This window comes from Bidens hawaiensis, unplaced genomic scaffold, assembly GCF_021521415.1.
Source record: "Bidens hawaiensis isolate Kalapana, Puna unplaced genomic scaffold, B.hawaiensis_p1.1 tig00019821_1, whole genome shotgun sequence".
NCBI classification, from domain to species: domain Eukaryota; kingdom Viridiplantae; phylum Streptophyta; class Magnoliopsida; order Asterales; family Asteraceae; genus Bidens; species Bidens hawaiensis.
Genome location: NW_027493017.1, coordinates 250190 through 322278, shown reverse-complemented (window position 1 = coordinate 322278; position 72089 = coordinate 250190). Strand labels below are relative to the sequence as shown.

The 72089-nt window shown below is 34.7% G+C and overlaps 4 protein-coding genes and 4 pseudogenes across 7 annotated transcripts; 4 read left to right on the top strand and 4 right to left on the bottom strand.

Annotated features, from left to right (window-relative positions):
- Positions 1-25752: 25752 nt before the first annotated feature.
- LOC143559425 (thiamine phosphate phosphatase-like protein pseudogene) lies at positions 25753-26676 on the top strand (annotated as a pseudogene).
- A 1608-nt stretch (positions 26677-28284) lies between these two features.
- Positions 28285-28753, bottom strand: LOC143559415 (nuclear transcription factor Y subunit C-3-like). Its single transcript, XM_077048001.1, has one exon. It carries the CDS (start codon positions 28731-28733, stop codon positions 28308-28310), a length of 426 nt encoding a protein of 141 aa, XP_076904116.1. The 5' UTR covers positions 28734-28753; the 3' UTR covers positions 28285-28307.
- A 2872-nt stretch (positions 28754-31625) lies between these two features.
- Positions 31626-35558, bottom strand: LOC143559422 (enhanced ethylene response protein 5-like). Its single transcript, XM_077048007.1, has 12 exons — positions 35140-35558; positions 34218-34311; positions 34046-34135; positions 33851-33916; positions 33495-33584; positions 33344-33400; positions 33167-33228; positions 32933-33020; positions 32768-32844; positions 32486-32560; positions 32299-32404; positions 31626-32049 (listed from the first exon to the last, which is right to left on the bottom strand). Exons 1-11 carry the CDS (start codon positions 35280-35282, stop codon positions 32320-32322), a joined length of 927 nt encoding a protein of 308 aa, XP_076904122.1. The 5' UTR covers positions 35283-35558; the 3' UTR covers positions 31626-32049; positions 32299-32319.
- Positions 35559-36711: 1153 nt separating this feature from the next.
- Positions 36712-44750, top strand: LOC143559420 (K(+) efflux antiporter 4-like). 3 transcript variants are annotated; one of them, XM_077048005.1, is made up of 21 exons: positions 36718-37087; positions 39046-39089; positions 39347-39405; positions 39596-39674; positions 39787-39848; positions 39916-39991; positions 40076-40150; positions 40889-40960; positions 41076-41159; positions 41347-41415; positions 41516-41593; positions 41777-41865; positions 42006-42102; positions 42610-42663; positions 42749-42844; positions 42926-43114; positions 43878-43955; positions 44038-44082; positions 44154-44243; positions 44325-44381; positions 44459-44750. In XM_077048005.1, the coding sequence occupies exons 1-21, from the start codon at positions 36868-36870 to the stop codon at positions 44543-44545; spliced, it is 1800 nt and encodes a 599-aa protein (XP_076904120.1). In that variant the 5' UTR covers positions 36718-36867; the 3' UTR covers positions 44546-44750. The 3 variants fall into 3 exon arrangements, with proteins under 3 accessions (XP_076904119.1, XP_076904120.1, XP_076904121.1); XM_077048004.1 differs by having other exon boundaries at positions 36712-37087; positions 42749-43114; XM_077048006.1 differs by lacking the exon at positions 36718-37087 and having other exon boundaries at positions 39351-39405; positions 42749-43114.
- Positions 44751-45272: 522 nt separating this feature from the next.
- LOC143559414 (thiamine phosphate phosphatase-like protein) lies at positions 45273-46179 on the bottom strand (annotated as a pseudogene). Its single transcript, XR_013139936.1, has 2 exons — positions 45772-46179; positions 45273-45662 (listed from the first exon to the last, which is right to left on the bottom strand). The product of XR_013139936.1 is annotated as a thiamine phosphate phosphatase-like protein (transcript).
- A 2903-nt stretch (positions 46180-49082) lies between these two features.
- On the top strand, positions 49083-49817 carry LOC143559413 (putative germin-like protein 2-1; annotated as a pseudogene).
- Positions 49818-51807: 1990 nt separating this feature from the next.
- On the bottom strand, positions 51808-56745 carry LOC143559424 (pollen-specific protein SF21-like; annotated as a pseudogene).
- Positions 56746-64343: 7598 nt separating this feature from the next.
- On the top strand, positions 64344-68336 carry LOC143559412 (uncharacterized). The gene is made up of 3 exons (XM_077047999.1): positions 64344-64409; positions 65809-65995; positions 67966-68336. Exons 2-3 carry the CDS (start codon positions 65814-65816, stop codon positions 68150-68152), a joined length of 369 nt encoding a protein of 122 aa, XP_076904114.1. The 5' UTR covers positions 64344-64409; positions 65809-65813; the 3' UTR covers positions 68153-68336.
- Positions 68337-72089: the final 3753 nt, after the last annotated feature.

The window sequence follows — 72089 nt, the reverse complement described above, 5'->3', positions numbered from 1 at the left end:
CCTCCTGCTGTCCACCACTCACCGTTGAAACCACCACCCATCACTACCATCTACCAACATACACCGTCACCACCACCACCACCTATCCACACACTTCCACCAACCATCTCTCCTGGTTATCTCTATCGTTGCCCTCCACCGCCACCCACCACCATCAACCACCATTACCTCCTGTCGCCCACCACTCGCCGTTGAAACCACCACCCATCACTACCATCTACCAACATACACCGTCACCACCACATATCCACACACTTCCACCAACCATCGTTCCTGGCTATCTTCATCGTTGCCCCCCACCGCCACCCACCACCATTACCTTCTGCCACCCGCAATTGCAACCACCACCCACCACTACCATCTACTAGCACACACCGTCACCACCACCAACCACCATTACCATCTACCAGCTACCGCCACAATCCGCCATTGTTGCCCTCCACCACCCACTACCACTCACTGTTGTTTTTATTGTATTCCATCTTTGTATACCAAACAACACAATGTAATAACATCACAACCACTACTGCCGTTTTTATTGTATCCCGTATTTTTATATTACTCATAACAAATAACATAAACTAAATAACGAAAAACACAAAGTGTATGCAAAGTTATGTTTTCCTGAATTATTAAATTTTAAATTCAATAATAGCAAAAAAGTTTTGTAGCAAAATTGTAGCAAAGTTTGCAAGCTTTGCGAAATGTGCATTCTCATTTAACATTTAAGAATTGTCGGAACTTGTAGCAACATTTTCAAGAACCGTGACAAATAAGCCACAAAAGTGTGTTTTTATTACTTATTAATATCCTATTAAATAAACAATACCGAGCTGTCATAAACTTGTGGCAAACTAGCAAAAAAAATTGCTACACTGTTACCACAAAAGTATGGTTTCGTTATTATTAGTTTTTATATTCAATATATAACACGAGTTGCGGGAAACTTGTAGCAAATTGAAAGTTTTGCCACAATTTTGCCACACAAGAGTGGTTTCATTATCATTAGTTTTTATATTCAATAATTAATACATAGTTGTCTAAAAATTGTAGCAAACTTTGCAAGTGTTGCCACCATTTTACCACAATAGTGTGATTTTTATAATAAATTACAATTTTGTAGCAAATTTGTAGCAAAATTTGCAAGGATTCTGTCTGTTTTGCCACAAAATTGTGGCTTCATTATTATTAATTTTTATTTTCAATAATTAATACACAGTTGCCAGAAACTTGTAGCAAACTTTGTAAGTTTTGCCACAGTTTTGCCCAAAAAGTGTGGTTTTAATGATATATTTCAAATTTGTAGCAAATTTGTAGCAAAATTACCAGCGTTCCAACTGTTTTGCTACAAAAGGGTGTTAATGTATTTGTATGTTGATTTTTTTTTATTTTGAAGGTCAATATTTAATAAATGATTAAACTAATTGTCGGTAATTTGTCGGAAATAGATTTATGTTTTCGACGAAATTGTGACAACACTGTTTTACGCCGCTACGTTGTAGAAAACTTGTGTAAAATTTAAAGACTTTTTTTGCTTTTGATTATCAACGAAAAGTTGTGGAAATTTTGTTGGAAATTTTGCGTTGTGGGAAAATTGCAGAAAATTTTTGTAGCCAAAATATCCATTTTCTAGTAGTAAAAGATAGGACTACGAGGACAGATAAACTTATACTCTAACTGTTATGATAACTTTACAGAAATAAAGAAAGAAAATGGTTTAAAAGGTTTTAAACCCATTAAACGACGTAAGCGTTTTAAGCAATTTTTGCAACTGTAAAACCAGACCTTGTGAAGATCTTAATTTGGATCCTACGATAATCTAGGTATTTTGATACAAACCAATGATGTAACTATATGTCGAATACATAAACAATTATCATGAATGATTGTCAGTTCGAATATATATTTACACGGTGAAAGCATGGCCAGACTTTCTTCCTAACCAGGCAAAGCAAGGGCTTAGAATCACAAAAAAATAGTTGTCACACCCCGACCAAAAGCGGCGGAACATGCCGGGACGCAACGTATTGACTGGACAGTAGCTCAAAAGACACTAATTAAAGCGACAATAAGTATTTAATTTCATTAACATTAGACACGTACATAAATTCAATAAATATAACAATTACATGATATTTTTGCATGTTGAATAATATCCTTAGGTCAAACTATTGTCTTCAATCTTGAATAGTATCAACTACTTGTACCTGTAACATGTATTAAAATAAAGTGTGTCAACACGAATGTTGGTGAGAATACATTAGTTTTAGTTTAATATATATAGATAAATCACAATTCATATGTAAATGATGAGTATTACAATTCTTATGAAAATGTAAACAACTAAATAGATGTGGACCCGTTCTTATAGATACGAAATCAAAGTACTTGGGTAAATGTATGATCATACTAGATGAGGATAGATGAGGATGAGATACCAACCACCAAACATAAAATAAACAATTAAGCACATAGAGCATTATCATAGAGCATGCAATAATCACACATAAACATATATTGAATTGTGTTTTGAATAGATGTGGGAATAAAACATTAGTAAACTTGAATATAGTATACATGCTACCCCAAAATATAAAAGATAAAAAAAGGGTATGTAAACTCACATAAGGGCGGGATTGAAAAGTAGTCTAAACGAGTTGGATGATGGGCCGGAGAGTCACACCATATTATCATTGATTTGCCAATAATAGAAAAAGAATCCTTGCGTGTAAAAAAAATAAACGATGCGGAACCTATAATTATTATGATTTAGAATCTAAAGTCAATATTTGATAAACATAATAAGTGTTGTCGAAAGTCATTGTTTAAACTTTAATTTTTAAAGATGGAATAGTTTAAAATAACATTATATATATAATCTTTGAATGATACTGGCAAGCAAATGGTCTCACTAACACACTTTTAATATTTGAACAATGTTCGAGGATTATTTGTAAGCTAATGTGGAAGAACTGATAATATAGATAATACTTGAAAACAATATATCAAATTTGAATAATAATAATAATATTAATAGTAGAAAATTCCGTAGCACATGTAAACTAAACTAATTAGTTTATGTTTACATATATATTATATTGGGATGAGTATCATTACAGAATAGGAATTCTTGAAAACTAACGTTTTTTATAAAAAATTTTGTATGTTAATGTTCTTTGAAATTAGTTTTATCATTTTTTATATCTATATCTGTGACATTCGTCAATTTCAGGTTAACTCCGTTAACTCAACTCCGTCAATTCAAACTTAAAGATCATTGAATCTATAACGCACACCTCATTACATTTAAACTAGGGTTTAAATGACGCTTAACACTTACTACATGTGTAGTCTTTCGGGAATTGCACCGAAACGCAAACGAGTTGACGCAAACCATTAGTGAATAAACGAAAAACGTCAAAACAATAATTATGTGATAATTATGTGTTAGACTTATGTGTTATGTGATAACATGTTATAACAACGTTAACTCAATATGCAAACTAGTTAATTTAAGCTAGGAAAGTACAAACTAGAAGTTGAGGGACCAAAGTGTATTATATTATTATTAATAATATGTAAAACCCTAACTCCCTCTACCCATTCCCAAACCCGACGGCAGCCCCTTCTTCCCCTTCTCCCTTGCGATCGGCCATCACACACACACATACAATCAAGATTGTTCAAGTTTGATTGAAGATTAAGGTGCTAGGAAGGTATAAACAACTATCCTATGCATCCTCTATGCTTAATTTCGATTTTTAATGGGTTAATTATAAACCCTAGGTCCGATTTTTATATGTGATTGTGTTCATGTGTCTTGTTTTGATTGAAAGATGTATTGATTGTTGAATTGATATCTAGTATTGGTGTTATTGCATGTTAATCGTTTGTTTCTTGATTTTGAGTTCAAGTAAAACCCTAATCATGGATGTAATGCGTAATTGATGTGCATGGATAGTGATTATGGTGCCTAGAATGTCATATGAATAAATTGTGGTCTATAGATGGTTAATATGTTGAGTTTTGTTGCAAACAGTTTCTGGACAGATTGTGTTGTTGATGTTCAATTGACTGTAACGGGGTGTAAGTGTGAAAATTGGTTGAGATTACTGATACTACAGTGTACTAGGTTGAGTATAGTTTCTAAAGAATATAAATTTGCAATTTTTGGACGTGTAAAAGTTAACTTTTATGATTTTACAAAAACGTTGTGCAAATCTGAGTTGTGAGACCTGCTGTTAGGTTGTTTTGTAAATATTATATCTCATGAACTACGAGACCAATTGGGTTGGTTCCACTTCTGGAAGTTGACTTGTTGAGTTAGGAACCTAACCCAAGTGGTCTTGCATTTTTTGGATTTTTCGTTTAACGGGAATTACAAATAACATTCTGTTACGCATGAATTTGACTGTTGTGAGTTTGCTGTAGTAAATTGATCATTGTGAGAAATATATGTGGAATAAAAATACATCAAAATATTTTCTGGAAACCTAACACATGTATGTTTTTTTGATGATTTTTGGTAAATTAATTGAGATGCTATGATCGGTGGAATAGACTAGTTTTTCAAGTAGAATTCTGTCGTTAAGAAACTAGTTGCTGAATTTTGTAAAAGTTGCATGAAACATGGTAATTGCTAATTGATTGTCGTGTTTTGACCAAATTACCTTTGCGGGGAATAATTGCTAATTGATTGTCGTATTTTGACCAAATTGCCCTTTCGGGGAATAATTTCTAGTTAATTGTTATGTATTGACCAAATTTCCCTTGCGGGGAGTAATTACTAGTGATGTACATTATTAATACATGACACGTAAGTAATTGCTCACACATCTAACGTATCACAAATGTACTTGTTAAAGTCACACACGATTCACAAACGAAACACGAAACATATTGTGTGCATAGGTATTATGTGCCGAGTCTAGAGACTCGATAATAGTTCCGACACTTAGAAAATCTCTTTGTTGTTTTAGAACGCTAGAGAGAGTTTTCTGTGACGCGCATCACTTGGTGATTTATTTTGGGGAATTCTTCGCAAACAATGAGTTTCACTTACCCCTTTAAACTGTTTTAAACGCATTTCACTTGGGGGAGATAACATACTCCGAAAAACGCATTTAAGATTTTGTTAGTAAATTATATATCACTTGTAAAGGTTAAGTGGCAAACGAAACAATTGAAGTCCTACACATCGAACCGGTTAATATTTGGATAATAGCGAGTCACTGTTGAGTAGTACTACTGGGTTTGACAAACCCCACCCAACGCTAAACTCGACTGGAGGTCGAGTGGGTGTAATTTTGGCTAACACATTACCATGGTCTGGATGACCTGGTGGCAAGGCACTTGATAAACAGTCAGCTTCGGTGTCGAACACTTAGTAATACTTGTTTTATAGGCTAGCTACCTATAGATATATAATTGATTTAACACTATCTGGTAAACGCAAAACGCTAAACGCTAAACGCAGAACGCTGTACGCAAAACGCTAAACGCTTTATTTTATATAAACTTGTGAACTCACCAACCTCGTGTTGACACTTTTAGTATGTTATTCTCAGGTAGCCGAGGCGGGCGCGCGGTATAGGATCATGCATTGCTTGAAAACTCTTTTGTTCATGCAAACTATTTTAAACTGTTATCATTGGGTTTTAAGTCGTCCTGCGTGACGCAACATTTGTTTTTATGGTTTTTACGCTTCCGCATTTAATTACTCGTAAACGTTTTGAGGTTTGATTATGACTAATGATTCCGATCCTGTTAGTTCACACCCTCTGACAGTAAAACTCCGTTAGTTGATTTTGAGGGTGTGACAGATTGGTATCAGAGCCATTGGTTATAGCGAACTAGAAGCTGCATGCATACTAGACTATAACCTCGACGACCCATTAGTTATAATGATACGCACTACATATGTTTGTGTAGTCTTTGTTATCTTATCTCTTTACCTCTTTCACTCATACGCGCGCATACACGGCTTACCTGTAGGGATGTCGACGCCACCATCATCATCATCCGATCCGATAACTCATGCTCATGGGAAGGAACCGCAGTTACCCACCTCATCGCGACCCGGTGTAGTCCCGGAACTCCAAGCTCCTGCACCGAAGAGGTATCGCTTATCCGGAGGCATGTACGAAAACGAAGTTAGCTGGGATTGGTACCCTAATATGATTAAGCGTATGGTTTATCGCGAACAAGTTCCCCCGCTACCTCACCCGAACCATCCTGCTTACCCCAACACCCTACCACCCATAACCGAACCGGTAGAGCGTGTGCTCGCGGCTGTTGTTTCTTGCTTGGAGCGTGACGTTGGTTACATGCGCTATACGAGAGCGAACGTATCCGGACTGTTAAAAGATGGAACCGAAACTAAAGAGGAAATTTCCCGCCTGACAGCGGCAATGAAGGAAATGCAAGAGGCTAGTGATCAACAGATGAAGATTATGAGAAAGATGTAAGCCGAGATGATAGACTTGCAAGAGCAACTTCAAGTAGCAAGGACCCGAACCGAGATAGCTTTAGAGCGTTGCGATGTCTTACAAATGCAAATTGCTCATAACGCAGCTGAACCTGAGGCAGAGCCTGAAGAGGAACCCGAAGAAGATCCCGAATAGGAGCCTGGGGAGGATCCCGAGGAAGATCCCGAGGAGGAACCTGAAGAAGAACCGGAGGAAGAACCGGCTGAGGAGGAGGCACACTCAGAGGTGTCCTCAGACGATGACATCTAAGGATGATAACACCTAGATGGAGGGGTTGTTTCCATCCAAACTATTATTTTCTATGATTTTAAGTATTGGTTTTAAATACTTTGTAGCGAATACAATGGTTTTAATCATGAATTATTATTTGGATTAATATATGGTTGTGATGTGATGTTTGTTTCTTATTCCTTTCTTACCTATCTTTTTATTACATGTATGGCGTGTTGCATATGAAAGAAAAATTCATGCTTAACATTTTATGTTGTGATTCTAGGAAATGGCAGGAAGAAACGCTGGACACGATCGTGGTAACATTAACTTGACTGCAGCAGAACTCCAAACTCTGCTGAACGACCACGCGGTGGACGCTCTAGCCGCACATGTCCAGAATCAAGCTGGAGGTCCAGCTGGAACGTGTACCTTCAAGAACTACCTTGACTGCAAGCCCAGTACGTTTAAGGGCACTGAGGGAGCTATAGGCTTCCTACGTTGGGCTGAGAAGGCCGAATCGGCGTTTGAGATGTGTAATTGTCCCCCTGCCAGTAGGGTCAAATTTGCTGCTGGAACACTTGAAGATTCTGCCCTCACTTGATGGAATTCAAACGTGCAGATCCTTGGATTGGAACTGGCTAACGCTATGAACTGGGAGGAATTCAAGAACATGATGCGAGAAGAGTACTGTCCTAGGGAGGAGATTGCAAAGTTGGAATCCGAGTTTTGGTCATTGAAGATGGTGGGTTCGGAAATCGAAGCCTACACCACCCGTTCTCACGAGTTAGCTGTGATGTGTCCACGGATAGTAGACCCGCCGAGTAAGAGGATTGAAATGTATATTGATGGGTTAGCACCGCAAATTCAGGGCATGGTGACGTCTTCCAGACCAGCCACTATTCAACAAGCGATCCGATTAGCTCACAAACTGACGGATCAAGCAGTGACCCAAGGTGCGTTACCACCAAGGGGTTCAACCACTAAAGCCCGTGACAACCCGAGCACTGACAACAACAGCAACAACAACCCGGGTAATGGAAAGAGAAAGTTCGACAACGCCAGATCCACATCCTCGAACCCCCCACAGCAACAACACTACCGTAAACCCGAATTCACTCGGAGCTTCAACAATCAGGGTCACAACAATAACAACAACGGTAGCGGGCAGGGTTCGAGCGGTTATGCTGGGAAACACCCGAAATGTAACCGGTGCAACTATCATCATGCTGGCCCGTGTGACCGTGTCAAGTGTTTGAGATGCGGAAAAATGGGTCATCAGGCCAAGGAATGTAGAGGAGACCTAGCGGCAAAGGGTGCTCCTAAATCACCTATAACGACTAAGGGATGTTTTAAGTGTGGTCAAGAGGGTCATTTCAGGAAAGATTGCCCAAGTTAAAACATAACGAGAACAATGGAGGCAGCAGCGGTGGCGGAAGCAATAGTAAAGGAAGAGCTTTCGTCATTGGGTCGGGTCAAGCTCTCAACGATCCGTATGTGGTGACTGGTAAGTTTCCTGTGAACGACTGTTTTGCTTCTGTATTGTTTGACACTGGAGCTGATAGGAGTTTTGTGTCGAAAGCCTTTAGCCAACTCTTAGACTTAACTCCAACCCCGTTAGATGTTAAGTTTCCTGTTGAATTAGCTGACGGTAAGACTATAGTAACGACTCATGTACTTGCGGGATGTAAGTTGAAACTGTCAGGTCATGTTTTTGATATCGACCTCATACCTTTTACGCTTGGGAGCTTCGATGTCGTTGTCGGCATGGACTGGTTATCCGAGAACCGAGCGGAGATTATATGTCACGACAAGATAGTCCACATTACTACCCCTTCCGGCGAGATCATTTCGATCCAGGGCGAGAAACACGGCATGACCACCAGTGTCATCACCCTCATGAAGGCGCAGAAGTATCTACGAAAGGGTCATCCGGCAATTTTAGCACATATTGTCGAGAAACCCACAGAGGAGAAGCGAATCGAAGATATACCGATTGTGCGAGATTTTCCGGAAGTTTTCCCGGAGGATTTGCCCAAACTCCCTCCTATTCGACAAGTCGAATTCCAAATCGAATTAACCCCCGATGCAGCGCCTATAGCACGAGCCCCGTATCGGCTCGCACCGGCGGAGCTTCAGGAGTTGTCCACTCAGTTGCAAGATTTGTTGGATAAAGGTTTTATCCGACCTAGCTCATCGCCATGGGGAGCCCCTGTCTTATTTATCCGAAATGAGGACGGGACTTTCCGAATGTGTATCGACTACCGGGAGTTGAACAAGGTGACGGTCAAGAACCGTTATCCTTTACCCCGAATTGATGATCTGTTTGACCAGCTCCAAGGATCGAGTTACTACTCGAAGATCGATCTGAGGTCTGGTTACCATCAACTAAGAGTGCGCGAAGAAGATATTTCAAAGACGGCTTTCAAAACCCGGTACGGTCACTTCGAGTTTTCGGTTATGCCTTTTGGCTTAACCAACGCACCAGCCGTATTTATGGATCTCATGAATCGAGTATGCAAGGCGTACCTCGACAAGTTTGTGATTGTATTTATTGATGATATTCTCGTCTACTGCAAGGACAGAGCTGACCACGAGGAACACTTAAGGGTAATTCTGGAATTATTGAAGAAGGAACAACTGTATGCTAAACTCTCGAAATGCGAATTTTGGCTTCGCGAGGTTCACTTTTTAGGACATGTGATCAACGAGAATGGTATCCATGTCGACCCCGGTAAGGTAGAAGCCATCAAAAACTGGGAAGCACCTAAGACCCCAACTGAGGTGCGGCAATTCTTAGGACTGGCCGGCTACTACCAACGTTTTATCGAGAGATTTTCAAAGATTGCTCAACCCCTCACCGCTTTGACTCACAAGGGTACTAAGTACAATTGGGGTGACGCGCAAGAATCCGCTTTCCAACTGTTGAAAACCAAACTCTGTAGCGCCCCTATTTTAGCCCTCCCCGAGGGAACAGAGAATTTTGAGGTACATTGTGACGCATCGATACAAGGTCTCGGTTGTGTGCTGATGCAACTCGAGAAGGTTATAGCCTATGCCTCTCGACAACTACGGATTCACGAGAAGAACTACACGACCCATGACTTGGAACTCGGAGCTGTGGTGTTTGCCCTTAAGATATGGAGGCATTACTTGTACGGTACCAAGTTTACCATTTACACCGACCACAAGAGTCTCCAACATATCTACGATTAGAAGGAGCTGAACATGCGACAGCGTCATTGGGTCGAGCTGCTTAAGGATTATGATTGTGCCATCAAGTACCACCCTGGCAAGGCCAATGTAGTGGTCGACTCTCTCAGCAGAAAAGAAACAGATAAACCCAGACGAGTGCGAGCATTGCAACTCACGATTCATGCCAACTTACCCGACCAGATTCGCGATGCCCAACTCGAAGCTTTGAAAGATGATAATCTTCCATCGGAACTCATGCGGGGCATGAACAAACAACTTGAAACCAAATCGGACGGGGTCCGATATTTTGAGAACCAAATTTGGGTTCCACGATACGGAGAGTTGAGAACTCTCAGATAAAATGTACCATGACTTAAAGGCACTTTACTGGTGGCCAAACATGAAAGCCGACATTGCCACCTACGTGAGAAAATGCTTGACTTGTGCAAGAGTCAAAATAGAATATCAGAAGCCATCTGGTCAGCTACAGCAACCGGAACTTCCAATGTGGAAATGGGAACACATTTCAATGGATTTTATCACGGGATTACCTAAAACACCGACGGGATGCGATACCATCTGGGTGATCGTTAACCGATTGACTAAGTCTGCACACTTCTTAGCGATTAAGGAATCGGACAAAATGGAAAGATTGACTCGCGTCTACATAAAAGAAGTGGTGTCTAGACACGGAGTGCCTGTCTCAATCATTTCTGATCGAGATTCTCGTTTCACTTCGCACTTTTGGAAGTCACTACAAAGCGCACTAGGCACCCGTCTTGATATGAGCATAGCATACCATCCTCAGACGGATGAGCAAAGTGAACGCACTATTCAGACCTTGGAGGATATGTTGCGTGCATGCGTGTTGGATTTTGGAAAAAGTTGGGAACCCCACTTACCTTTGGTGGAATTCTCGTATAATAACAGCTACCACGCAAGTATTAAAGCAGCGCCGTTTGAAGCTGTACGGACGGAAGTGTCGATCACCTCTCTGCTGGGCAGAGGTGGGTGACAGCTAAATCACTGGTCCAGAATTGGTATTCGAAACCTCTGAAAAGATTGTTCAAATCCGAAACCACATGGCAGCAGCACGAGATCGTCAAAAGAGTTACGCCGACAAGCGCCGAAAGCCTCTCGAATTTCAAGTGAACGACCAAGTATTACTCAAAGTCTCACCTTGGAAAGGTGTGATTCGCTTTGGGAAGCGAAACAAACTCAACCCACGATACGTTGGTCCTTACCGGATAACTGAGCGCATTGGTCCGGTGGCGTACCGACTGGACCTACCAACGGAACTCAGTGGCGTACACAATGTATTCCACGTATCCAATTTGAAGAAATGCCTTTCCGATGAAACCCAAGCAGTTCCTTTGGACGAATTGCAAGTTGATGAACAGTTACGCTTCATTGAAGAACCAGTCGAGGTTTTGGATTGGGAAACCAAAACGCTCAAGCACAGCAAAATTCCAATCGTTAAGGTTCGTTGGAACTCGAGACGTGGACCGGAGTTCACGTGGGAACGCGAGGATCAAATGATGAAAAAGTATCCTCACCTTTTTGAAGGGCTGACCAAACACCGAAAACCGCGAAACCCGACAAACCGTCAGAAATCACCGGAGGTATGAATTAAATTTCGGGACGAAATTTCTTTCTACTAGGGGATGATATGACAAAACTGAAAATTTTTCTTACTTTTTCAGACACTCATCACGACTTGACTCAAATTTTCGGGACGAAAATTCTTTAACATGGGAATGATGTGACATTCGTCAATTTCAGGTTAACTCCGTTAACTCAACTCCGTCAATTCAAACTTAAAGATCATTGAATCTATAACGCACACCTCATTACATTTAAACTAGGGTTTAAATGACGCTTGACACTTACTACATGTGTAGTCTTTCGGGAATTGCACCGAAACGCAAACGAGTTGACGCAAACCATTAGTGAATAAACGAAAAACGTCAAAACAATAATTATGTGATAATTATGTGTTAGACTTATGTGTTATGTGATAACATGTTATAACAACGTTAACTCAATATGCAAACTAGTTAATTTAAGCTAGGAAAGTACAAACTAGAAGTTGAGGGACCAAAGTGTATTATATTATTATTAATAATATGTAAAACCCTAACTCCCTCTACCATTCCCAAACCCGACGGCAGCCCCTTCTTCCCCTTCTCCCTTGCGATCGGCCATCACACACACACATACAATCAAGATTGTTCAAGTTTGATTGAAGATTAAGGTGCTAGGAAGGTATAAACAACTATCCTATGCATCCTCTATGCTTAATTTCGATTTTTAATGGGTTAATTATAAACCCTAGGTCCGATTTTTATATGTGATTGTGTTCATGTGTCTTGTTTTGATTGAAAGATGTATTGATTGTTGAATTGATAGCTAGTATTGGTGTTATTGCATGTTAATCGTTTGTTTCTTGATTTTGAGTTCAAGAAAAACCCTAATCATGGATGTAATGCGTAATTGATGTGCATGGATAGTGATTATGGTGCCTAGAATGTCATATGAATAAATTGTGGTCTATAGATGGTTAATATGTTTTTTGTTGCAAACAGTTTCTGGACAGATTGTGTTGTTGATGTTCAATTGACTGTAATGGGGTGTAAGTGTGAAAATTGGTTGAGATTATTGATACTACAGTGTACTAGGTTGAGTCTAGTTTCTAAAGAATATAAATTTGCAATTTTTGGACGTGTAAAAGTTAACTTTTATGATTTTACAAAAACGTTGTGCAAATCTGAGTTGTGAGACCTGCTGTTAGGTTGTTTTGTAAATATTATATCTCATGAACTACGAGACCAATTGGGTTGGTTCCACTTCTGGAAGTTGACTTGTTGAGTTAGGAACCTAACCCAAGTGGTCTTGCATTTTTTGGATTTTTTGTTTAACGGGAATTACAAATAACATTATGTTATGCATGAATTTGACTGTTGTGAGTTTGCTGTAGTAAATTGATCATTGTGAGAAATATATGTGGAATAAAAATACATCAAAATATGTTCTGGAAACCTAACACATGTATGTTTTTTTGATGATTTTTGGTAAATTAATTGAGATGCTATGATCGGTGGAATAGACTAGTTTTTCAAGTAGAATTCTGTCGTTAAGAAACTAGTTGCTGAATTTTGTAAAAGTTGCATGAAACATGGTAATTGCTAATTGATTGTCGTGTTTTGACCAAATTACCTTTGCGGGGAATAATTGCTAATTGATTGTCGTATTTTGACCAAATTGCCCTTTTGGGGAATAATTGCTAGTTAATTGTTATGTATTGACCAAATTTCCCTTGCGGGGAGTAATTGCTAGTGATGTACATTATTAATACATGACACGTAAGTAATTGCTCACACATGTAACGTATCACAAATGTACTTGTTAAAGTCACACACGATTCACAAACGAAACACGAAACATATTGTGTGCATAGGTATTATGTGCCAAGTCTAGAGACTCGATAATAGTTCCGACACTTAGAAAATCTCTTTGTTGTTTTAGAACGCTAGAGAGAGTTTTCTGTGACGCGCATCACTTGGTGATTTATTTTGGGGAATTCTTCGCATACAGTGAGTTTCACTTACCCCTTTAAACTGTTTTAAACGCTTTTCACTTGGGGGAGATAACATACTCCGAAAAACGCATTTAAGATTTTGTTAGTAAATTATATATCACTTGTAAAGGCTAAGTGGCAAACGAAACAATTGAAGTCCTACACATCGAACCGGTTAATATTTGGATAATAGTGAGTCACTTTTGAGTAGTACTACTGGGTTTGACAAACCCCACCCAACGCTAAACTCGACTGGAGGTCGAGTGGGTGTAATTTTGGCTAACACATTACCATGGTCTGGATGACCTGGTGGCAAGGCACTTGATAAACAGTCAGCTTCGGTGTCGAACACTTAGTAATACTTGTTTTATAGGCTAGCTACCTATAGATATATAATTGATTTAACACTATCTGGTAAACGCTAAACGCTAAACGCAGAACGCTGTACGCAAAACGCTAAACGCTTTATTTTATATAAACTTGTGAACTCACCAACCTCGTGTTGACACTTTTAGTATGTTATTCTCAGGTAGCCGAGGCGGGCGCGCGGTATAGGATCATGCATTGCTTGAAAACTCTTTTGTTCATGCAAACTATTTTAAACTGTTATCATTGGGTTTTAAGTCGTCCTGCGTGACGCAACATTTGTTTTTATGGTTTTTACGCTTCCGCATTTAATTACTCGTAAACGTTTTGAGGTTTGATTATAACTAATGATTCCAATCCTGTTAGTTCACACCCTCTGACGGTAAAACTCCGTTAGTTGATTTTGAGGGTGTGACAATATCTACAATTACATTTTTGAAAATTAGTTTTTATACATATCTATGTTTTGTTTGACATCTATGTAAATTTGTTAGTATATAAATTTTACATATATGTAAACTTGTGATTAATATATGTAATCAAAAAAATGTATATAACATATGATAAAACAACTCTTAAATAATGTTAATATGTAGAAAAAATTAAAAAATTGTTTGGTTGTTAAGGGTTCCCATGAGTTTTTAACTTTTTTAGAGTTCTTAAATAATACCAACCTTATTATATTGAAATTGAGTTTACTGATAATATTGCATCTGGCTAGCAAATAGAAAAAAATAAAAAAAAAATTAAAAGTGTTTAAAATAATGAAATTTGGTCATCTTCTTCGTTTAACTTTTTATTAGAGGTGGAAAATGAGTTGGGTTGGGTCGAATGAGTCATATGTCAAAACGAGTATGAGTCAAAATGAGTTTGGGTCAAAACGAGTCAATTAAAAAAATGGTTGTTTTGGTTTGGGTCAAAATAGGTTAAGGTCAAACCGGGTTTTGAGTTTAGTTTTTTTTTTTTTGTTTTTTTTTTGTAAACGAGAATAACGGAGAAAATATTTTAGTTTTTTTAGATTTTTCGTTTTTTACTTATATTTTAAGTTATGATTTTTTTAATTATTTTTTTTGAATTTTTTTTAGGGGTTTTCTATTAAGATAAAACTCTCAAAAAATATTCAAAAATAATAATTAAAAAATTATAATTCAAAATATAAATCATAAACAAAAAAAGTAAAAACACTAAAATGTTGTATACATTGTCCTCGTTCCATTAAAAAAAACCATCTAGAATTGAACCGAAACCGAAAGAATCGACGAAAATGAAACAAAGAAACAAAAAGCCAAAACCGGACCACATCAATTGAAATCGAAAAAATCAATCAAAACGAAACTAAAAGAATACAAACCGAACAAAAACAAAACTGAAAAAACGAACAAAAACGAGTCCGGAATCGACCAAAAAGAAACAAAAGAAACCAAAACCCAACACGTCACGGGTGAAAACTCGTGTTGACTTGAAACCTGAACCGAACCCGTTCCGATCTGAAACCCGTTTCGTGCCGAAACCTGTCTTGTACGAAAACCCGTTCCGATCCGAAATCTGTCACATTTCCTTAGGACACTAACCCACATCGACCCATTTCTTTGAACTTGTCGACCCATTTTGACCCGAAAATAAAAGGATGAAATTTCAAATGACTCATTTGACCCATTTATTTAAAACCTTTTACCCAAACATTTATTTAAAACCTTTTACCCAAACCAACTCATTTAACTTTTAAAATAACTCAAATTGACTCATTTGAAAGAGTTTGGGTTAAGACTGTCACCCCTACTTTTTATTATTATTATTATTATTATTATTATTATTATTATTGCTAAAATTTCATATCTAAATTATAGATTGATAAAAACAGTTTGTTAGTGAGCATTGGGTCTTTTATTTGCTAGATCAAAACGAACCTATTGGTACAAGACTAACCTTCTTTGTTACTTAAACAAGCGGTGGAGGGGTTCGTCGGAGTTCCAACGCGGCAGTGACACTATTCACTAACACACAGAGAGAGAGAGATGTAGAGTGAAAGGGAACGATTGGCGAGTGAGGTGCATCAAATATGAGCAAGGGCGTCTCAATTTATAGGATTTACAGACGCGTTTTCTATTTATAGAAAATCCCGTAATTTTCGACGGCATTAAATTAGTGTTAAAAGCATGAAACCAACTTCTAAAAACGGTGGTGTAAAATAGTATATTCGATTAATCATTTCGACCCTATACAGTGAGTTTAATGATCGCCGGAATGTTTGCTGTAAAAAAACGTAACGTATGGGAAGGAGGATGGTGATAAAATAAAGTTTCATAAAGCCCCCCTCATCTTTGAATTGTTCTACACTTAACTTTTAAACTTTTAATTGCCAAAATCATCATTTCTTTTATAAAAACTATAAATTCATTTTAAACAAGTGTGCAATTCTCCTCCCTAGATTAATATTGTAACTGAATATATATATTTCAGTATTCCCATAAACATTTAAATGAAATTTATAAATGAAATAAAACAATGCATAATAATAGCATAAAATTCCAACGCCGTAAAAGAAAAGTTTCAATTACACCAAAATATAAAGTGGGTCGGGTTTTTCGAGTTCAAATTGACGAATGTTACAACAGTGGCCCTCAAACTTTTTATATATGTATAGATTGGACTAATTGGAGCTAAATAGATAGGCCCAAATAAAAATAAAATATACCACGGGAGTAGATGTAGTTTTAAAAAAACAAGAAATCAATCACAATAACCACAGTGTGAGATCTGGGCGGGTACTCACTGATTTGCTGATTCGGCGCTTTGGAAACCCAATCGTTGGTTCCAATCAGGCCCGGCCCAACAATATACCTAAGGGAAGCTAGGGCTTTAGCCCCCAAAAAACAAGAGGCCTCCATTTTTAAGTCTTTTATGTTATGGGCAAGCCTGCATTCTATTTTTTGGCTGCTTACTGAGCACTAAGGGGGTGTTTAGAATTGCTTATTTTCACTAACTTTTAACTTAGAAACTTTTTGAAGTTAATAAGGTGTTTGGGATTGCTTATATTGTGAGAGGAAAAGTTCCATAAGTTATATTTTTGTAACTTATTAACTTAATAAAAAGTTATAAGGAGGCAAAATAAGGAATCACAAACACCCCCTAAATAGGGATTTAGATTTCCAGGGAAGTGCAATCGTCTAATTATATAATATATTGTCCCCCCTAATGGTAACTGTCATTTTAGAAGATCTCAACCCTAGAAAGTATTGAACTTTTAATCCTGATCCTTCAAACTATCCAAATATCTTCTAGAAGCAGCGGTTCGTGGAGGTTTTACAATCTCTCTCATCTCCTGATGCAGTTACCTAGATAATTGGATAGGTTTTTTTTATGGTTATGTATTTCCATCACCGATTCATGGAGTATTCAAAACTTCCATTACATCGATTATGCCGGTGACATCATTAATTGGATCGTTGATGTTTATGGGTTCATTCTTGGAAAATTATGGGTTCAGACATCTTCATAAATTGATTTTGCATGTATGTGTTAATGCCTTAATGGTTATTTGGGAAATTGATTAGCAGGTTTGTGTTGATGACGATGCCTTCTATTTAATTCCCCAATTTTTTATACTGAAAATGTGTTCTGATGCTAAATGATTTAACTTTCGTGTTTAAAGGCCTCCCTCCACTGGAATGTGGATCAAAAGACTGCATTGGCGCCACAACGGCGCTGGCTGTTTGTAACATCCCTAAAATTTCGATCCAAATTTGACAACTTGGGAAAGTTGAAGGATCAAAAATAATATATAGACAAGTCATGAGAAAATATTAAATAATATAAGAAAAATAAAGAGATAAAAATATTTCCTAAGTAAATTTTCTCACATAAAGAAAATAATAAAAGGGAACTCCATCCCACATGGGAGGATGCAAGAAAGTGGAAGCATTTCACACGGGTATAAATAAGGAAGATGGAATCCATCCCACATGGAAAGTAGTAAAGAAATGAAAGCTCTTTATAAGAAATATAATTTCCATAGTTATATTCTTTTATGAATATCATGCACCAAGTAGTCCTAGCGGAGGGTGCGTAGCACCCGACGCGCACGCACTCGGGCTCGGGCGAGGGCGTTGGGCGCAATGTGGCGCTTTGATGGCGCACTTTGCACTTCGCACGCTTTAAGAGCCGCCTTAGTATTTTTGGACAACGAGAATTAGATCCAGATGTAACAAGCTTCTTAAGACAAAGGACTAAAAGTGAAAAATCTGATAACTTAACCCATCCAGATACGCGACGAGTAAGACCAAGGAACCATCGCGTAACGTGATGGAGCCTCACAGAACCCAAAGTTTGGGCGGTGTCGCGATACGTGATCACCCAAGCCACAACGTCATCGCGATACGCGATGACGTGGCCTAACAACAGGGACACGTGTCACACTCTGGTGACACGTGGCAGTATGATAGGACACGTGGCATACGTGTCAGGCCACGTGGTGACACATGGCAGACGTGTCAGGGCACGTGGAGACACGTGGCATGATCTCAGAAAGGTACCCGTCGCGATACGCGACGGTGTTGAAAAACGGGGCCCATCGCGTACCGCGATGGGACAAGAAGTTGGCTATAAAAGGGAGGGCTACGGCCATTTCTCCCACACACCACAACACTCTCTCTCTAGAATTACACTCTCTCTCTCTCTCTCTCTACCTCGTTTTACGTAACAAGCACCGTTTTGCGTTCCACCAAAAGTAACCCGACATTCCGTCTCGAAGTACGTGCACGACCCGGCGACACGTGAACATCACCTCGATTTGTGTGCCAAGAAAGGTGGATCAAGAACGCCTCAATAAACGTGCGTATAGAATAGAAGTGCTGCCCATATAAACTTAGGAATATCTAACTCCGAATACCCGTGCGAGGTAAGGGGTTCTGCCTAAGTTATTATTATATTATTATAAATGGCTTAGACCATAGTCAAAGATATAGCCGAACCTTGATTACAATTTAGTATAATATAACTTTTCTTAAGCAAAGGTTATAATTAAAATAGTATTTCTTTATGATTAAGAAATATAATAAGAGATTATAGTTATGAAATGAATGTTTCTTCTTGAAGAAGAAACTCAGTATAGATGTTTCTTCCTGAAGAAGAAATGAACATATAATTGGTAAATGAAGAAAGAGACTAAAGGTCCAAATGTTTTATATAAACAAATGATTTTATCAATGTTAAAGCTATACAAAACGGACTAAAGGTCTGAAGCTAGATCGATGATCTAGTTATTTATACAAAGGTTATTCTCGTACTATAGGTCCGAGGTAACAAAACAAGAAGAAGAATCAGAAAACATGAATCAGTATCAGAAACTGATTATAAATAGAAAAGGTGAATATGCCTCAAACCTTTTATATTGAGTCAGAATGTTTGCATAGAATTTATGAATCCTTAAAAACTTTGTGTACAATAATAAGAAACGGACACTCTGATTAATAGTATACATGTGTCTGGATCCAAACATACATGATGACTCGGAATTTCCCCGAGGCCATGCATATCATCAACATGCCTCTGAAGGTCTACGGGACTGTTCAGAGAAATGATATTGTGTATATAATTAATTGTACATGGTACTTAGGGTAATTTGATCCCAATGTAGTTGGGTGCCTAATGAGTAGTCACAAAGGTATTATTGTTGATTTCACAAAGGTATTGAAAAGATATTTTTAGAGTCAGCGTTATTCACCAGCTTTGTGCTGACGTATTTTCCCACCCATGTTACAGGGAAACAAAAAAGGTTAGAACAGACAAGCAAGAAGGAATAGAAGATTGGAGTTATAGTCATTAGATGCTATCCGGTGATTCAAATATTTTATTTGAAAATATTATAAAAGAGTTATGTTTTATAAAGAAATGTATTTGAAATATCAAGCGGGTATTTAAACCCGAGATTTTAATAAGTTTTCAATATAATAAATTTAAAGACTTCCGCTATAAACCGCAACTCTGATGTATTTACAAAACAGGTACCGAATATTGGTCACACGCCTAGGCCCTAAGTCGGGGTGTGACACTGTTTTCACTTACCGGATTCGCGTTGATGATAATTCGAGAGGATCATTTCAATCCTAAAACGAATAAGGGAAAAGCGGTTCAAACAACCTTTTTTATTTGGTATTTCTTCACCATTCTGTTACTTTGACATGGTAGTGTATTTGCAACACAGAGGTGAGACTACTTTAGTTATATTTTCATGTTAATCAATCAATCATACCCAGTGGGATCCCACCAATAGCAAGTTATAAGTAGGGTCTGGAGAGGGTGGGATGTAGGCACACCGTACCTCTATCCAAATGGGATAGAGAAGTGACTTCCAGAGAGACCCTCGGCTCTAAAAACATATGTCTGAGGGAATATAAGAGGAAATTAAAGTTCAACATTAATATAATTAGTAATAGCCCGTAATAATAAATAAAAACTATATAATATATGACATGAAAATAGCATAATGGTGTGTGACCAAAATAAGGTAAAGAGTAACCCCTTAAATAATTCATATCACCCTAAAAATCCTTAGCTTTAATTCTACGTCTCCAAGAACTCATATCCTCAACCATGTCCTCTGAAAGGTTTAGGTCTATTATATCATGCCTAATCCTCTCCTCCCAAGTCAATCTAGGTCAGCCTCTACCCCTCCTCCCCTCTATAGTAATGTTTTCTACGATTCCAACAGGATTCGTCGTCTGTCTTCTCTTCACATGACCAAACCATCTCAGTCTCCACTCTCTTATCTTGTCGGAAATTTTAGCTACCTCTAATCTCTCCCGGAACACACCGTTTCTTATTCGATCTAACCTTGTGTGTCCACACATCCAACGTAGCATTCTCATCTCTGCTACATCCATCTTCCGTACTTGCGCCTTCTTGATCAATTTATTTATTTTTTAATTTTTTAGTTTAGATAAAGCATTTCTTGAAGTATTGGTAAGAAAAGTTGAAGCTCAAGTAAATAGTCCAACCTCCTATTATTGCATCTGTAAGTACCTTTGTTTATTTGTGTGAAAATAATTAGGTTGAACATTTTTAATTCGTTTATTTGTTTACACCCAGAAATCATGTCCATAACTGGGTTAATGGGTAATTGTTTTTAGCTAAATGGCTTGATTTGAGTCAAAATAGGCCACTCGTATGAAGTGAGCTAACTTGGAACGGGTTCAAACGGACTAGCATCACCCACCGACACAATCTGCTGCTACCACCTACAGGTCATCACATCTTTTACTACTGCCGCCACCTATTTTTGTCGGAGCCTATTTTCACCCAAACCAAATTTATAGATTTTAAAAAACACCGGTATTGACCAGTTTGCTTACCTAACCCGTCCATTTTGCTACGCTTTATTTGAGACGTTGTTGTGCTTTATTTGTATCGACTATATCAGTTGTTAATCATGTTTTGGTGTACATATTGGCTATTTTGATAGGACGCATACCATTTTTGGAGCGGTTGATTTTCATGCCTGAAGCATCACTATACATCTTCACCAGTACCTTAATTACTTGAATGTACATACTGTTTATGTTGTTTACAATTCATATTTAACAACCATTCTAATGCTTTTAAGCTTTAGATTCCCCTTAGTTCTCAAGTTTTTGTATTGATGGTTTTGGTTAGGTTCGTGTTCTACAACAGTTGCAGTGGTGCAAGCCTATGACATGACCATGTACTACTCCCCTGGCGTGTCAGCAAGGTTGACTTTCCCAGAATTGTTGGCTTCTGATGGGTTGTTGGGTTAGTTGCCTGCGACATATATTCAGATAAAAAGCTATAGAGGTACGTGTGTACCCAATTCTAAACTGAAGTTGTGTTGGTTTATGGAGAAATACAACTTGAACAAGAACTAGAACCTGAAGACTAAGATGTAGATAACTGGTAATGCGACGGTCGGGGCAGTTGAGTGCAAGAAATCTTTTTTTTTTAATTCCTTCTTTTCTTGTCCTTTCTATTTGGGTTACAAGTATAATATTGCAGATATTTTTTTGTCCTTTTTATCTGGGTTATTATGTATTTAGTTTGCTGTGTATTTGATAGTTTTTCATCTCTCCTATCTAAATTGTTTATAACATTATAACTTTTTAATCTTACACAATATATGGAGAATAACATGAAAAGTTTACTAAAGACATTATTATTTACAGTGAAATTCAAGTTCTCTTTAATTTATTACAGCTAAAATTTCATGTTTTTAGATCAAATATGAAATTTTTACTTAACATGTTGTATAAATATTTTACTCTACCCTGCCTGAATATTGGTTGCCATATCCCTTTGCAGCGCGAACATACAATCTCGCATTTAGATACTTTATCAGTATACTTTTTATCGCTTTATGTTCGTTTTATAGTTAGAACTCACTTTTTGTTACCTTAAACATTTGAACTTCTATTTGACACTTTTTTCTGATTTTGTTAATAATCAAGAGAAATATACTTTTTTTGTCATATTATAAATCTAAAGTGCCCGTCCACCGGACGGGTATAAAACTAGTTAATATTGTTTTTTATTAGTTATTACAATTCCTTTCCCGAATTTGAAATCTGCAAAATTTGCTATTAACTCTGGTGTGATTCTCCCTCTTCTGGCTTTCCCAATTTACTAATGTAAACATTCAATTTTATGGTTTGCTACTTTGCTAATTACATATTGTTAATTGTTTTTGACTTATCTTTCGTTAAAATACCTATGTGTGGGATAGAACACTAGATATTGTCACAGATTGTTAATTATATTGTTAATCAATTTCATATTGACTTATTAGTTGTTGGTTGGTTGTATCTCCTCTCAGAAGTTAAATATGTAGTTTGTTTTTGTGATGTTTTTACACAAAGCAATGAAGTGTTTTTTGTTTAGATCTGATAAGTCTAGTATATCTCAATTTCTATAATTTCTTATTTTTCTTTGGACAGCAATTTCTAAAATTTTATTTCATTAGAGTATAAGATTTAAGTAATGCTTAAATATGTTGATTAATGTAACATAAAGCTCACCTTTTGGGGGAAAAAATGTAACCTAAAGCTTGAAATACAAATGGACACTTGCCATAGTATTTTAGTAGTTTCACTAGACTTTGAAAAATCAACCTCTCTGAGTTATTATTGTCTGGTAGTACTTAATAAGGCTTATCCATCATTCATTCAAAAATTATAAAAAGTGCATTGCTTATGTGTATGTATCAAAAGGGCCTCACTTTTACAATTTGCTTTAGGCATCTAAAAGTGTTGGACCAGCCCTGGTTCCGATGATTATTCCAGTCGCCGATATGCCATATAACCGCTACAAACCTTTTAGTTTATAATTTGCGGTCCTGAGCCCGGGTAAAGTAGAGGGTTTTATATATACTAAAAACTTTTTCATAAAGGCTTCAACTTATTAGTTTACTTAGGGCCATCATAAACGTTGAAACTGCCCTGGGTGAAAGAGAGACATTTTCAAGAGTATGAAGATGTCTTTTATGTTTTAAAGAGATTAAAAAAATCCTTATGATCATTTTGATACATGAGATAGTTCATTTGAGAATGGTCTCGGGCCACTAGAGCATGTGAAATATTATCCACTACTATATATGTAAAAGAATCCATATATAGAGCATGTTCAAATGGTAGATAAATATCTTAGGATCGTGTATTCCTACTAGGATGTTTAACTATCGGATTGTGTGTCTAAATGTTCAAATGTTTATAAATATTATATTGAGTTCATTAACGTCATTCACCAGCAATATGCTAACGCATTTTCAAAAGTGTTTTCAGATAATTAAGAATAAGATGATAACAAGAATAGATAGCTCAGGGACTTTAAAATCCATGTATCAATTTTGAATAAAGTTAAACATGAATTTGTAAGGCTTTAACCAGATTAAATTTTTACAAGTACGAATAAGATAGAATAGTACAACTTCTTGTATTAACTAATCCTATGCGGATGTATGGCGATGACGACTATTTTACCGACTAAAATGGGTTCCAGTTGGCATATTCGTTTGGGCGGAAGTACGACAAGGGTGAAATTGAATCTGTCGTTTATAATGTGTTATTGTTGGGTCAATGGATAAGCTTGCAACAAAAGGTGATGAACAATGAATTAAGAAGAAATTAGTAATCTCGATCACAAAAAGGTAGTTTTTTTTTTAATAAGTGGGGGGTTTAGAAAGTTGTTAGGTGTTTGAAGAGTGGACACAAGTAGGTAATTCGCTGCTTGAATAAACGAACTCCAGCTAACTTTCATAACAAAAAGAATGAGGTAGCACATTGGAACATATACCTATACTTGAGATTCCTAGTCCACTCACAAATATGTGTTACAATGTACCTCCGCTTGTTAAAAAAATATCCACCGCCACGTCCTTAAACAAAAAAATTCCAAAAAAAAAGGCTAGAAGATTTGGAAAAGGCTGAATTGAAAACTTATTTATTTATAAAGTATAAGAAATTCATTTTTCTAACTCCAACTATCCCTTTTTAAAACTTTTCTTCGCCCCAACCCACCTGTTACAACAGTGTTTAGACGTTTTAGTTAAGCATAAGTTATTCCTATACTACATAGGTTATTTAGAAACTGGGTACTCCTATACGGGTCATATATGGGCCATACGAGCCATATATGTTCAGAAATTTTGACAGTTTTAGTCGGAGAGTGTCAGCTACAATTTCCTTGTATCGTATAGCTCATATTTGGCTCGTATAGGTTGATTTAATTACTTAAAAAAAATATAAAATATTGGAAACAACTGGCGACTTGCTTTTGAACAGATAATTTAAAATTGAAAGTGCATAGTTTACTCAATACTAATTAAAGAACCTATGAACAACATGAGTGTTTCAGGGTATCGGCTTTCTAAATGTCGTCATGCAATCCATGCCGGTGGACACCTATATGTGGTATGAGAGACTATACGAGTCAGGAAGCCTATAGGGGCTATACGCCCCGCATAGACTAAAAAATGTCATTGTGTCCCCTCCATGTATTTGTCAATCAAGCGAGGGCTATACGACTCGTTTAATCTTGATTAATCGTTTGTCCTTACCTCATTGTTCGACTAGCGATTTCTACACCACCGAATAGTAGAAAGATCCTTCAATTATCTAATGTTATATATAAAGCAAATCCAATGGTACTCTTAAATTTAAGAGGTACAACCTTGATTGCTTTATGTACAATCTACATTGCATAAAGTTTTTGGATCTTAAGGGTAATATGGTCATTTGGTTACACTATGTATGGTTAATTTTATTTGGCTAAAAAATATTTACAAATATGGTCATTCACCTTAGATCAACTTTTTATTAATTTGATTAATAGTTACATATTACCCCCTTATTTCAGATCAACTACCCTCAAGATATTTAAACGAATATAACTTTTTCACACGTTAATACTTTTATAAAAATATTACATTATAAAAACAAGTATTTCATTCTCTTTAATTTGAGTATGGTATTGCTATAATTCTTTAATTTTTGAAAAATAACATGTTACGCAGTAGCCGGTTAGGACCGAAAATGTGTCGGATCATGCAGGTTCGGGTCATGGGTCATAACGGGTTATGGTCAAAATGGGTCGATAAAAAAAAGGTTAATTTTGGTTCTATTCAGGTCCGGATGGTTCAGATTGAAAGAGGTCAGGTTTGAATATGTTTTGGGTAAGAATGGCGTTGGGCCGATTATTTGACCAATATCTTCCATTCTGGAGTTCTTAATCCGTATCCTCGAAAAACTCATCCCCACACACGTTATGGCGCGTATCGTCACCAGATTGCTCACGTACACGCATTATGTGACACCCTTACCAGCACCGGTTAAGAGTCTAATTTATTAATCTAATAAACCGTTATTATAAAAGAATATATATATAATAATAATAATAATAATAATAATAGATATGATGATACTAACGGTTTTAACAACTGGAATAACCAACCGTCTTGTTGAACAGTTCAACACTCATCATAACATACCACTTAATAATAATAATAATAATAATAATAATAATAATATCAATCACCGGCGAGTGGAGAAGAATAGAATGATAATAGTGTGGGATTTTGACCGGACGATAATCAACGGTGACTGTGATCGGTGGGTGGTGTTAGAGATGGGTTTAACCAAACTGTTTCACCACCTTCGCACCAACTTCTCATGGTTCGTAATCTCTCAATTCTTAAAACATATATAAATTAATTATTAAATGATAAACGAGCCGAGTCCAATCTTGAAAACACAACTCCGGATGTGAAATGAAGGTGCTTAGTAATGCTAATCAGTTCTTCATCGAAACAATCCTGAAAAACAATGGGATTTACGACTGTTTCTCTGAAATCATCACAAACCCGACTGCTGTTAACGACGACGGCAGGCTTAGAATCTTTCCTTATCATGGGGTGGATCTTCCGCCTCACGGCTGCAATTTCTGCCCTGCAAATATGTGCAAGGTGATTAATAATAATTTAATATAATAATATGATGATATGATAATATCCTTTTGTTTTAAGTATATGTCATTAGTTTTATTAAATATTGGGTGATTTGAGCTTTATTAATAATACTGCAGGGGAGTGTGATTGATCAAATTCATGATTCGGACGTGAGGAAACAAGGCGTGATATGCATTGGAGACAGGAAAGATGATGTGTGTCCGAGTTTGAAGCTTAGAGAAGGAGACCATGTTATGGCTAGATATGACTTCATATTATACCATATGCTTTCAAGGGCAACAATACCTATCAGTCCCAAACTACATTACTGGAAAGACGGTGAAGAGCTCAATAACATGTTGATTCAACTTCTTTCGCCACAAGCTGAAGTCTAGCTGCTGTCAATTTCAGTTCAAACCATAACTCAGGTAGAAATATTGGTTTGACTTTTGCACGCTCGTTTGTAGGGTTAAACTGTTTCTGTTACTTGTTCTTGTGAAGAAGCATAGCTTTGTGTAGACTTTTATGAGATAGTTTCGACTGTGAAGCTTTGGAGTATATTCGTCCGCTTGATACTTGATCACGAGTTTTCTTCGTTATCTTTTATCACAAATTGGAAATGATTACTGATGTAAAAGAGTTGCAATTTGGGTTGTGAATTCCTCTATTGCTTTGAGCTTCTGTAGCTAGATGATCTCGAATTTTTAAAGTTTTTTTTCGTGTATAGTTTTATACATATACTCAAGAATGACAACAAAATTCGTTAGGACGGTAGGACCGTTGTGTGTCTAGTGTCTATTACAACTAATAAGTTAAGATCTGAACTTTTGCTTATCCGGGACTTTTAACACTAGAAAAATCAGATGAAATCAATAAGAGCTAACCTTAAAAAACAGAGGAAAGTGACTAAAAGAGTAATTATGACATTTAAAATTTTGTGAGCTATGCATGGTCAGATTATCCTCTTGTTTGCCTGTAATCAAGCTGTCGATGCAGTATAGTATTAATCATAATCTTCCTTGTGCAATTCGGAGATCAAACTATTTGAGATGCAAAGCCAAACTACTCGTGTGATACACGAGATCAGATCAATAAAACACTCGAAATATGCCAAGCTTGATTTTAAAATTTTGTAAGCGAATATGGCAATCGACAGTCAAATTAATGTCTTGTTCAAGTGTTTAACTTGATGCATTGTACAACTATAGTGTTAACCGTAATCTTCGCTGTGCAGCTCAGAGATGTCCCTCTTGATTTGTTTGGTTAAATGACTTATTTAATGATTTATGTACAAACTATTATAGGTGCAAACAAGCTGAACCGCTTGCAAGATACTCATGATTAAATCAACCGTTTTTTCACCCGAAAATTTGGCATAATGTAAATTGACCCATTTTCGGATGAAAATTTGAGCCCGAGCCCCACTTATTTATGAAAATTTCCATACAATTTGAGTCTGACCCTGGCGTTTTCGTCCAAGCCTCGCCATACAATTTGAATTTGTACTTCAAATTCCACTTGAACCAATAATAACTCTAGCTAATTATATATAAATCTGCTTAACCAGCCCGAGCTCAAGCCTTATAGGAGAAGATTGTTTAGGCTTGTTTAAGGCTAATCTCAACATTTAAAATAATTAAAAATGTAGATATATAAATTAATAAAAAAATAAACGAGCTGAGCACGAGCTTTCACATGTCAAAACGAGCCATGAACGAAGCTTATTGAGAGCCACCCCCCCCCCCCCTCCCCCTTGCGTAGCAGTGTAAACTAACCTGTTTTTTTGCCCGAAAAATTGTATGCATGGTGTAAATTTACCCGTTTTTTGCTGAAAATTTGATGCCGTCCCCCTTATTTACGAAAATTTCCATACAATTTAACTCCCCCTAGCATTTTCGTCCAATCATCGCCATAAAAACGAGCTTTAAATTCCACTTGAACCAATAATAGTTACTCAAGCTAATTATATATAAATTTTCTTAAAACACAAAAACAATAACAAGTAGAAATCCATAATAATACAAATTCAATCCTTCAAACACTTCTTAAAGAAACTATCAATCCCACGAGTCCCCGAACCCGAACCCGAACCTAAATCCTTATCCTTCTCATTACTTTTCCGACTCCGGTTGGCCTTCGGCTCGACCGTATCCACCGGGATCGAATCGAGAAGGAAATCCGCAGTCGGGCGGTGGCGCTTGACCGCGATTCTCATATCCTCCGCCTTAATTGTCTTCCGCTTCTTCTCAACTGTGACCTGCATTGATTTCTCCGCTAACAGTTTTAAAAACATCTCGGTGGCGTTCGAGATGGCGAACAAGGCGTCCGAGTTTATCTTGTTGATTTCGGTGTCGAGTTTCATTATTCGCTTCACTCGGGCGGGCGGGAAGCTCGATTGGAGCAGTGTCGGTTCGGTTTCGGTTTGGATTTCGGTTTGATCGGTTTCTGCCATTGACGGATTGGTGTGGGATTTGGGGATGAAAGTATTAAGTATTTTGTTTGGTGATTTTAGGGTTTTGGTTTTGGCGAGAAAATGAAATGGATTTTTGGCGGGTTGTTATTATTATTATAATAAAGTTTATTTAGGATTTGAAAGCCCATTTGACAATATAAAGCCCAATTCCACTCCAGACGTGACCTGGTTTACCTGACTCCCGGGTATGATTTGGTATCGGGTTTCTTCAGATGTAGGGGTGTCAATTCTTAACACGACCTGAAACCCAACCCGAACCCGACACGAAAAAAAACAGGTTTTGGGTCGGCTAACACGACCCGTTTAAAAAATGGGTCGGGTTCGGGTCGACCTGTTTTCTAAACAGGTTGGGTTCGGGTTGACCTGTATAAAAATGGGTTGACCCGTTAACCCGTTTAATATTAGATATTTTAAATTAATTTTATATTCCCTCTTTAGTTTTAAAATGTGTTGAAGAATTTAATTATTTTTCCTTCCCCATATTACCTTTTTAGGTCTCCTCTTATTCATAAACAACACTTTTAAATTCTCAACCAAAATTTCATTACCCATGATGCATTTCTTCTTTCCATTCACCAATATATTTGAACATATCGTCAAATCCATCTATATCTAAATCGACTCATGCTTAAATTTCATTTGAATTTTGCAATATATGGTTTTGATTTTACTATAATTTGTATGTCTGATTATATAAATTAACTTGTTTAAAAAATATGGGTTAAACGGGTCGTGTTCGGGTCGACCCGAATTTATGTGTGTGCGGGTTAGGGTTGACATATTTGACACGAATAATAATATGGGTCGGGTTCGGGTTGCACATTTCAACCCGTCAACCTGCCAACCCACAACCCGTTAACCCGCCAACCTGCCAACCCGACACGTTTGACATCCCTACTCAGATGTGAACCCGTCAGATGCAGTTCCACCTTTACCCGGTTAAGGACCAGACCCCACTCTACCGGAAATAGACCTTGAAAACCCAGTTAAATACCCAACTATAACCGGAACCAGTTGCTACCCGACCCATTTTGACTTTTCTTTGTTATACCTAGAACCGGTTCCTACAAAAACCCGGTTTGTGCACCTTTATATAAGTCTATAACATTAGATTTAGAGGTGAGAAAAAAAACTCGGTTCTGTACCAGACCCGCGAATAAGGACTAGGTTTCGGTTCCTCCGAAAAATTATACACGGTCTGTCAGAACTGGTTCAACCTCTACCCTGTCAAAACCAAGACCCGGTCCCGGCCCAGCCAAAACCTAACATGGCACCGGTTTCTACCAGACTCTTTTTTAACTTTTGTTGTCCATACCTAGAATCAGTTCCTACATGGCACCGGTTACCGAGAAAACCCAATTGGCCCTCCTCTATGTAACATGTCTAAAAACATTTTATTTCTTTTATATATATAATTGTGTGAAGTCTTGTTTTTTAGCGTAATGTTTATCAATACTATATATAATATAAGAGCTAAGGGCAAATTAAGACGGTGATTTTAAGGGTTTTACAATTGTTTAAAACATATGGTACAAGTTTAAAGAAAGTGGTCTTTTGACGGTTTTGAATTAAATTGTGAGTAACATCGTTAGTAATGGTATTTTATCGTTGAAAAATGAAGCGGACCGTTGAAAATTGAAATCAACCAAACTGAATCATTAACAACGGTTTGGTTTGTACTTCGATAATAAATTGAGTTTAAAATAAGAATTATTAATCTACATATACCAACAAACGGTTTCACGGTTTCAAATAGAACAACAAACGCCAATAAATCTATTACGTGATTACCAAATTCTGTGTTTCCCGTTGCATCGCATGGGCACCCTTCTAGTTTATATATATATATATGATGTCAATTGATTTGGTTTTTTAAACCGTAGGTCGAAATCGAACGCGTGAAAATGTGTAATTGGGTGGGTCTCATGAGTAAATCTATTGGGTTAATAATTTAGGAACTGTTTTATATGGATGCTTACGATTTGGTTCGGTTGTGTCAGCAAAAAATTATAAGAACACGCTCTTGATAGACAATTAGTGAATCGCCGTCAGGTTGGTTGGTTCGACCTAGGGTGTTAATTGTTTGAATCAAACTCGAAAAACCGAAAATTCAAATAAACCGAATTCGAAATAATTCGAGTACTCTCTCAAATTCAAGAATCTCAAATCAAGCCTAACCGAATTCAAATAATTTTTATTTTATGTAAATTTTTACTTTAAATCTACCTTTAATAACCATTGTTGATTCGGTTTAGAGCTGAAAGTCTCATTATAAGCAACTTCTCTATCCTATAGGATATATGTAAAGTTTTACATACATCTCATCATCCCCAAGACCTACTAGTTGAATCTCTATTGACTATTGGGCTTGATTGATTGAATTCAAATAGTTGGATATTCAAATCTTATTCGAATTCTGATCTTCGAATTCGAATCACCCAAATAAACCAAAAAAACTTAATTAATTGATCACTCTAAATTCGTCCAGACTCGCCAAATTGGCTTGGTTCGATGGTTTTGGCGGTTTGAGCATCTTTTATTATTTTCAATTGTATGAACGTTGTCGTGAAATAAAGTTTTAAAAATGATAAAATTTTCATCAATATTGCATACTAATTCATAAATGCATATTACAAAAGTTTAATGTATTTAACCTTTTTTCTTAGGTGACTACAGTTTCACATATTTGATATTACAAGAAACTTATGAGACATGTGGATGTTGCCTGGTATGGTCATAGTCATATGAATATATACCCAAACAATACATTCTAATAGTAAAAATCAAATAACAATAAGCTATTGTAGTTTAAATATGCCTCAATAATATCATGTTCCATAGAGGCACAAAAACTTTAGCCATTTGTATGGACTCTAACCAAGTAAGTCACAACAAAGAACAGCTTCCAGATTTGCTAAACCCATTAAGGTTTAACAACCGGTTAAAAGTAGTCATTACAACTAACCTGCAACTGGAACCAGACGCTACACGCAGGGTTGGTTGGGTTATGTAAGACAGTTGTGTGAGAACCAAATCTCTAGCACGGGTCAAAGCAGACTAGGAGACCCGCATATGTTTTACAATCAGAAAGATATTTGAAGTATCCATACACTCGTTGACGGTAATTAACACATGTAATATATAATACGCAAATGGCTTCACGTTATGCGTTGATTGGCTTGCCATTTAGTTTAGGAAACGGATCTTGTTTACTTAGAACCGCCACTTTGCTCTTGTGAGCAAAATACCCTTTCACCAGATTCTTGTATATCAATATCGACATTATGCATTCAACCTGTCAACAAAACAAAAAAAAAACTCGCCTTAATACCATTTCCTGCCAAAAGACATGCCTAATGACTAAAATACCCTTTTGACTTCTCCAAACAGCAATCCATTTGATGAGTCAATAACAAGTTAAATGCTAAAAGTGTTAGCAGTTTTATAAAATTCAAGGGCATTTTCATCATTTAGCATGTTATTACACACCCTTAGTGACCTTTACAAAGGACTCAAGGACATTTCGTCATTTAAGAAGCATTACCTCATCTAAATCCATCTCCACCTAGAGCCATTTCAATGCTTTAACGATCATTTCTAACTTTATCTGGTGTGCCTTGCTCGGGTCCTTTTGTTTTTGAATAATATGACTGCAATGACAACAGGTGCAAGATAAACAAAAAAAAATAATAAAATAAAATAATTATTATTCAACAATGAAGAAAGCTTACATTTTCTTTACGAGTCTTTGATACACCTGAAGCTCTAGCTTTTCAAGAACAAGATAAACACCGGACCTCAAGAATCTAAATACAACATATTTAGCTTTCTATAAAAAAAAGGAAAACGAGCAAGTAAAACTACATTGTATAATACTAAGGTTTAGCAAAAACCTGTAGGTTCTTTTGATGATTGCCCTAACTAAGGTTATAAAACTATATTGTATAATACTATATAAATAAAATACAACCCGAATTAACCATCTAAAACTACTAACAATACAAAATACATACCGATCTTCATGCTCCTCAAGTGCGCGTCTAAGAAGTCTGAGATCACCTCTTTTCATAGCTAACACAATGTCATTATACTGTAACATGACCCAAAGTACATATAAGGCTATAATATCTTCATTTTGTGAAACAAAATTAAATATTTACCCCCTATTTTTAGCCTACCTCAACCAGATTATACTTCTCCAGGAGTGATTTTGTAGGTAAGATTCCTATCGAAAGCTTCACGGGTACCAAATATTTCAAGATCATCCTGTTTCAGCAGACTTTAAATATAAGATAAATACAAAAGTGTGAACAAGATAATCGAATATATTTTGCTATCAAGATTCAAGACTAAAAGACTTATTCAAATCGAAGAAATAATATTAATAACATGTGACAAGATTGAAAACGAGCCTTATGTTTGCTTCACTTTGAGGGTCACAATGTTTTAATGCATATGACAATTTATGGTCAGCCTGCAGAATAAAAGACAAATTTGTTAAAACTAAGAAAATAAATATGCCAAAGAAATTCACACAAATTCATTACTAGTACATATTGAAAAAAATCATAATTTCTCAGATTACTTACAGCTGGAAAATTTTCGTTAAGTACTTCTAAGCGTCCAGTGTAGTACATGTAAGTTACCTGATACATAACATAACATAATATAAAATATACGAGCAGTTTCAATGTTAGTTATGATTCTAAAAACCAGTTTGCCAAGAAGCAAACATCTTACTTTATCTCTGACAGGAAATTCCTCAAAATCAAATATACGAGCAGTTTCAATGCTTCGTATTACACTCCGACAAAGATGAACGGTTCCAAGCTGCAAAATTAGATCAGAAATATTAGTATTGATGTAACAAACTTTTTATAACATGTCAAACAGATAACAAAAGAAAGATTGGCTTAAAACAAAAGAATATCAACCGAGTCAAAAGAGTCCAAAAGTTGCCCAAAGTATATTTTTACACATAAACCTCCTTATTCATTTCATTTGAAAATATAAACTATTGTTAAAATAATATAACTTTTGTAACGAATGTAAAGGAAAATACATATGAAGAAAAGAGATGGAAAGAAAAAAGTCACCTTGAAATAAACTTTGAACAATTGGCAAGTGACGTATAGAGCTCCAACACGTTTTGGTCCTTTTCCCTATAATAAAAAGAACACATTTAACCTATTAAACACATTATATTAGCAAGTAAATAAACAGGTGTAACAAGAACAGGTCAAACAAGTCGCATGAGTTAATAAAAGAAAACAGGTCAAATAAACAGATACCGCAACAACTCCAAACACTTTCATGAGAAACGACCCGTCTGCCTTTAGTTTCTCAGGTGTTTTCCCATTGGAAGCTAACTCTCTATCAGCCTGCATACACAATAACACAAAAAGATTATAAACTGCAACAAAATCATTAAAATAGAGTTTAACTGTTATTGCAGTAGTATACCTTCTCAGCTAGAATCCTAATTTCATATACAACAACATATAATGCTTCTAACGCCCATGCAGATTCCCAGTTCCTAAATTCCTGAATAAAAGCACTGAATAACTTCCCATATTAGCTATCCAACAGTACAACATAAGTCAGAAAACTTGAGGTGACAATATCGGCCCGTTTTATCTTGATGGGTCTATTCAGGTTATATTTATATCTAATAATGGGTAACAAAGGTAGACGAGTTATTTTTAAGAAAAAAGGTGTGCATGAGTCGGTTTTGGGCTCAAACCAAAAATTTTGCTTTGAAGTTTTTCAAAACCGTTCGGTTTCAGTTATTTAGGTGTGGGTTTGGTTCGGGTTTCTAGGTTTTATTATTTGGAATTGAAATTTCTGGACTGAAAAAGAATTGGCTAAAAGCAATGAATTTGGACCTAATTCTTTTTGCTATTTAATAACTAATTGATATTGTACATTTGGGCTAAAAATATTTGTGTAACATTAACTAATTTATAAACGCAAAACTAAAACTGAACCAAAAGTTCAGTTTTCAAAGAAACATGAAGCGTATCCTGTAATTTGGTTCGTTTATTTCAGTTACGGGTCACTTTTTTCGGTTTCATGTGAACCCCTCTTTTTCATGCAATAAACCTCCAAAACTTTTTTTATTAAATAGTATTACACGCCCTGGATATTTTTATACGGAAAAAACTGATTTTTATTAAAATGATATAATTCAATAATCACATTTACACACTAGCTATTTAGAAAAATGTAAAAATGGACAATATCAATATAGGTCTGAACTCTGAACGAATTAGACGTAAAATTTACTCGTTGTGACTCTTTCCCCGGCCCACCACTTTGCCACCTCTACAAACAGCTAATGACTAATGAGAACTTGAATTATGCAAAAAAAAAAAAAAAAAATTACTTTGCTGATTTCTCAAATGCTTGATATGATTCAACCAGATGGCCAACCCGATAACTTTGCATAGCCCGAAATAATGGAGCAACAATTTCAGCATATTGGGAATATTTATCTGCTTGTCTGATCAACCTGTTAGCATCCTGCATACACAAATTTCAGTCACAATGTATTTTTCTAAAGGTGAAAACTAGCCGAGCCTGAGGCTCAAGTAAAGCTCATTTAGTCATCAAGCCTGAGCTCGAGCGCAAGCCTTGTTTGGGAAGATAGTATAGGCCCGTGAAGACTTAACGAGCCTTTTGTGTATTTTAAAAATTAAGCTCATTTTGGACTTCTATGTATTAATTTCACACTACACAACTGAACTTGAGCCGAGATTTGGCTTGTTTAAGGTACTGCACATGAGCTCGACTTGAGCTTAGGCTTGTTTAAGATCTCCTGATATATAACTTTTATTTAATATATTTATATAATTTCTATTATTATACATAAACATATTATGAAACTAATTAGATAATAAAGACTATATTATATACATAATAAAATAATTAAAGATTAAATAAAAAACACTATATTATATAATGAAAACTATAACAAAAAATATACATAAATAAAAATAATTAAAAACTTAATAAAAAACAAACGAGCTGAGCTTGACAATATACTCATGACCCGAGCTCAAGCCCTCTTAAACTAAAATAAGCCTAAATGAAGTCGAGCTGGACTATACATAATAGACTATATATGTTTTTAATTAATCCTATATCTTTAGAGAAAAAAAAATAAATGAGCCTAAGCTCATTCGGAGCTCGATTGTACTTGTGCAGTGTGAAAATAATACACACAAGTCCAAAAGTGGTAAAACTTAAAAATATACAAGGCTCGTTAACACTCGACGAGCCTAATCGAGCTTCTCATACAAGGCTTGAACTCGGGCTCGATAACTAAGTGGAAGGTAAATCCTCCAAATTGACGCTAATTAATATGTATTACTTTTTATCATCTGAACTGAATTTAAAAGGCATACATAAACCCTAAGTAATTAAAAGTAATTCAAAAGTTCTCGAAATATATAAAAATAGCTAAAAACGTTAATAAATGAATGAATCAACAAATAATAAACAAGCCGAACTCTAGCTTTAGAAAAAGAGCTCGCAAGTCAAAATGAACCGAGCTTGAGCTTTTTAACATACAAAACTCTTTTTCATCTATGATATGCCATTTTATTACGTCTGTACTTCTAGTAACCAACAGTTTTATTAATCGAACAAATATTTGTGTTCAAGTTCATTTATTAAAAAACGAACATGTTTGTGTTAGCTTATTTATGTTCGTTTGTTTAAAATCTAAACGAACAGTTCACCAACATAAATAAGCATAACTGAACAAAGATAAACAAAATGAACACAAACAAACATAAACAAACATACATAAACGAGCGTTCACGGACATAAATGAACGAACAAAACACATGCTCATGTTCGTTCGTTTATTCGACATACGAACAAAACAAACTTTTCACCGAACAGTTCGGTTCGTTTACACGTATATTTATTAATACTTATATTATAAAATAATCACAAAAACCTTTGCGTTAAATGAGAAAAACTATAGTGTTGGCATAAAATACACTTCACCCCGGCTCACTTTAGCACACCACGCCATTCACAACACACACACTGCCGTCATACACCGCCGGCAACCGCCACCGTCACCGCCGCCGGCGACGTCACAATGTCACTGAAACAACTTCCTCATCTCTTATTATTATTCTTCTTCTGTTTTACATGTTTACTTGCAGCCGAAGACTCGATAAGTTTAACCGAAGATGTTAACGTAGTGAATGTGACGGTTACTGGATCGAATAATAATAATAGATCTGATAGCTTTGCTGGAATGCTTGATCGTGCGCTTGAGAAGGAGTTTAACGAGAACGATGATGAACAGTCTGACGGTTAGTTAGTTAGATCTGGTATTCTGTTTGTTAATTTTATTATTATTTGATTAATTGTGATGTTTTAGTTGCTGCTAGTTTTAATTGATTTTGAATTTGTGATTTAGTTTGATAATATTGTGGAGTATAGGATAGTTTTTGTGACCTAGTTAGTTAGATCTGATATTCTGCTTGTTGATTTGATTAACATTTGATTAATTGTGCTGTTTTAGTTTCTGCTAGGTTTAATTGATTGTGAATTTGTGATTTAGTTTCACATTGTAGACTATACGATAGTTTTTGTAACCTAATTAAGGTGTTTTTAGAATATATGCTTAGTTGATTGTGATTTCTGATTTAGCTTGACATTGTAGACCATAGTCACATGGATCGCGGTACGTTCCGGTACACGGTACGAAACGTGGTACGCGGTTCGTCCCTTTCTAAAATTCGGTACGAGGGAGGGTAGGTTCATTTGGAACGCCAATTCGGTATGCGGTACGGTGTACCATTTACAAAACCGAATATTCATAATCATAACTCATAAGTGTAAATTCATAATCAAAACAAAAAATTCATAATCATATTCATAACTAAAAAGTTTATAATCGAAACAGTTACATTCTCGGTCTTTAAAATATTTAACCATTCATATATATTATAAAAACAATCTTCTATTTTTGAAGATAATATTGAGTTATTGATAGCTGATAATTGAGATAAATAAGGAGATCTCAACTGTTTTTTTTTTTATTTTTTAAATTGAAATTGTCTTTTGGAATTCCGGTACGTGATTTTCTACTATCCGATACGCCGTTTCTTTAATCGGGAATGTGATTTTGTAAGTGAAAATTCGATTTGTCAATCAAACAGGTACGCTTCTATTTTCCGATCCGGACCGCGTACCATTGGCAATGGGTACGCATTTGTACCGCGATACGGTACGAAACGGTCTGGTACGCGGATCGTGGGTGGTGTAGCGTTTCCTGTGACTATGTTGTAGACTATAGGATCAGATGTTAGTTCATGTTACTAGTTTAGAGGCTCATAGTTTTTGAGATCTTTAGGGCGGACAGTCAGGTCTGTGAAATCATTTGAACTGTGAAGTCTTAATTGAAAATTTTTGATATGCATTAGTAATATGCAACTATATTATTCTTTTAATTAGTTAGTTAGTTAGATCTAATACTTTGTTTTTCTTTACTGTTCTTAGAATTCGATAAATTTTGCTGTTTCAGTTTCTGCTAGGTTTAGTTGATTATGATTTCTGATCTAGTTTGATATTGTAGAGTATAGATTTTGAGTTGATTAGGGCAGACAGTTAGGTACGCATAGAAATTAGTTTAGTTGATTGCGATTTTAAATTTAGGTTAACTTTGTAAAGTAGGGAATCAGAGGTTTTGATATATTTAGGGCAGACAGTTAGGTACATTGAGAAATGTTCTTGTTAATTTACCCACACTAGGAATTAGGTTTATTAAATTGTTTAAACTGTGAAGTCTTAACTGAAAGTTTGTGCTATGCATAAATAATATGTAACTTTATTGTTCTTTTAATTAATTAGTTAGTTAGTTAGTTAGTTAGATCTAATACTTGTTTTTCTTTACTGCTCTTTTAATTTGATAAATTATGCCGTTTCAGTTTCTGCTAGGTTTAATTGATTGTGACTTAGTTTGATATTGTAGAGTATAGGATCAAATTACTGTTTTTTTTGAGCTAATTAGGGCAGATAATTAGGTGCAGATAGATATTATGTCTAGTTGATTGTGATTTAAGAATTAGGTTAACTTTGTAAGTAGAGGATCAGAGGTTCATAATTTTTGAGATATATAGGGCAGACGGTTGAGTTAGGTACATTGAGAAATCTTCCTGTTAATTTAACCACATGAGGAATTAGGTCTGTGAAGTCTTAATTGAAATTTTTTATATGCATTCATAATAAGTAACTTACTTTGCATAATTTATCTATCTTACTACAGCTACTGATCCTGGGAGCTTCAATAACAGTGTTGCAGGGCAACAGGTACGTCATATAATCCCGTGATTTGAGGTTTTTTTTGCTTAAGTTTCAAACTTTATGGCTAATAAAGCAAACTGTGTGTGTATAAATGCTATTGACTCTCTTTTTTGAACCATCAAGTATCATTCTATTCATTTGTAAAGATAAACTGGCTGAGTTAGGTGCTATGTTGTTGTGCTCTGTCATATTCACATTAAATTCTGTACCAATCCTAGGGTTATGGTTTTTATCATTAGTTTTTGACAAGTTTCATATGTCAGGCAGTTCTGGAAACCGTTGCTAGAGTCAAGTCGAAGAGAAATGAAAGCAAAGAGGAGAAGTACGTGCAGCTCATTATGATCACTTTTAACTATCTATTCACACCATAGCGCATAGATGTGATATTTATACCTCTTTTGATTCAATTTCAGTGATAACAAACTTAAAACGTTCCTCATTACTCTTGTCCCTTGGTTATGTGGAAACCAGTAGCATAATATAAATAACCTTCATGTTACTTGGATTTTTAGGTCATTTCAGCTTCACGATGTTTTCAATTTGGATAATGAAAACCGTCCTGAAGATACACCAAGATTAATAGATAGCAAGGTAACCTTTAGAATAAAATGTTCTTTTTCTGATATATGTTTGTTTATGTGTGTGCAAATATGAAATCCAAATTCTATCAAGAAATTCATCTTATCTTCCAATCTTTGCTCAGGACAATGTCTTTATCATGTCTAATCCCAAATCTAAGTATCCTGTGCTCCAATTAGACTTAAGGTACACTTTTTTCTGTTATAATTCAAGTTTTTCTAGAATTTGTTAGCTAATGCCTAAGTTTTAACAGATTGATATCGGATTTGGTTGTTGTCATTGTTTCCGCAACTTGTGGTGGCATTGCATTTGCTTGTGCTGGACAGCCGGTCTGGTCATTGTTGATTATATATTTATGCTCAGTACCCCCGTCTCTTCATAATTCTAATACATGTCTGCACATTATACTACAGGTTATTACAGGATACTTGCTAGCAGGATCTTTGATTGGACCAGGTGGACTTAGCTTTGTTAATGAATTGGTTCAGGTACGCATTGTATTAAATAGTATGTTAAGTTTCAATTTTTGTCCCTGGGTTTGACAAAAAATACAAATATTGTCCCTGACGTGACATAATTACGCTGCACACCCTTGTTTTTGTCTGTTCCATTACAGTTTTAGTCATTTTACCTAGACCAGGGAACAAAACCGTAAAGAAGTAGTGAATGGGTTGGCATCCCATGGATCGTCTACTTGTTGAACTTGATTGTAGTTTCATACTTTGATTAGCACACATGCACAACTCGTATATATTTTGTGAAAAAGAAATAAGATAATGAACAAGAACAGAATTGTATTGCTTACAATAACAGACTGTATTGATTAATCACAAACTGTTTGGACATCGGATTATATAGGGGTGGGGTGGCATTCCATAAAAGGTGCGACTGTTCGCTTATGACGGTTGAAGGCAACCGTCTAACATCGTTCTTTTCAGCCGTCAAAGACCGTAATCAAGTGATTGTATTCAAACATAACATTGATTACACACGGGCCTGTTTACAGTCTTAAAGCCCAAATACAGTAATACAAAGTGTTTAATTTGTGCAAACTAAAATAAACGGGCCAGCCCTTTTAAATGGATTATGGAATAACAGAATGCAGGGACGCAGAGTGTAAATATGTCCACATCAGAGACAATTTTTGTAACTTTTGACAATACCCAAGGACGAAGGATGTAATTTCCTCTGGTTACTTTGTGTTGATTCTTATCACTTGTGCATAGGTTGAGACTGTTGCTCAGTTTGGTGTAATTTTTCTTCTTTTTGCATTGGGATTGGAGTTTTCAGCCGCAAAGGTTTCTCAACCTCCTCATTTTCACACGCGAAGCTTGCATAGAAAAAATTTAATCATATAACAGTAATTTACTGTGTGACACTCATAATCACGTTTTCACTCTTGTGTAATTTCAGCTTCGTGTTGTCAGAACAGTTGCCATCTTAGGAGGTTTGGTCCAGATATTTCTTTTTATGTGCTTGTCCGGAGTAATTGCTGTGGTATGTATATCTTTTATAGATTTCTCATTCTTATTGCAAGGCTCTCAATTTTTTTTTCTATAATGTTAAGATTTCTAAACGGAAAATTCTCTCTAGAATTAGTTTCATGTTTAGTGAATACTCAAAATCAATATAGTTTTTGTTAGTGGACATTGATAATTAATTAGTTATTATCTTTCTTTTGCAGTTATGTGGTGGTGAAGCTTCTGAAGGTGTATTTGTTGGTGCCTTTCTGTCCATGTCATCAACAGCAGTGGTAGTTACATATGACATAACAGAAATATCCAAGATTTTAAATTTTAATTAGTCATTAACAAATATATTTGATCACGTGTTGTTGTTTTGGTATACCCCAGGTTTTGAAGTTTTTGATGGAAAAGAATAGCATTACCACTCTTTACGGGCAAGTGACAGTTGGCACCCTTATCTTGCAGGTAAGTTTCTTCTTATTAATATTTTCTGTCAAAAGGTTAGAGTAAAAAGGGATTAACTTTTGTCAAAATTTTATTTTTGTGCATACCTCTATTATTAAAAGATTTTTCTTTGTTATCTTTTGTGATTATATTTTATTCTAAATTATGCATTACTTATTCTTAATGTATTTTTTTTGGTGAAAGGATTGCGCAGTGGGTTTATTATTTGCACTACTTCCAATCCTAGGTGGCACTTCTGGAATTTTTGAAGGCATGTTGTCTATGGCAAAGACGTGAGTAAATGACTCTGAACCTACTAATTTTCTATAGGCAAAATTGTACTAAATTCATAACGTACTAGTAAACTTACAAATTTTATTTACTGTTTTAAGTTTTTCTAAGTTTATAAAGTCCTCTCTTCATTTGTTATCAGGTTGGTGACCTTAATTACATTCTTGGCTGTTTTGTCGGTATTCTCCCGAACTTGCATACCTTGGTTTTTTAATCTAATGATGAGCCTATCATCCCAGGTAACTAATGTCCCTTTATAACACGATTAAGTTTATCTACTTTCTGATATAGGCCTGTAAATGAATTGAACGTTCAGTGAATCGTTCGGCTGGAAGTTAGTTTATGTTCCTCCAATTAAACAAACACATGAACACATTTTCCGTTCGTTCATTTACGCCCGTTCAACCCATAAACAAACATTGATATTATTGGATAATGTATTAGACTTTTGTCGCCAGTGTTTGTTTATATTCATCTATGTTCGTTTGTGTTTGTTTGCATTCGCGAATTGTTTGTTTAGAATTTTAACGATTGAACATGAACAAAGACAAAACATGTTTATTTTCTTAAGGAACAAACATTAACATTTTTTTTGATTAATTGTTCGTGTTTGTTAAAGTTAATTAAATAGCCATGAATATGGCCCCGTTCCTGTCCATTCAGTTTGTTTACAGGCTTAACTGATACCTAACAGGATTAGTTTCTCTTCATAATGATTCATATTTATTTTCATTGACAATTTGCAGACCAATGAACTTTATCAGTTGGCATCTGTAGCTTTCTGCTTGATAGTTGCATCGGTTAGTTTCACAGTTGCATAACGTTTTAGCATCTTATGATAGTTACTTATCCTTGTTTATATAAGTTATTATTATATTATTTCAGTGTAGTGACAAATTGGGTTTAAGTCTTGAATTGGGAAGCTTTGCTGCTGGAGTGATGATATCAACAACCGATCTTGCTCACCATACTCTTGAACAAGTAAGATCAATTTATCAACATAGGCTCAACAATTATTATATTCATTTTTCTTTTTTTTTTTTTGCAATTATCTTATTTCAGGTTGAACCCATTCGCAACTTTTTTGCTGCACTTTTTCTTGCAAGCATCGGGATGCTTATCCATGTCCAGTTTCTCTGGAACCACATTGATATCTTATTAGCAGCTGTTATATTGGTGGTTGTTATAAAGACTTTTGTAGTTGCTACAGTTGTCAAAGGATTTGGATACACCAACAAGACCGCTCTTCTTGTAAGGCTTTAGACTATCTATAATTATATTTCTTAATTTAAAGGTGGCAAAATGGGCAGGTCATTTAGATTAGGTTTTTGGGTTTTTGAAAACCGTTCGTTTTACAGTTTTCACTATTGGTTTGGTTCGGTTTTGGTTTTTATAAGTCTTGCCATTTGGGTTTAAACTTTTTGGGCTGAAAAAACTGGTCCAAGATAATGAATTTGGATCTGAAACTTTTGGTCTAAATTTTTTTTGGTTAATGATTAATTGATTATTACACATTTGGGATTAAAATATTTTGGGCTATACCATTTATTAGTTTTTATATAAATTACTTAACATTTAAAAATAGAACTATAATTCATAAATTCAATAACAAAAGTCCGCTTTTACGGGGTCGGTTATAAAATTCGGTTCCATTTTTACGGCTCGTCTCGTTTTTTCTGTTTTTGGCACATGCAAAGCTGAAAATGAGACCGGAAATTCGAGTTCTTTTAAAAGAACATAAAATCAAACCATCAATGTTAGGTTGGGTTCTGTTATTTTGGTTACCACTCGGTTATTTCTGTTTCACGCGGAGCATTTTCTTTGATTTTTTTAATAAACTATTAGCGTGTCAAATATGTTTTCCGAAATTATATTATTTCAGTGAGAGTATAACTTTTGGATAACAATGTATTAGGAGATTATGTGCATTAGAAGTACACTTTTGGACACATTTTATTAGTCAAATATTTTTTTTTTTTTGACAAAAGAGCCTTAGTTAATAAGTTTTATGTAGGTTGGAATGTCCCTTGCCCAAATTGGGGAATTTGCTTTTGTTCTGTTAAGTCGTGCCTCGAATCTTCATCTAATTGAGGTAATATTTCAATTATTATTGTTTTATGTTATCACAATTATTTATATGAAATTCATACATGAAAAAGACATGCCTTTTGCAGGGAAAGTTGTATCTACTGCTTCTAGGCACAACAGCTCTCAGCCTGGTATGTATATTGTACATGTGGCAATTTCGACACGTAAGTTTTATCATCTTTTAACCATTTTACTTTTGCAGGTGACGACGCCGTTTCTTTTTAAACTGATTCCAGCTGTTGTACATCTCGGAGTATTATTGCGTTGGTTCACACCCGATATCCCCACAGAGGTACCGTAGCACACCTTCATAATAATATTATACGCGTCGTAAATGTATAGATTGACATATTGTTATTAATTATTTTTTCAGATGCTGAAAAAAGGGGAACTGATGCGTTCAGACACTGCCAAACGTATTAGTTTAATGGTAGATGTCTCTCATGATTTATAACATAATTGTAAATATAAATTACGAAAACAAAGACGTTACTTCAAATCTCTCAGGCTGTACCCGATGCACAGCAAATACTTGGGACAAATGCATCAAGAGTTGACCTGATCTTAAAGTCAAACCCGAAGGGACAAGTTTAACATATCGAGTGAAAGAAAAAGATAGCCATATACATGACAAAACTATTCGAGCCTGCATCACTATGTACATATATAGATATACGCCTCGGATAATTCTGATTTCTCTCTTTTTTTTTGTAGAAATTGTCGGTTTTGTAATGTAAACTGGATTTTCTTTGGTTCAATCGGATTCTGTACGCAGTGAGAAAAGTAGAGGTATCTATTCTGCATCATTTATAGATAATAAATAGCTTAATGGAATTCATATTTAACCATCTGAATTTCCTTCTCTTTGAACCCACATTATGACAACCCGCTAAATGCGCATTATCTATGAGTAACCCAACAACCGCTAATTGTGACCCTCTCGAGTACCTGAATCAACTAGATTAATGATTCGTTTATGGTTTATAGAGACCAAACTTGAGGAAAGATTTTAATTATACTTGTGTTTTAGAATGACAATGCTTATATAAACAAACATTAGAGATTATACTGGTTTGAGACACAAAAATTTTAATGGTCGTGGATTGTCGCGACGTATAACCATGAAAACCACAATATGTTAAGTTGAATATTACAAGACCACAACACTAGCTCAAGAACACAAACACATCTCAATATGCATTAAGCAGACAAATTCGGTCATCTTAAAAACATCCGGCATACGTTTAACACTAGTGAAAAAAACGTTTTTCATCAAGCGGTTTTAGTTGTTTAACCAAAGTGACAGTCATTTATCATCTCAAAACGTCTAACGCAAACCATAACCTCTCAAATCCGCATAAAAGTCTACCCACAACTATGCTTATTCACAACATGTATCAAAAACAGTACTTCTACCTACAAAACCAAGCACAAAAATCATACCAATATCTCTACCAATTACTAGACTTCAGCTTGTGGCGAAAGAAGTTGAATCAACATGTTATTGAGCTCTTCACCAGTAATGTAGTTTGGGAGTGATAGGTATTGTTGCCCTTGAAAGCATATGGTATAATATGAAGTCATATCTAGCCATAACATGGTCTCCTTCTCTAAGCTTCAAACTCGGACACACATCATCTTTCCTGTCTCCAATGTATATCACGCCTTGTTTCCTCACGTCCGAATCATGAATTTGATCAATCACACTCCCCTGCAGTATTATTAATAAAGCTCAAATCACCCAATATTTAATAAAACTAATGACATAAGGATATTATCATATCATCATATTATTATTATATTAAATTATTATTAATCACCTTGCACAAATTTGCAGGGCAGAAATTGCAGCCGTGAGGCGGAAGATCCACCCCATGATAAGGAAAGATTCTAAGCCTGCCGTCGTCGTTAACAGCAGTCGGGTTTGTGATGATTTCAGAGAAACAGTCGTAAATCCCATTGTTTTTCAGGATTGTTTCGATGAAGAACTGATTAGCATTACTAAGCACCTTCATTTCACATCCGGAGTTGTGTTTTCAAGATTGGACTCGGCTCGTTTATCATTTAATAATTAATTTATATATGTTTTAAGAATTGAGAGATATTACGAACCATGAGAAGTTGGTGCGAAGGTGGTGAAACAGTTTGGTTAAACCCATCTCTAACACCACCCACCGATCACAGTCACCGTTGATTATCGTCCGGTCAAAATCCCACACTATTATCATTCTATTCTTCTCCACTCGCCGGTGATTGATATTATTATTATTATTATTATTATTAAGTGGTATGTTATGATGAGTGTTGAACTGTTCAACAAGACGGTTGGTTGGTTATTCCAGTTGTTAAAACCGTTAGTATCATCATATCTATTATTATTATTATTATTATTATTATTATTATTCTTTTATAACAATAATAATAATAATGTTTATTTGATTTTAACAATTTCAGTTAAATGGTACTATGCCGATAATAATTCCTAGTCAGTTTATCGTTACTGTTTGTCTCAAATTTGAAAAAGTTGACACTATTGGTCCACGTTAAAAAAGGCTTAACGAGGACTGTTGGGGCTAACTTTTTTAAATTTGAGACTAATAGTAGCGATAAACCGACTTAATATTATTATTGGTAAATATAGTATAATAGAGATTATTATAATTTAATAAAGTTATAATAAATAATAACTGTAAAAATAAAGCTTTGAAGGGTGAAAGACAAATGCCTTTAAAAACAAGAAGATATAAATATTAAGGGCAACTTTATAAAATAGTAACTAATTTTTAAAAGAGTTTTAATTTATTAATTAATGTATATAATGTTATGAAAAAATAAATAAAAATATATAATATATATATATACTTTTTAAACATAAAATTTAATAATATATATATATATAGGGGATGTTCATGCGAGAAGTAAAGTTATAGCGAGAAGTGCGAGAAGTTAATCTGGACTGAATCATTAAACTATATAAAAAGGTTATTAAAGTAATATAAATGTGTTCTCTCTCTAATTAATATATATAATTAAACCAATACAAGTTACATTTCATTTTTTTTTTGAACGGCCAACTAAGTAACGTCGGGTATTCCGTACGCGGCCCCCATTGGCTAAAGGTAGCCCGAGCCGGCCACTAGTCTGGACGGACGGAGCCCCTAGCAGTCCACCTGTTGAGGGATTCACCGGATAAAACCCGACCCCCACGCCCGCCAAACGGCACGACAGCGAGGAGCCGGTAAAACCGGGTGAGATCAGGACTCGAACCCTGGCAAGCCAGGGTCGTCCCTCATATCTCCCATATAAGTTGGTGGTAGTGATGTTTGATCCCCCTACCTCTCACTTGTAAAGTGAGTGCTCTACCATTGAGCCATAACCAACTTATACAAGTTACATTTCTAACTAATATAATTAATATAATCACAATAAATCCATAAAACAATAAATTAATCTTCATGATTTTTTACCCTATCTCTTGAATTCACCCTACACAACTATAATATTTTTCTACACCTCAACAATTTTTTTACTACATATTTTAAATTTTTTCGTACACAACTAAATATGTTTCCTACACATTTTCAATTTCTTCGTACGCATGTTTTTCGTCCTACACATCTTCAAATGTTTCCTACACATATTTAATTTCTTCCTACACGTCTTTAATTTTCTCATACATATCTTACTTTTTATCCTACACATCTTTAATTTTCTTATACACAATATATTTTTTCCCGACACATTTACAATTTTGCCGAACATGTTTTTCTTTCGTCATACACATCTTCAATTTTTCCTACGCGTATTTAATTTATTCCCACGCATATTCAAATTTTTCCTACACATATTTAATTTTCTCATACACATATTTATTTTTTCCCTACACATTTCTAATTTTCCCATACGCAACTTAATTTTTTTCCTACACATCTTTATTTTTCTCGTACACATCTTATTTCTTTTCCTACACATTTCCAATTTATTCGTACACATTTTTTCTGTCTTACACATCTTCAGATCTTTTTTTTCAAAATAAAAATCAATGATGAAGATACTATTTTGCTTAAATGTTATAAATTAAAAACTTTTTATTAGTGAAAAAGAGCAAAATCAAATCTTACAATAACCTATAATAAAATAAATAAATTGTAACTTGCAAATCATTAATTTTTGAGCTTTTATTTAGAGATAGATGATATCAATTAAATGAAGAATTATTTTATTCTACCTAAACTACCCTATTATTATTAATTTCAAAGTCTTTCAAGTTTTATTAATTATAATTAATGCAATAAATTTTCAACCATTGATTAATAATCTAATGGTTGATATCACTTATCGCACTTCTCTCTATAAAATCACTTCTGAAATGACCTATATATATATATATATATATCTATATAAATAATTATAATTATAGAAAAAATAACTGATAAATAGTATACGAGCCGAGCTCGAGCTTGAAATCTACTTACAATCCGAGTTTAAGCTTTGAAAATAGAGCTCAAGCTCGAGCTCTGTGTAACTTATAAGAGCCGAGCACGGGCTCTGCATCCCTATACCTAACGCTGTCTGCGGTCATGGGCGTATAAGAGACCTTTTTTTCTACTTTGGTGGGGGTGGTAATGTGTAAAATAGAAGGACATGGGTTCAAATCCTATAAATTACAAAAAAATTAGTCGTTCAAATATAGACATTTTTCATAGGGTTACTTCGGATAGCCGGACTTTATTTGTTTTATTCAATAATAATAATAAGAAGAAGAACCATGTCATTGTACTAGCACTTAAATAGAAAAATAAACATGTGGTTAAGCTAAATTCGGTAATTAACTAAAATCAAGCCAATGAAATACTTATGACTCAATCCAATATCCCATTTTATTCTTAACACCCAACCCCTGCCCACCAATGAGATACCAAAAACTAAAAAAATATTGCTTTTTATCATTAGACAAACTCGTAACATAACAAAAACCAAAAAAACCCAATTTCATATACAAAAGCCTTGTTTAAGAGCCAACATAATATGACCGTTTTGATTATTCAAGGCTCGGCTATGGCTTTTTTGCATTCTTTTCATACCTAAATAATCAACCCGCAAACTCGCCTCATCGGATCTCCATCTGTTAATGGCTCGTGTATTCGATCCGTTTGTGATCCTATCGTTCCTTTGCATTTTCTCCGTTTCCATGGTTACGGGCCAAGGCCAAGGCCCTCTTCAAGATTTTTGCGTCGCGGATTTAAAAGGCCCCTGTATGTTTATTATTTCATTTGTTAATTTCTTTAAAGGGTTTGTTTTCGGTTTAATAATAATTGGTTTTTATGACAGTTTTGGTAAACGGGTACACATGCAAAAACCCGCACGCGGTTCATGCCAATGATTTTTATTATGGTGGGCTCCACATAAAGGGGAACACATCGAACCCAATGGGATCTAAGGTGACCTCGGTTTACGTGCAACAATTGCCCGGGTTGAACACGTTAGGAATCTCATTGGCACGTGTTTATTTCGCACCCGGGGGACTCAACCCGCCCCACACGCATCCCCGTGCCTCGGAAATCATTAATGTGTTGGAAGGTAGTCTTGAGGTCGGATTTATTACATCAAACCCTGAAAACCGACATATTACTAGAGTATTGTGTAAAGGTGATGTTTTTGTGTTCCCGAAAAATCTTGTACATTACCAAAGAAATAACGGGAACACGAACGCGATCGCAATCTCAGCGTTGAGTAGCCAGAACCCGGGAGTGATGCCGATAGCGAATGTGATTTTCGGGCCAAACCCGAAATCGCTACTGATATTCTTGCCAAGACTTTTCAAGCGAATGATGATGTTATATTGGACCTTCAAAAAAAGTTTTAAACAGATGTAACGATATTTTTTATTTAAAATTGCATTTTATTGTATCTTTAACTTTGGTTATATATTCCTTGTGACAAAAATGTTTTTTTTTTAAATGTACGTTAAAAAAACTAGTTGTTACTTTGAACCCCAAAGAGTTGTCTAGACAGCTAACACCCTGAATTTGCTTAAGACCGGGCTTTATGATGTATGTAAATAAACATATATGAACATATACCATTGCGACGTGCTTATACTTTATCTGCATTTCAATGTAAATATTTGTTTAAAACCAAGTGATGTGGCCAGTGGCGAAGCTTGGACATATACGTCGACGGGGCCGGCCTCAATATGTATAAAAAAATTTATAAACTAGAGGGGGGCGGGATCAAAATGTATAAAAAATTTTGATCGAAAACGGGTAAATTCACGCTATGCATAAAATTTTTCGGCCGAAAAAGGATAAATTTACACTACTGAGCGGAAAAAACGGAGGGGCTGGGCTAAAATTTCGGTCGGAAACGAGTAATTAACACTATGTATAAAAAATTTTGGCCGAAAAATGATAAATTTACACTACCGAGCGAATAACGGGGGGGGGGGGGCAAATTTTGGTCAAAAACGGGTAAACTTACACTATGTATAAAAACTTTCGATGGAAAACGGAGGGGGCCGGGGCCACCCCTGGCCCCCAACTAAGCTTCGCATCTGCCTGAAGCACCCTATAAATTTTTTAATATATTTTGAAACTGGTTATGAGTGAATAAGAGAGAAAATGTAGTGATAAATGTATAAAACGTATTATTAAATTGAGAATGAAAAAAAATGTAGTGTGTTTTAATGTAATTTTTAATTTGAAAATAAGAGATTGGATGTGAATGTTCTTACTACTTTAAAACAAGTTGGTTCTACGCTTCCTGTCGTAACTAAAATCTACAATTGTTTTTTGATATTTAGCTAATAAAATCAAGCAAAAAATAGCTACTAAATAATGTCTATAGTTTTATAAGAGACATCGACATATCATTTTAGCGCGGTGGCAATAAAATCATTTTCCTCAAATATAAATAGAGAATGAAGTTGTATCATTAAATATTAAATACTAGCCTTTAGCTCTCGTATCACGTTAAATGCATTATATGTTTGAAAACTATCACATATTGTAATGGGCCGGTATCGATTTGATTCGTTATGATAAATATCTCAAATACAAAATCCAAGAACATAAAAAAGGGCATGGAAAACCGCTAACGAGCCAAAATAAAAAATTCAAAATGAAACAATGAAATGCCTAAAACACCCTTCATCCTAGTGAACCCCAACAATCAATAACTATCAACATTTTCTATAGTTATTGCACTAATTTTGACGTTATTTATCACTACATTTTCTCTCTTATTCACTCATAACCAGTTTTGACGTTATTTATAACTATCATTTTCTATAGTTATTGCACTAATTTTGACGTTATTTATAACTATCATTAGCCCTGCTTGCGGTGCGCACATATGATGTATATATGTGTGAACTCTCGGGTGGGCAAAAGTGAAATTGCACTAATTTTGACGTTATTTTACTAATCTCGTGAAAATAACGTTAAAAGTGACGGACGGTTAATCAGGCATCATGTAGTGGCGTTGATAGCTGAAAGATAAGGGTACATGCACCGATCAGCCGGTGTCCCGATGATTGAGTGCTATGTGCCTTATGTCCAAGGCTTGATGCAAAACTACTATCGAGCCGGGGGTCTCACTGGAAGCAGCCTCTCTATCCCTATGGGGTAGAGGTAAGGCTGCCTACATCTTACCCTCCTCAGACCCTACCATAGCTTTGCTATTGGTGGGATATACTGAGTACGATGATGATGATGATGATTTTCTAACTATTGCATTTGGGAAGACATGATCATATATTCATTTTTAAAAATTACAAGGTCTAATATTCATATATCATGTTCCTATATACGTATATTGACACATATAAACCGGCCTTCCCACATCTATACTTGTATTTACGTTGGATGACTGATATGTTCGAAGATCTCGAAATGATCTTCCAGTTCCGGGGAGAATTCGCAAAACTCCATTTCCATCAAGAATTGAATGGACTTTTCCCGTATTTCGACCGGAAAATCTAACAGAGACATTACTGCGGAGATTTTTACCAAAAAATGAGACATTCCATGACCTCGGAGAGTGCTTTGCCGTGCTGGGTCACTGACATATCCTTTTTTTTCTTTATTTGACCCCAAGAATGGATTGGATCGAAACGACTTTCCTGTCGAAGCCCTTTGTGTCTGTATTAATTTCTGCCCGCACGGAATCTCCATAGCCAATTTTCCATTTTTTATTATGAAATCAGAAGGTGCTGCCTTTGGTAGTACTCTTATTTTACACGATCCAGGAACTTCCATAACGTTGGCGTGATTCGGTTTGAGCAACGGATCGTGGGCACAAGGTTGAGGAGGAGATGCCTGTAATATTATCGGTTTAAGTTTCAAGCCCATATTTTCAGGGTAAAGAAGCTCAGGATTGATGCAAGACGGGCCAAGTGGGCTCCTCGGACTATTACTATAACGACATGGTCTATATAATCCAAACCCCTTTAAAAAATATTCAAGCGGGATCAACATTGCATGAGGTTGTTCTTGTGTCACCATTGATCCACATGCATGTACCTGCATCAACATGGCATTAAAGACGATAATACTAGTACAAATAATTATTTACACGGATGGTCTTTGTAGTTTAACAAAGATGATTATATTTATTTAATATAAAGGGCATTTTGAACATTTCATGCATGCACTTATAACAACTTTAACATCCATCCACTCCAGGGATTATTGGTGTTGCATTTTTGGCAAACAGTTAATCTAAAGTTGTAATTACAGGATGGTTCATGTGGTGTGCATGTATTATATATAGCTTTGGTTCACATGTTTAAAAAATTACAGCTATATCATATATTTTAAAATGACAAAAATACTCATAATTTAAAGGACAAAATAACAAGAAATATTAAAATATATTAGACAGGTCCCACTTATATAGTGAAAGAACAATTGAATATGTGACCATAGTGTATTTTATATAAATGGATTACTCTATAATAAAATAGTAATCAAGTTTTGAAATTGTTTTAATTAGGTCATTTATAAAATATTTTATTTTAGTTAGGTCACTAAAGTTTCTTTTTGTTCTAATCATAGAAATTTTACTTCGATAGCAGGTTTTGTAGGTTTTTTTTAAATAGTTTGACATTGCAAAATATTTTTTTTTATAAAAATGGACAAAATTAGTAAAAATTGAGAAAAAAAAACTAGAAAATTGGAAAAGAAAAAAAAAACAGAAAAATTTCAAAAAAAAAAAATACATTATTTTTTGCAAATTTTCAGTTTTTTTTCACAATTAATTTTTTTTTTCATAATTTTTACTAATTTTGTCATTTTTTTAAAAAATATTTTGCATTGTCAAACTATATAAAAATATACAAACCCTGCTATCCAGGTAAAAAATATATGATTGGAACAATAAAAGAAACTTTAGTGACCAAATTGGAACAAAATATTTTGTGAGTGACCTAATTGGAACAATTTCAAAATTTGGTTATTATTATATAGAGTAATCCCTTTATATAACGTTAAGAAAATATTAAAATAACAAGCATACCTCAACTAATGTAGAACAATTTTCACCCAATGTTTCAGTCATGTGTAGGGCTTCATCATGAAATGGAGAACTATCGCCAACGAATATAATCGTTTTGCATTCTAAACTCTTCAATTTTTCAGTAATGTCGGGTCGCCTACTCATTAACAACATTTCTAAAATAAATTAGATATTTTTATATAATCTTGTTTTTCTGCATATCAGATAGACAGACACATTGAACCATTCAAAAGTAAATATGTCAAAATTGCCACATCACGTTACAAATATAAGTGAACTCACATGTACCTTTACCTATCAATCGCTTGAAGATACCGCCACACGTTAATTCCATCTCTCTCATCCAGTAACTGTAAAAACAAAAAACGACACGTATTTTATAAACAAGTAAATTAATATCTTATTTGCATTCAAGTCTGCACTCATTGTACAACTAACCTTCCTGCATGCTACAACTATATCTGATTCCGGGACATCTACATTACCGCAAACTTCCTGATATAAACAATATAAATTTTATTGTTAAAATTATATAAAATAACAAAAATAAAAATATTAATAAGAATATACCTTACTGAAGTATCTGTGAATCAATAACTCCTTCACTAAGTCTCACATACCATTGTAATATAGTGTTTTTAATGTTAACTACAAATAAAAAAATAATTTCGGGTCACAATAATATAACTTCTGTTGACTTTAGACGCATTTAACCGATTTTACATAAAATGTAACCCAAATCGACCCGTTCATAAGTTAACGGGTAGATTTGGTTTACAACTTATAACTAACCTTATTGTAGAACCATTCGTTCCAAGAAGGTCGTCTGCATAGAGGGGAAATAAGTATCAAACTAGTAACTCTTTCACTATACTTTATCTGAAAAAAAATATTACCGGTGAAACATTATGAAGAAAATCGGTTTATACTATATTTCCGGAAATGGCATGTCAGGTAATGTGTCAAAATGGGTCACTTTTATTCGGATCGGGCTGGAATGGGTTGACGGTTGACCGAATCACTATTTATCCAAATTTGTTAGTATGATTAGGATTAATATATATTTTTACAATAATCTTTCATTTTTAGAAAAAAATATGCTCTTTGGCGACTTTCGACGCGTTTGATAATTTTATTTAAAACTAATTTTCTCATTTTACATTTTTGGCAAAAAAAGATAAAACATAACCCGACCTGACCCATTCAAAAGTTCATAAGTAATAGATCAAAATTGTCGAATTTTAACGATGAAACTTAATAAAAATAATACCGAAAATAGTGTAAGGATATAAGCACCCGCCATTGCTCCCATACACATGACTGAACCCAGCCTGCAAACCTCATAATACTAAACAAATTAACTTGATTCTAAATTAAATAATCTTGTACCAATTTTTTTTATTTACTATATGAATATATTTATACCTAAAATAGTTTAGGACCACAAGGATTTGATCACAAAGATCCTCAACAGAAGGCACATGATCATCTATACCGATCGATGCAGCTCCTAACTGCAACAACTCGTGTGCAAGTCATAGAAGATAATATTATGTTACAATTTGAATAAAAAATACTTGTATCGGTTTGATGAGGAGCTGATCCAAGAGTTTGCCGACTAAGTTGGACAAGGGGGGCCATGTTAGAAATGGCCCAAAATTAAAACAGACATATTTTGGGTTATGAGTGGAATTACGGGGCCCATAGCCAATGAATAAAAACATTTAGACGAGGTGGATCACGTGGTAAAAATAGGATGGGCCCCGATGTCAGACCCAAATTCAACCAATTTCGTCAACTAAGAATTTTACCCTTTTTACGAATTTGGAAGACTTTAATTTCTATTTCACAACCGGATTTTTTTCTACCACATGATATATTACAACTAATTATTATTTTTTTGATCATTTAACATCTAACATGTATTTCTATATGTACATCCAAATTCCAAACACTCCCTAAGTATTGGCACTTCATAGTCTTAAACAAGAAGTCACGAAAACGGACCTCGTGACCAGGTGGACTAATGTGATAAACGCAGAAGTTGTGGAGTAACAAGGAAGCTGATTCAGGAGAAGCAAAGAGTCTTTGGAAACACGACATGTCTGCCAATCATTTGGAAAAACATTAACTTTTTTTTGGCATAACACATAACTTATGTTAATCAGGGCCGTCTCCAAGAATTGCTGAAATATTTTGAGCCGCAGGCGAAAAAAAAATAAAATTAGGCATGAAGTAAAAAGGTTTTTTTTTTCCATTTGGTTTAAACAATTTAAATTTAAAATGGGCTTACCTGGTTATGTAAAAAACTTTTTGTATGAATCAAACCCCCTTGTCACTAGACCAAGCTGGTGGGTGTGTAATTGAGTTTAAACATTAAATATACATATTATTTTTCAGAAAAATATATATACATTTTTTCTAAAAAAATTTCAGGCATAGCGGGTTATCGGGCCGGGGTCCGTCGACCACCCAGACCTCCTTAATGGCCGGCCCTGATGTTAATAGATAAGATGCAGGGTTGCTTACGGTTTAGAGCTAAGTCTGGATAAGTAATCAATGGTGACTTTTGGTGATCTCCATACACAGTAACAGACACAGAACCGCAGCCAGTCCGAATGATATGTTCCTGGAGTGAAGATTTCACAACACAAACTTAAAGAATATGTTTCAAAAACATAAAATGGGTTTAAAAATGAGTAATGTATAGTAACAACAAGAATTCATGGGATGGAAAATGTTTATCGGAAACGATTACAAGTATACAACGGGGGTTCCAAGGAGCCACCCCCACCCTTTGGTGGGGTCCGGGGGCTGGCCAGGTTAGCATGGAAAATTTTTATTTTATTTTATAATCTAAAATTAAGCTCCATACACGATTCATAAAGCTAGCTAACCAAGGAATTACGAAACCCAAAACCTACAAGTTGGGTGATCATGTCGTTTAGGCAAAAGAAAAAATAACGAGGAGGTTCGATTACATGCAGGCAAGATTTTAGTTTGTGCTAATCATGCAACATTAATAGCTAGATCAATTTCGAATGAAAAATTGTACGCTTAATTACCTTTCTAACATTTGCCATGCATTAACTTAATGAAACAACAAATGAATACCCTAAAATTACTTATAGTAAATATGATTATACCCATAATTAGAGGCACTAATTAACAACATTTACATAAAGATGGAAAAAAAATGAATAAAGAAAAACCTTCCCGCCAAAATGGATAGATGGCAATGTGACGGGAATGGAATGTCCGTTCCCAGAATCTGGCATGGCCAGTTTGGCTTCCGTGTCGGACGGAAGCCAAGAAAGCCTTCCTCTTATATGTCAAGCCACTTTGGTTTTTGATTGGGTATTAATATTTTCCCTCTCCAAAACTTTGTATTATGTTATTAGTAAAAGCCGTTGGTGACTAGCCGTTTTTTTCTCCCATTTTCCCTCCATAAATTTGTGGATTCTTTTATGATTATGATTTATTTACAAGCTAATTGCTTTGGGTATCTTTAAAATGATTAACATGTATGTAAAATCAAGGCCGGCTCTGAAAAGACGAAAAAATTTGTGGGCCAAAGGCGAACTTATTTTTGGGCTTTAAGTAAAAGAAACATTTTGTTGGGTTTAAACAATTTAATTATAAATGGGCTTATTTGATTATGATTTAAGTTGTGTAAAAAACTTTTGTATAAAAATAAGCTTAAAATTGTCTCAAATAAGACTAGAACCCACAACCTTTTGGTTAGATGCCATACCCCTTTACCATTTGACCAAGCTAGTGGTTATGTAATTGTGTTGAAACATTGATTATACACATGTTTTTGATAAAAATACATATAATTTTTTTTTTTGAAAAAAATAAATTTCGGGCCTAGCAGGGTGTTGGTGGCCGTCGACTACCCTGCCATGCCTCAAAGACGGCCCAGTGTGAAACAAATCAAAGACGTTATCAATCGCTTTTGTTAAAACGACACAACCCTTTGGACCGGTGGTGCAAATACCGGTTAATCTGTTTTTCAAATATACATGTTTATTTATGGTCAAACGGTCACAACCGGTTAAGAGCATTCTCAGCCTATTCCCTATATTTGTGTGAGAGGATTTTGTAAATTATATGGTATGGTTTTGAGTGGTTATGAGTAGAGGAGAGAGAAAATGTTATATGTGAAAGTTAAATTTGAGGTTTCACTGTTCATACCGTATAATATTTTAATATTTTCTAGAAAAGTTGTTAGTGAAAGAGAGAGAAAATATAATAATAAATGTATAAAAAGTATTATTTAATTAAATAGGAGAGAAAAAATACAATGATTTTTAGTGTAATTATATGTTTTATATTGATATATGGTAGCGAATGGACTGAGAATGCTCTAAAGTCAATAACTGGTTAGGTCCCTAACCGGTTCACTAACCAGTGTAACCGGAACCGGTTAAAAAACCAGACTTTATTAAAAAAGAAAAAGAAATTCTAAACGAATTACTAAAATGTAAAATAAACTAACTTTTAATAAAATAGCAAATAAATTAAACGACAAGCATTGTTTTAATATAAAGGAAAAACGACAACGCATTTTATCTGATGCTGTAACCGTTATAGTCTTCGATTAGTTTTCAATTGCAGGGTTCGGAGGTTTCATTTGACGATTGTGCTTCGTTTTTAGCTTTCCCTGTCATGCAATGTTTTGCCCATTGAGCTCCTAAAGTGGAGTTCAACATGACTTTAAGGAACACGTCGCAATTCTTGCAATGAGTTGTTTCGTTTGTCCACATTGGACATAGGTCGAAGTTTGTAAAAAATGTGGTGTTTATTTTTGTGTCTAGTACCAACAAGACATTTTTTTCGTTTGCCATTTGAGCCTTGAGGGTTGATTAGTTTTGAGAGGATTGAGCAATTTTACGTTTTTTTTTGGTTTATTTAACCGGTTAGGATTTTGCACTTCTACCTTGGTCGAAGATAATTTAATTTGGTCAACGGTTATTCGGTTACTACAAATGATCCCTTATGTTGTTTATCAAGTGGTTAATTGATCGATATTAATTAAAGATTAACAAAACATGTTTTGGATAATGCTAAACCATAACTCAGTTTATATAGCCAAGCTTATACTCGTTGGACTACAACTCGAATTGCTATAACATAGTAGCTAACCGACTTGTTACCACTAACATGTGGCTCAAGTAATTGGAAATTGCCATGCCCACATTTGATGAGTTTACTACAACCTAATTATTGCTAATCTTAGTTACAGTTGATTGTCAATTTTTCAATCATTTTTTTATACATCGTCACATAATGCAAATCTGAAGCAATTTCCATTAGTTTTTCAACAAGGTAATTGAAATACTTCTCACCATGAGCGCATACCGGCACGAGACTTAGCCCTTTGGTACCTTAGGGCAAGCGTAGTGGGCGGAATGTGATGGGCGATTGGGGCGATTTTTGGGGGGAATACCCCCCCCAGGCGATTTTAGGGCGATAAAGGGCGGGGGGCGGGTGGGTTTTGTCGCCGGGAGTAGTTTTGGTTTTATTATTATATTACTATGTGTAATATATATATAGGGTAGAGATACTGTACGCTAATGCCTTAACGTACGAGAGGTACGCGAGATGCTCAAAGGCAAAAAACAAAGGCAAAAACCTAAAAACGCTCACAAAAACTTAAACGTTCAGCCAAAAACCTATAACGCTCAAAAAACAGTTTTCGTGAAAAAAGTAAAAAATTGATCGATTAACGATCCAAAACAGTTTTTTTTGGTTAACCAATGATTAATTGGATATGTATTGACGATTCCGATATGTTGGGATGTGATTTCATGGATCGATTCGTGAAAAACAAGTTTCGCGTACGTTAATGTACGTTAAGGATTAGTGTATTGGATCTTTTCACTATATATATATATATATACATATATAGGGAAAGGATCAAGAGAGAACTCATAGTTAGGGAGAGAACTAGAGAACTCCTAAGTAGAGGGGTGTAACTGTCAATTTACTTTCTCAATACATCTATCGCGTATGGTAAACTTCCCAAACCCAAACCCTGAGCGACTGAATCACCATTAACCACTGCACAATAGCTTATAAACCCTAACTATCAGGATAGCACTTATAAATCGACACAAATTGATGATTCAAAACCCTAGTTGTAAATTATATTGAAGATTGATTCCCTTTTTTACTCCGTCTGTACAGTTACATGAAAAAGACGATGATTCTGTTTAAATACACAATCTGAATAGAAAGGTGGAAGAGTTTGAATAAGTGATTGTGAACAATGATGTTGAAATTGAAAAATTGAAGGAGACATATGAGTTGCAGATTGGGAAGAATGGTTTGGAAGCTGAATTGAAGAAATCTATGGTGAGGGTTAATTTTTGCATGTCATGCTCACTATCTCACCACTACAAATATATCTTAGTTTTTTTCTTAAGTTTTTTTTTTTTTTATTTTTTTATTAATAGTCCCGATCAATTTCAACTAATAACTTGTTATTTTTAATCAATAGTTTTTAGCAGTAGATTCGAATGTTGGTGCTAAACAAGTAGAATATGAATTTTGGTTTCAAATTTTATTGTTTGGCATGAATTTGTTAATGTTTGAGTTTTATTTCATTTAATCATGTCATCTGTTATGGTAATCCTTTGTTATAAGATTGGAATTGAAAATTGGTTAGTTGCAACATAAATCAGAATCAAACAAGAACATTGATTCTGATTTTGAATAGAAAGAGGTAAGGAAGAGCTTTGCTACATTCATATATTGCCTGGTGATTGCAGCAACGATGATTAAAAGTATTACATATGTGTATTATTTAGTATTACTTATATGTAATACTGTTAGTATTACATATTTTTAATACTAAACATAAATATATTGATTCTAAGTAGAAGGAGATAGATATGAGATACTATTCGCCAATTTGTTGTTGAACATTGTAGTATTCATATCAGTTGGGAAATTGAATAGTAATATGTTTGATATAGAGATAAGCTTTGGATTAAATGTAGTATTATGTGATTATGTTTATTAATTTTCTTAATTATCTACGCAAGTAAAAGATTTATATTGATTTTATTTTTCTGGTGAAAGTAAGGTTGGTGATGATATTTGTCAATACCAAATCCCTAAGGTTTGCTTTGTGTCTTTATGTTGTAGCAATTATTGATTTGATAAAATAATTTAAAAGTACCAATATACTTCTTAATTTTAGGGACATTTTCAAATGTGTCGGTCAGGTTAACATGACAGTGGTCTATGCGAGTCGAATTTGGGTTGGCCCGAAACACATTTTGGGTTTTAAAATTATCTGTTACCTATTTATATATTTTTTTATCTACTCTTTGTGACTAAAGTTTATTGTTTTTTATGAATACAGATTGAGGAAATGTGTGTCACATTACAAACACTGATGCCACGTTGTGTTGGTACACTGAAGTGCGTTCTACGGCTAATTAAGGGTTGATTAGTGTGATATAGGAACTGAACAACATTTTATTTTGAATTATGCAAAAAACTTGTGTACGTTAACATAGGAGTTGAACGTGCGTGTCAAATTACTAATGTACTCAAACAAGTGTAGTTGAATTTGTTTTGAGTCAAACAAGTGTAGTTGAATTTGTTTTTCGGTTGTTTTGTTTATGCTAGATATGTATAAAATTTCCAGATTTTATAAAAATTTGAAGTTGGTTTTTGCTACATTTTAATAAAAGTATTTATTACTTTTTAAAAGTTTTGGGCGACTCTTTAATGGAGGGCCAATTTCATAGTTGGGTTGGCTCAATTTGGTGTTGTTTTATGGTTTTTTTTTTGTTTGCAGTTTGAAATTTATTTTCTGGCGTTCCCTAAATTGTCCACAATACCAACTGTTCTTTTCTAGCGATATGTGTTTCAACGCTCTCTAAACCACCTAAAACATCAATCTCACCGGTCAAATGTAAGTAAAATATATATTGCACATATGTAATACAAATAAATAGACTTGTATTGAGGTTACAATTTAAGTATAAACAGAAAAACGTATACAAAGATACAATTTTTATTATGTATGTAAAATAATGAAATATACATTACAAATATGTAATACAAACAAATTAGCTTGATTCTGTGTTATGATTTGAGTATGAATATGCACCGCCACACATATGACACGAAGACGAACGAGATTGTATCATATATCGTATGTTATTTGGTCATCCTTTAATTTTATTTTCTTTTTCTTGGTACTTTCTTTGATGTATGATCACCATAGTCTGGTTATAAATTAAAGCAAACAGTTAGTATTCACAACTAATAAAGTATTAATACATACAAGCAATACACTAGTGCTGCATATATGCAATATAACATTCAATAACACTGCACATATATAATACAACATGGTATATATGATGTAATAGCTGAGCAATGCATACATGTAATTAATACAAAAAAATAACACCACATGTATGTAATACAACACACCTCATATGCATGTAATAGCTAATCGACGCGTATATGCAATACAACATACAATAAAGCTACACATATATAATACAATAGGGTTCGTATGATGTAATAGCTAAGAAATGCATCCATGTGATACAACAAACAATAAGACTGCATATATGTAATACAACGCACCTCATATTCATGTAATAGCTAACCGATGCACATATGCAATACAACATATAACAACATTGCATATATGTAATACAACATGGTTCATGTGATGTAATAACTAACCAGTGCATACATGTGATACAACAAATAATAACATTGCACATATGTAATATATTACACTTCATATGCATGAAATAGCTATAGCTATAGCTGAGTGATGCATATATGTAATACAACATACAATAACACTACACATATAATATAACATGGTTCATATCATGTAATAGCTAAGCAATGTGTACATGTAATACAACAAACAATAAAACTAAATCCATGTAATATAACACACCTCATATCCATGTAATATTTAAGTAATGCATACATGTAATACAACACAGATCAAATGCACGTAAGAGTATACATGTATGCACTACAATAGGTTGCATATGCATTACATAACAATCAAAACTAATATATATTATACCATCATTGTTTACATCCTCGGGCCCGTATTCCTCGTCCACAAGCATCGTTTGTTTTCACCTTCTTTGGAAATTTTGATCTTGCTCGTGGTCTTCATGTATATATTCAAACATATGCAATCACATTCTGTAATTTTCCCCTATTTTGTTATCTGTTTCTTTTCTTTTTACTCTTATCTTTTTTTATTTATCCACTATAATGTCATTGAAACATGCATATAATATATATGTATATATGTATTGTAAGTACACAATAATCTAATATCTCATCCAACTTTTAGATGCATTACATATATGGAGTATAAAGAAGCATGCTCAAACATAGTACCATCACTATGTTCTATAATACATATGTGTAATATAATTAAAAGTTATGTAGTGAGATACATCATTCTTTGATTAAATCTATGTAATGTTCCACTAATCATGTAAATTAACGACCTACTATCATTGTATGACAATACATGTACAAATCACTCATAATTGACACTTATAATGTGACTAATTGACAATACATATACAAATAGTGCAGAGTCAGCTCAATATACGCCTTACCAGCATTTAAAATACTCCTAATTGATACTAAATAAACAAATAATTTGAAATCGACATGATATACTCCTAATAGTAACTTATGATGTGACTAATCGACACTGCCTATACAAGTCGCTCAGAATCAATGTTACAATTCTTCGATTGAACATAACAAATAAAAACAGAGACCAATGAAGGTGATTTCCGTGTAATACCCCAAATTTTTGTTGATAATGCATGAAATAGACTAACATGAACACTTACCTGATGGTGATTTTAATCTTTTGGGTTGAATTCGTATTCGATTGGACGAGCTTGAAAACCCAAGATCTGCGATGGTTTTGAGATGCTTCTGTAGTGTTGGGTGAGGAAGATGAAGCTTTCCAATTTTGCCCCTTTATATAAAAACCCTGTTCTTTGTTTCTTTCTCCCATCCCTTTGTTTTTATCTATTGATTATCTCAAATAAGTGGTTTTAATTGAGTTCTCTAGTTTTCTCTTTAGTATGAGTTCTCTCTTGATCCTACCCATATATATATATATATATATATATATATATATATATATATTACTATTTGTAGCCCCTACACCATTACACCCCAAAAACAAATTCCTACCCTTTGCTGACTGGGCGCCACATGTCACAATTCACCCCGATTTGTAGCCCATTCACTACGCATAGCCTTATGAACCCAAAGGTTCATAACCTTGTTTAGGTGTGAAAACTTTCTAAAACCTAAATTTGGGTTGTCATATGGTACATGAATTGACCTTTTCAAATTAAATAGGCCGTGTTTGAATAAACCTTGCTCAATAATACTACCCGAGCTTAAGTTGACTAGTTTAATTAAACATATCGTGTTCTATCGGCTATCTGGTTTTTAACTTGCTTAATCATATTTTTACAACCCACCAACCCAATAACCATATTCACAATTTGTTCACTAGGTTGTAACCATTTAATAAAGGACTTAAACATACCATGTTCATACAACACTTTTTTAAGTATTTGCATCACACAAATAAATATAACCGACATGAAACAAAAAAAAAACCGAATTAGAAATCGATAGTTTGGTTTTGATTTTTAATTAAAACTGAAATATTTGGTTTGATTTTATGTTTTGTTAAAACCATAACACACACACCCCTAAAAATGTTTCATTACCGAACCTAGTTTTCTTTGTTTCTTTGTTTCTTTCTTTCTACACAAACCAAACGACTGAGTGGTGTCATCTAATATTATTATATACTCTCTCAATTACCCACTTTACGATCTCAATCTCACTTGTATTAAACGCCTCTGCTCTCATCAATTTACACTTTCAGGTCATTATTATTATTATTATTATTATTATTATTATTATTATTATTATCCATCTAGGGTTTTCGATTCACATTGATTAGATCTTGTTCCTGTATCATGTTTTCGATTGAACAATTGAACATATAATACGTGATTAATAATATTTAGCCCTAATTCTTTATTCTATAGTATGTTAATGGCTCGTTTCGAGCTCTATCTAGACTCGAGCTCAGCTCATTTATTTTATATATATATATATATATATATATATATATTTGTCATAGTTTTGTATATAGTAATGATTATAATAATTGCTTAACGTACATTACGTACAAAAATACTTATATTCATGAAATCGATCCACGATATCACATCTCAAGATCTCGAAATCGTCAGTACATATCCAGTTAGCCATTGGTTCACCGAAATAAACAGTTTTGGATCGTTAATTGATCAGTTTTTTACTTTTCTTCACGAAAACCGTTTTTGAGCGTTTTAGGTTTTTGGCTGAGCATTTTAGTATTTTTGCCTTTGAGCGTTTTTGTTTTTTTTTGCCTTTGAGCGTGTCGCGTACCTATCGTACGTTAAGCAATTATTGTACAATAACCTCACCCATCTATTTTTAATATTAAATGAAATTTACATTAGTATGTATGTAGTTAATGCCGAAAATATTGGATATCAGTCAAGGACCGGTATTTGAGATATCGGTAATTTTAATATCATATAGAATTTTTGTATATAGCAAATTAACACTAATAACTCAGTATACTGATACTCTCGTACCATTAACAAAATAATCGTTTACTACTTACAAAACACTAACAATTGCAGCGAGTAGGAACTGATTAAGACTTAAAACACTAACATAAGTTTACAATTAAGACTTTAAAAAGCTGTTATCGGGAAAATCGGTGATATATCGGTCAATATCGCAGATATTATTGGTACCGATATTTTGCGAGTGGTCCGTTAGCCGCTAGAACACTGATATCGACTGCATAGATTAGTACTAGGCTCAATATGCTCGTTAGGCGGTTCAGGCTCGGTAATTAAATAAGCTTATTGTTAGGCTTTAGCTCGTTTAAGCTTGTCTCGAGTTGAGCTTTTTGCGAGCCGATCTTGAGTTTCTCGCAAGCGGCTTTGCTTGTTTACATTTTAGTGGCCTCTAATATATATTAAACATTTAGACAAGTTTATATATCTTATTTTTATGTGTCTGCAAGGGTTGATCAAGAGCACTACGTATTATTAACCGAGAAATTTATCTGTTTTAACTAATTACTAGCTAATGTTATAATATATGATTATACAAGTAAGCCTTTTTTTTCATAATAATGGATTGCTGCTTCTGGTAATAAGTTATTTTTGGGTTGAAAGCTTATATTAAAATGGTTGTTAAATGTGTTTGAACTATCGCAGATAGAATGGCGTCAAAGTTAAAGCAATTGCAATCAAAGGCAACTCTCGCTTCCGAGTTTTTATCCAAACATGGAACAACATATTACAAGCAATTGCTGGAGCAAAACAAACAGTATATTCAAGAGCCCGCTACCGTTGAGAAATGCAACGAGTTGTCTAAACAGTTGTTTTACACTCGTCTTGCCAGGTTAGCTATCTGATTTTAGTTTCTAGTTTTATGATGTATGTGATTTCTTTATTTAGAAACTGATATAGCCTGTACGTCAATATAAGAGGTCGTAAACATTTTTATACACAGCAGACAACTTTTCTAGCGATTTTATTAAGTTTACCCGATTGACTCGCTAGAAAGAAAAACATATGGTTTAAAATGGCACCATTTGTCATAAGTAGGCGTGTAGACGAGCCGAGCTGAGCCCAAGCTTGGCTTGTTTAACTTACAAAGCTCAAGCTCTACTTTTATAGCTCGAGCTTGGCTTGTGAGTAGTTTGGTATGCTCAAGCTCGGCTGATTTATTATTGTTAGTTAATTTTATATACATTTATAATTATACTTTATATATATATATATATATATATATATAGGATCAGGATCATGAGAGAACTTTTTTAAAATTGAGAACTATGAGAACCATTTTGGACCACAAAAAACCCAAAAATAAAAAAAATCATAAAATAAAAAAAAACACAAAAATGAAAAAGGTAAAAAAACCAAAATTCTTATTTTAACATCCCGGTTTCACTAAAAAAAAACTTGGTTTAGCAAATTATATACACATATGTATAATATATACATATATGTACATTTACATGATTTTTTTATACACATGTGTATAATTTAAGATAAATAATACTGTACATATGTGTATATTACGTAACTAAAGATTAAATAAAATTATACATATGTGTATAATACGACGTTTTATTTTATTTTATTTTATTTTTTAATGAAACCGGAATGAAACATAAGAATTTTGGTTTTTTTACTTTTTAATTTTTTTTTTATTTTTTGTTTTATGATTTTTTTAAGTTATTTTTTTAAACGTGTTTTTAGTGGTCCAAAATGGTTCTCAAAGTTCTCAATTTGCAAAGGGTTCTCTTAGGATCCTTACTATATATATATATATAACATCTCGGAATCGTCAATACATATCCAGTTAATCATTGATTCACCGAAAAAAACAGTTTTGGATCGTTAATCGATCAAGTTTTTACTTTTTTCACGAACACCGTTTTTGAGCGTTTTGGTTTTTTGGCTGAGCGTTTTAGAATTTTTTGCCTTTGAGCGTTTTTGTTTTTGCCTTTGAGCGTCTCGCGTACCCATCGTACGCTAAGCAATTATTGTACAGTAACTTCACCCTATATATATAACATGTTATATATCATATAACTGTTTTTTTATTATAATTTTATGTATAAATACTTATTATATAAATATATATTTAGTAAATTAAATAAAATTATATAAATTTTAGGCTAGCGAGCTGGCTTGAGCTCAGTAAGTGAAGTTCAGGCTCGGGCTCATTTTTAGACTCGAGCTCGTTTAAGCTTGGCTCATTTCGAGTTTTAACGAGCCGATCTCGAGTAGCTCACGAGCGGCTTGACTCGTTTACACCCCTAATAATAAGCCAGCTAGAATATGATATTTGGTTTCAAGATCAATATAATACTTTAATACTAATACTGTGAATTGAAAGTGATTTAGTTAAACATGATGTTCACATATTTTTATATAACCTTAGCTTATCATAAGTTTTTTCCTACTCGGTCTTTTTCATTCAGATTCAACATCCCAAAATGCTCATGTTGAGGCAGTGTTTTAAACGTGATTAATATTCGATTATCTACATAAAAAATTAACCGCGATAAAATTTGCTAGTGTTTGGATGTGTCATGTTTTGTTTAAGGTTGTAACATTAGGATATTCAAGTGTTTGACAAATATGATATTTAAAGTGTTAATAAATAAAAAATATTATATTAATGCATGTATTACAGTTTTCGTAAATCAAATTCGCCCTAAAACATACCAAATGATGAAAACGCCTTAAAATTTGTTAAAACAATACAAAGATATGTCGTATTAATCTATCAAAAAGCAACGATTTGGTTATAATTGTTGTTGATTAACCTTTTAATTTTTCACTGGTTTTTTGCAGTCTTCCTAACCGTAACGAAGCATTCTGGAAGGAACTGAATCAGGTGAAGGATTTATGGAAAAACAGAAAAGAGCTGCACGTTGAACAAGTCGGGATTGCAACTTTGTTTGGACTCGAATGCTTTGCATGGTATTGTGCTGGTGAAATCATTGGAAGGGGTTTCACATTCACCGGTTACTATGTTTAAACTCTGCAGCCATTTTGGTTCATAAAAGTTCGTCTCAGAAGCAAAATTTGTTAAGTTTTTATTTTTATCAAAAGTTTCCTGTTTCATTAACGTAGCGGATTTCTATAACGAGAACATTATTTTTAAAAAAATTTTAGAGCTGAGAAAACGGTTGAAATTTGGATTAATAATCCGCATATTGGATAGCTTGTTAGTTTTGTTTGCTTTGATTGTTTTTTTGCTTTACTCATTGGTTTTATTATAAGATTTTTGGGATGGTAAAAGTTATATTTTGTTGCAAGTTAATTCATGTCACTCCAAGCTTGGTTTTAAAAAGGTCACAAGAAACTGCATTAGATAATCAAAGGGACCTTGTATGCAACTAAAAAATCTTAATTGAATAAAATTATTGGTTTGAATAAAATGATTGGTTTAAACATAAAACTGAAAAATCTTAAAAGAAATAATATAATTGGTAATGTGAAATAGATAAATAAAAGGTTATTTTTTTCTACTGTTAACCTTTTCTTTCCTTTCTTAATGTGATAACATATTTAAACACATAAAAAAATACTTTATAATAACTAAAAAGAGAAAATTACGTAAATGGTTTATGTGGTTTGACCATATTGTAAGTTTGATTCTTAGATTTTAAATTTTAATATTGCAAATTTAGTCCAAACAATTGCGAGTGTGTAACATTTCGAGTTTTATTTGGTATTTAAATAAATTGGATTTTAAAAGATAAATGTATTATCTAAAGCATAACATTATATGAAAAGTTAAACATGAAGCTTTATCTATAAATTCAGCCACCATCTCATTATCTCATCATATTGGTGGTTTCTTCGTCAAGTTCTTAAAAAGAGAGAGACCATTCTGACCCTAAATCCCGTTTTTGAGTGAATAACACTCATAAAGATCGAATGATTTCTGGAGATCTAACCGTCAGATCGGTCCCAAATTTTTAAGCATGTTCCGAGCATATAAATGACGATTTCCACCAATCGGATCTTGAATCAGAGGCATGGAAGTCGGGTTTCTAAGGACAGGACCGTAACAGTGAAATTGAAGATTTCCAGCGACTGTTCGGGCTCTCCGGTCACCATAGCGGCGAATTCCGGCAGCGAAAAGCATAAGTGTTCGTAGATCTTGGCGAGACGGTTTCGTGGCCTCTTGAATGATCTAAGTCAGAGCTCGTTTAATATTGTTTTGGGCTATTCGAGTGTTTGAGAAAAACCTCGTAGGTATGTTTTAACTAAAAAAGGCTATGTATTCGATGTTGGATCGCCATAAAATTGATCGGATGTTAGATCAGGTCTAAATAAGTGTTAAGTTGCAAAAGTTATCTTAAACGGGCCGATCGGTTCGGGTAAAACGAGTATTTCGAGTTAAGGCTTGATTTGCAAATTGAGAGAATAACTTGAGTTGCAAATTGGGAGAATATCTATTACCTCCCAGTCTCTAGATAGGTAGAATATAAGCTCAAAGATGTCACCAACCAATGTTTCTATGGATTAGTACGTCTATCAAAACCATAAAATAATCCGCCGCCTCCTCGCCATGTTAGCCCAAAACCCATCGTCTCCCCTACTTGTTAGCTCAACACTCATCGCCTCCCTGCTGTGTTTGCTAAAAAAAATAAATCTAATAAATCTTGTTATTTAAAAAATTATATCTAAACAAAGTACATATAAAATAATTTGATGGTATGCATGAGTTTTCTAAATCATATTACTATCCAAAATCCACTATACAAGAACTTAAAAACCAATAAAATTTAAAATATTCAAATATTTTTTAATTAAGTTTTGGATCCATATTTTTAGTAAAGATGAGTAGAATGTTTTTTTAGCTAACATAGCAGGGATGCGACGAGTTTTGGGCCAACATGGAGGGGAGACGATGAGTTTTGAGCTAACATGATGGGGAGGCGACATGTCATGAGCTAATATGGAGGGGAGACAACGAGTTAAGAAACATGTTGTCTCAATTTTCTAACACAGAAATGAAGACGAGTTAGTAAAGGGACAAATGGGAAATTTGAAATTTTAAGCGACATAATTAGATACTCTTTAAGAATTTTCAGCAACTGCTCATCCTATATTTATTTATTAATATATTTGAAAATGGTTGTGAGTGAAAAAAAGTGAAAAGATAATGATAAAAATATAAAAAAAAATAGTATTTATTTATATACGAGAAAGAAAATGTAGTGTGTTAAATCATAGATAATTGTTTGTTAACCAGAGGGGCTTGCCCCAATGGCCAGGAACATGATGGATGACCCAGGTGTCCCAGGTTCGAATCCTGATTCCGACCGGATTTTTCCAGAGTATTAAAACCTGGCGTGCCTTCGGGCGGGGTGAGCAAACTGGGTTTTACCGGGAACGCCAAACCAAACTTGGACGCCAGCGTGGAACCCGATTATGTCAACATAGCTAGCCTGAGTGGGGTGGTGGGGCACGACATAGTCGCGCAGTACTAGCTTAACTGTAAAAGTCACCGTTCGGAAAAAATAGATAATTGTTTGTTATATACGCTTTCTTCTCATGTGCACGTGTAGGTCACTTTACAGTTTACACTTTTGTACAATTCTTTTCTATTATATTTATATGTAGTCAATTGCCCACACTCAGGACCAACGTAGGCTAGTGACTGAATTTTATTTGACCATGACAATTAACAAGTTAAGATGGAACATGGACCAAACTAAATTAAGAATGCGATTCGTGTATTATTTAGGCTTGCATTATGATGTGTTAAAAGCGATCTGTAAAAACTTTTACTTAATCTAGACACTCTAGTTTAAATTTATAAATCTAGACTCTTCTAATGCTAGACTACTAGACAGACAAGCGTATCTATCAAATGTAGTAAAGCCTAAAGAAGTCCAGATATCAAACCCTAAGGACACTAGCGATACATAGACTAGACTCTGACTAAGAACTTAATGATTTTACTAGATTAAACAAGTAACTAATTAAATTAGAACTGACACTGACACTAACATACTTTAACTCGATTATCTAAACGAACTCAAAGATAGGAAGACTACCTAGGTTTAAAATCCTACTTGTGAATCTTGGATCTCTCTTGACTATGGAAACTATGATGGAACCAGGATCTTAAAATACGACACCCTTAGCCAACCTAGTGGATCCCTAATCATTCTCCGGGTGTGACTTAAAAGAAAACCCTAATGGGCGTGTAAACTTACTGGTTAGTCGGATTACCTGTCAGTCTCTCCAACAACACTAAAGTACCCTAAAATATAGATTACCAGTCAGTCTCACTATCTCAATACACCCTAAAGTGCAAGGGGTAACCTAAATACAATCGATAAGACACATAATTACAATGAAATTAGGGAAACCTCCTGTCAGACGTTCTAAACCTAAACTCCTAACCTCAAGTATAACCTGACTATCTATTACCTCTCAGTCTCTAGATAGGTAGAATATAAGCTCAAACATGTCACCAACCAATGTTTCTATGGATTAGTACGTCTAGCAAAACCATAAAATAATCACAAAACATATAGTAAGCGACCTATACATGCATCTATCACTGAAAGACATTCAACAAGACACATGCGAAACAAAGATTAATGATAAATCAAAACTAGATACACAAGCACATCAATTCAATTGTAAAAAAGTTTTTTGTTTTAATATTCATTTTCTTCCTCCTCGTGGGTAGGGGTGTTCATCGGGTCAACCCGATCGGGTTTTGGGTTAATCGGGTCGGGTTAGTCGGGTTTTTCTTAAATAATATCTAACCCGCAACCCGACCCTATTAAGGTTCGGGTTAGTCGGGTTCGGGTTAGTTGGGTCGGGTTAGTCGGGTTAATCGGGTTAATCGGGTTAACCTTGTTTCTTTATAGTTTTAATTTATTTTTTATGTTTGTAACTTATAGGTTGCAAAATTTCTAATTCCACTCAATTTTCAATATTTT

Bases quoted from the DNA above. Each gene is read 5' to 3' on its own strand.
- LOC143559420 (XM_077048004.1), top strand. From the start codon at position 36,868: ATGTCACTGAAACAACTTCCTCATCTCTTATTATTATTCTTCTTCTGT. The intron at 40,151-40,888 runs GTACGCATTGTA...ACTTGTGCATAG, and splicing joins TTGTTAATGAATTGGTTCAG to GTTGAGACTGTTGCTCAGTT. The intron at 41,594-41,776 runs GTAAGTTTCTTC...TTTTGGTGAAAG, and splicing joins TTGGCACCCTTATCTTGCAG to GATTGCGCAGTGGGTTTATT.
- LOC143559415 (XM_077048001.1), bottom strand. From the start codon at position 28,733: ATGGCAGAAACCGATCAAACCGAAATCCAAACCGAAACCGAACCGACA.
- LOC143559412 (XM_077047999.1), top strand. From the start codon at position 65,814: ATGGCGTCAAAGTTAAAGCAATTGCAATCAAAGGCAACTCTCGCTTCC. The intron at 65,996-67,965 runs GTTAGCTATCTG...GGTTTTTTGCAG, and splicing joins TTTTACACTCGTCTTGCCAG to TCTTCCTAACCGTAACGAAG.
- LOC143559422 (XM_077048007.1), bottom strand. From the start codon at position 35,282: ATGCAGGATGCTAACAGGTTGATCAGACAAGCAGATAAATATTCCCAA. The intron at 33,917-34,045 runs GTATCTGTTTAT...TTTTTATTATAG, and splicing joins AAGTGTTTGGAGTTGTTGCG to GGAAAAGGACCAAAACGTGT. The intron at 33,401-33,494 runs GTAAGATGTTTG...GTTATGTATCAG, and splicing joins AATTTCCTGTCAGAGATAAA to GTAACTTACATGTACTACAC.